This window comes from Patagioenas fasciata, chromosome 1 (assembly GCF_037038585.1).
Source record: "Patagioenas fasciata isolate bPatFas1 chromosome 1, bPatFas1.hap1, whole genome shotgun sequence".
Lineage (NCBI taxonomy): Eukaryota > Metazoa > Chordata > Aves > Columbiformes > Columbidae > Patagioenas > Patagioenas fasciata.
The window spans coordinates 19,649,565-19,712,174 of record NC_092520.1 but is presented as its reverse complement, the minus strand read 5'-3'; the positions used below and the strand labels follow the sequence as shown (position 1 = coordinate 19,712,174).

The 62,610-nt window shown below is 42.8% G+C and overlaps 1 protein-coding gene across 5 annotated transcripts; it reads right to left on the bottom strand.

The window, feature by feature from the left end:
• Nucleotides 1-12,764: 12,764 nt before the first annotated feature.
• On the bottom strand, nt 12,765-60,270 carry ZC3H12C (zinc finger CCCH-type containing 12C). Of its 5 annotated transcripts, none has more exons than XM_065831395.2 (6): nt 59,941-60,270; nt 39,105-39,871; nt 25,435-25,574; nt 21,586-21,820; nt 20,573-20,679; nt 12,765-19,811 (listed from the first exon to the last, which is right to left on the bottom strand). In XM_065831395.2, the coding sequence occupies exons 2-6, from the start codon at nt 39,797-39,799 to the stop codon at nt 18,415-18,417; spliced, it is 2,574 nt and encodes an 857-aa protein (XP_065687467.2). In that variant the 5' UTR covers nt 39,800-39,871; nt 59,941-60,270; the 3' UTR covers nt 12,765-18,414. The 5 variants fall into 5 exon arrangements, with proteins under 5 accessions (XP_065687467.2, XP_065687476.2, XP_065687484.2 ...); XM_065831404.2 differs by lacking the exon at nt 59,941-60,270 and adding an exon at nt 59,443-59,663; XM_065831412.2 differs by lacking the exon at nt 59,941-60,270 and adding an exon at nt 58,840-59,045.
• Nucleotides 60,271-62,610: the final 2,340 nt, after the last annotated feature.

Below are 62,610 nucleotides of genomic sequence, written 5' to 3'. Positions count from 1 at the left end.
TGTTTTTGTTGGTTTGTTTTGTTTTTAAATACATTCTTGAGGTGGAGAGAAAGGTGCAAAATAGTGCCACTGTTGGCAGGCCAGACTAACACAATCACCCAGAGTGCCTTGATGGGAAAGACGACATTCTATCTTCTTGAAGCAGTCCCCTCTGCACATCAAAATGCACATTTTCTGGTGGTTGTACTTTTTGAGTATGTTTCTCATGTACTCTGTTTGTTTTGTCCAAAATGGAACAAAATTCACATCTGTCTTTTTAACCCAGTTTGGAAAGCATTGTTATGCTTTTGCCTCTTTCTTAAAACGTCTCTAGGGCTGTTAAGTAAACTCCTGAAGTGTCTCCGAGGAAAAAGGAGGTTCATTCTGAATTAGATGTTTTTAAGCTTCTGAGGAGAAAGTACCTCCAGTATGTTTTTGTATCTTTTTTTCAAAGTAAATACAGAGTTTAAAATGATTACTTAAACCTTTTGCTTTTGAAAAGCAGATCTCCTGCAAGCATTTTTCATGTCTGTTCACATGTGGATAATGTCTTGTTCTCCCCAAGACACCAGATTTTTTTTCAAGAACTGAGGTTTTGGGTTTTAACAAAGAAGATAAATCCCAGCAGGATGAGGTGGTTGATGCTAGTGTTGGTAATGATGCATTCTGGGTAAAAAATATCAACATAAGAAAATGGAAAACTTCCTTACAAAAGAGCATAGTTCACTTATTAATAGCCGTTGTCTCGTGCACATGACATAATGTGTCTTGGCTGGCTGATCAGGTTTTCCTGGAACATGTGATGATTGTCCATAGATCAGCATGCAAACTGTGGTCATTTCTTTGACCCCCTCAGCGCATGTTCTGCTGTTTGTTGCTGGAGATGGAGAGTCACCTGCCGCCCAGCCGAAATGCCGTGCTGGCCAGTCAGCTGGGTGGGTGGCCAGGAGATGCCACCATGGCCACCTGCCAGGCGCAGGATGGTGATGGCCTCAGAGCAAGGGCAGAGGACTACAAGGGGGTAGAAACACAAAACCTTGTGGTGAGCTGGAATTCTTAACTGGCCCATTTATTCACCTGTGTTGAGGACTCCTTTTCAGTGTACTACAGCAGCATCCATAAAGTCACATTGTGTGAACGATAATTTGTTTAGCAAATTCAACAACTAATTTGTTGGAGGAGTTGCACTCTTCATTTCACAGAACTGGACCCAGGTCTATAGGCATAGGCCAGTTACCTGATCTTGTTTTGATTTGTGGAGTCTATCACTTGTGTTTACTACACAGATTCTGAGTTGATAAATTGCTCCTTTGGAATACAGTTAGATAAAGTTTTTGGTTTGCTTTTTTTTTCCCACAAGAAGAGACCACATTATTTGCAGCAGTGCCTGCAATATTCTAGATATTCAGGAAGAGAGAGCTTATGCCCACATCACTCATAGTTTAGGGAAAGGCAAAGTTAGCAAAGGGAAATGGAGCACTTGGAATTGCTGGGATTCCATAAGGTGTTTGTATTGGCTTTTATAAATAACATGTCAGAGTGTTTCTGTTGGCAGCTGAAGGCTTTAGGCAGCACAAGAAACGAGGGGAGATGGAAATGCACATCAAAGGAGGCAGCCTGGTTGGTGCAAATATTCCTAATGCATGAGAGTGTAAGAGTTAATGTTCTTTGTGCTCTGGATGAGTGGATCAGGTGAAAAGACATCGAGCTCTGAGGTAGGACAGTTGCTTTGCTGCTTTTTGCTTGTTTGGTGTTTTATTTTTGGTTGTCTGGGGGTTTTTTTGGTTGTTTTGTTTGCTTTTAAACTACATTATTTACACAAGAGGAGTTGCCATTATCTGAATATTTAGCTGAAGGCTTTTAGAAAGCCTGCTGCCCAGCGCTTAAAGGTCTTGGAGTTCTTAAGGCCACGTGTACCTAGACTGGCCTCTGTATCACAGCCTGCTAAATTCCAGCAGAAGTCATCCTCTGCAGCCTGATCATCTTGCATTAGAGCATTTCTGGCTTGACAAGATGAGAGCTGTGTGCACACACGGCTCTGGCTGCCCCATCGCTTGTTCCAGCAACGCGACACCCATGTGTACCCGTGTGAAACAGTAATCACACGACAGGCCCCGCGACCGCGGGCACTGAACTCTGCGGGATCCCGTATCAAGTCTACGGCTCCCTGTGGCCTCAGCTTTCACGCTTCTTATTCACCCTTGGTTTCTTCATTAAACTTGAATACAGTACTTATCTTCTTAATTTATAACTTCAATGATGTCCTGCTAAACTGAGCTTCCAGTAAATGGTTGACTACTGTGTCAAATGTTTTGTTAAAGTCCACTATATCGATAAGTTGGAATAGCCTAGCTTTACTTTTATTTAAGCAACACTTCTAATTAATTGATAATCTCTATGAATATGGTAATTGCAGTTGTATTGCCAGAGAGATTCATTTGCATTGGGGCTGAAGCTGAACACTCTTCTGCCAAGTGCACTTCGATCTTCAACCACGTAAGTTGCAAATGTGTAGGTAACATCCAGAACACACAGATCAGTCTGTCCTGACGCTGCCTTTATCGCTGGGAACAAATTAGTTTACGTTTGAGTGAGCAGATTCAGTGTTCAGGGATTTGGGATAGGACAGCAAACTTGTTCATGCATCAGAAAAGTTTCTGAAAGTGATAAGAAACTGTCATATCTCTAACCTACACTTCTGCTCTGTGTTTCCTGCCCTTGATAGTTTTTCTTCAGTTTAATTCATGTTTTGAATTCCTAGATCTCTTCTCTTGTGAACAGTGTTTCAGGCATCTGTTTCTGCTCGGTGCCAGTTGTACTTCTCTTTATTATTAGAAAACGCAGCTCTTCCTCTTTCTTCTTTTGCATTTGAGATTTTGTAGTCGTGTTTTCAACAGCACCAGCTAACTTGTCATGTTTAAATTTAGAATATTACCACTACTCTTGCAACAGTGTCTGATTCATTTTGGCTACATGTTCTCTTATCAGGCATGCATGGTATATGCTGCTTTATAGAAGAAATAACTGACTAATAACAAATTAATAATTGCAGATAGCAGAACAAGTATGTTAATGCACATAGAAAACCAGGGAAGATCTGAATCACAGTGGTTATACCCATGCAGTTCAACTTTGAGCCCAGGCCTAGTCATGCACACAAGGGAGCATGTGGAGAAGTTCTGTGCTGTGGTTGTGTCGCTTGTCCGTCTGTCTGGACTGTGCTGGGACAGGGTGCTTGTGCCCACTCAGGCCACAGAGCAGCTGGGTAAGAGTGCGGGGTGCTATGACTTTGCTTTTCTGCACTACAGCTGTCCTGGATGTAAAAACATGAAAAAGGGAAAAAAAAAAAATGAAATAGTTGACTTTTTCCTGCGGACTTTATTTAAAAGAGTTATGGTTATGTTCCTGTCTGGCTTCAACCCTCATCTGCAGGTCCCCTGGTAAAAGCAGGTGTCTCTGAGGAGTTGTCCATCTGTCTACGCTGACTTCAAGCAGCAGCGTCTGGTGTTTGGAGAGAAGATCTCTTACTTGTCTCTGCTCATTTTTATATGGGGCCATGACAATAAATTTTGGAGAACCTTCTTTCTAGCAGTGGCTTCTACATGGTTTGGGTGGCCCTTTTCATGCGTGTTTCTCCCAATCTTCGAACCGGTTCTGATTCCTCTCCTTGCTTTACTGCTGTTGCTTTTTTTTTTTTGTCCTTGCTCATATGTCATGCTATTTATTTCATCTGAAGATCAGATTTCAGTTTAGAGCGTTGAGAGTTTTAATGCAATTAAATAACTTTGTTTCAGTATGAGAATGCAAATAAAGACAGGGAAGGAAGATGTTGCATAATTATTAGTTTAAAAAACATGGGGGAAAAAAGTTGGAGCCTTAAGACTTACTGAAAGAAATACTGACTACTTAGGCTATGGGGTGAAAACACAAGGCAGGCAGTTACATATGACAAGGTAGACTTTTTCTCAAACTGTATTTATGGTAGCGAAGTATTTTGGTAAAATTCACCAGGCTTTTATTTCTTTATTGACATTTGCTGGATTCTTTAGAGAGTACTGGAGAAGAGAATATGGGCTATTTCTTCAGTCTTTTTTCCTTTAATTACTTCTGTTGTGTCTTATTCTATCAATTTAAGAGTAGAAATGCCTTTTTCCTCCCCAGTGATTTTGTATAACTGTTTTTTGCCTATGACACTTCAACTAAATTTGCAATCTGCAACTTAATGGATGAAACTATTTTCTGAGGGAAAGGTAGCATAGTTCGCTTTATATTTAGCTGAGCGCTGTGTATATACAGAAATGTGTATATCGCATGCTTGGGCTGTAGATTACTAATACAGTATGTGGCATTAATGCCTCTATTAAGGTGAAATACACAAGTTGCAACTTATTTTTTTATATAAACTTCAATCCTGAATAGTTTTAAAATTCAAGCTTTTTAAAGCTGTGTTTACAGAATTGTTTTAAGAATGTTGCAGCATGCAGAGTGAGTATGGTTCAGTTTTGCCCTGCATACCAAATTGAGTCTGTTTACCTGCATGTTTGTTTTTATCCTCCTGCACAAGCCAGTTGTGTTTGGGGGTCTCTTAGTACTGGGAAGCGCGTCACTGGTGTCACTGGTACCTTCGCACTCCACAGTTCCACTGGCTGCCAGAACAGTTTCTCCTCCCCACCCCCAGCCAGGAATTGCTATTACACTTTGGAAACACCGGAGTGATTTTAGTGCTTCTAAATCTTAACCGCACATCTTATTTGCTTATGCTGAAGCCCTGGGAGTTCCCACTGGCTTTCTGTGCCAGAAAATGAATTGTGTGGGAAACAGGCTGTGGTATGAAATGGATGTGACGTTCCGACGTGTCCTGTGCTGTGGCTGCACTCGTAAACATGGAAAAGTGCCATTGAGGGTTTCTTACTTTTGAATATCAACTCATTCTCTATGCTTATTGAATGACAAACTGGTAATTAAGTATTTTTCCTGATTCCTTTTGAATAAAATTCTGATTTGTTTATAGTTATAGCTCAAGTGTTTCTCTAAAACAATCAGGATGAGAGGTTCACACTGTAGGAAGGCTGAATTTAAAATACAGATTACTCTTGGCCGATTCACAATATAATATATTTAAGGAAGTTACTCTCTGAAAACAAAACATTTTCAAGCCACTTCAACAATGAGTTTTCATAAAAATCAACATGGAAAATATACGTTTTTGAAATGTATCTTCACTCAAGTAATTTTTGACTCATTGTAAAGATTTCTACCAAAGAACTTTAAACTTCAGGAGAGAAAAAAATTTGAGAGAGATTCTTTATGCTGTCCCCACCTTTTCTCCAGAAGGCTCGTGCAAGCCAGCAAACTGAATAAGCCTCAGAGCCTATAGAGCAAACGACACGTGTGCTGTGCTAAAACAGTGTCTGAAATCATATTGGCTGTGATTGAACGTTCTACAAATATGTCCTATTTTTGGTGCATTTACGTACAAGGCATCTTGTTTCAGCCACCTTTGGGAGCAGTTTTAACACAGTCTTACTTATGTTGCACTCAGCTGTGGTTTGTGTCCTCTGCATTAGTGAATTAGCCCTTTAAAACTACTCCCTGGGTGGATTTTAGGTTAGGTTCTTCATAATGCTAAAGTTTGCCATCAAAACTGTACTGTTATGTACAAGAATCTGACATAGAGGAGCAGTTAAAGAGAGCTGGACCTGCTCTTCAAGCTGGAAGTCAGCGAAGTTGGGTTCTGGGTGTCCTTGGGGGCCTCGGCCACAAGAACCACGTGTTTCTTAAACCATTCTTTTCTGGTGCTCCCTCATTCTGCTGACCTCCGAAACAAAGTTCGGTTGGAAATTAAATTCAGGAACGTGATACTTTTCAGAGTAGTTGCAGAGAGTGAAGTATGGCTCTTGTGATGTTGCTGCATTATTCTGTTTCTTGCTTTTGTTGAGTATCCTTTTGCTAAATCTGCTTGATCTCTCTGTGTCTTTTTGTGCAGGTTACAAAAGTACGATCTCTTGCAGCCCTTAGGATAGGAACAAGGTAAAGCTCAGCAGAAGACCTGGGGTCTGCCAAGGCCTGCCATTGCGCTTCTGTAAATCTGGACAGTTTACAGCACTTTAAATTAGGCGCTGCCTGGTCCGCGAAGAGTTTTCTGGAAGGACCAGGAAGTGCCGTTACAACACTTCATTAATGTTCGGTTCTCTCATGGTCTCTCTAAATCTTTCCTTTGTTGTCTTTTCCCAGGAGAAAAGTAGCTTTTTGAAGTATATGAGCTGTTGTTCTCCCCAGAAAAACAGGAAATAATACTAATATGTTAATCTTTAACATGTAATGGAATGTGTTAGAGCGAACGGTGACGTGACCCTTCAAAGTGCTCGGGGATCTTGTAGGCTTTGCCCACAGGTGATGTAGTGTGGGAAGCCTGACTCTATACCCGGCTGGGATAAAGGGAAATGAGAGGAGATACTTTCCAAGTTTTATTGGTTTTCTACACAATTTCTAATAGCCTTGATGATACGTGAGTAGCGTCAGATAATTTTCTAATGTAAAACTCCCAATTTAATATGTCTGTACATACATTTCCAATGTAAGCACCTGTTGCCACTTGCCTTTTTGTACGCTATTAGGATGTGCACACTGTGTATACGTAACTGCGTTGAATTGTGCACCCTGCAAAAAAGCCTGAATAAATGGGTCTTAATGTTAATCCAAAGAATCACTATTCATTTGATGATCAGTGTTTCTTATTACTAGTGGGTTTTTTTTCTGCTTCTTTGAGTTTAATTCGTTTTGTGGCACCAATTCAAAGTGGAGTTTTCTGGTAAACATCTTGTGCTGTGATTAGATAAGCCGTGGAAGGCTGAATTTGCGAAGGATAGATTGCTCTTGAAGGATGAGATGGGAGCTGGTAACTGAGTAGATGGACACCTGAATTAGTCCCAAAGTCAGTCAGCATCCCCTGGGAATATACTAAACCGTGGAAACATTAGTGCTCCTTATGGTGCCTTCCTGCCCAGTGATCTGCATGGGGAGCTGTGCGGGCAGATCCACCAGAGGACTGGGGTCTGACACAGGGCTGTCACAGCCTTACAGCACGTGTCCAAAATCAACAGCCGATCCCTGCCTGACCAGGGGCTGCCCCAGTGCTCTGCAAGGCTCCTCCTGAGCAGGGGTGCTGCCTCGGTGCCTCTCGTGACTGGCGGTGGGTTACACCAGGGCACCACAGCTGAAGCGAGACCCTGGGGCTCAGCCCATGGAGGATGAAGTTTTGGTTTAGGACCCCCAAAGGAATATCGGCTGCTTTTGCACGTCCGGGCCAGTGCAGGGGCCTTGGGACTGGCGCGCTCAGCACTCGAGTAATTCTTTTAAAATTGTTTCTATAGTTTCTCTCTCCCTGCATGACCCATGTGGGGGTTAGAGATGTTCGTGGTGCTCAGGGGAACCAAGGCATGGTGGCATCCATGAATTTTATCCCTAACCAGATTTTAAAGTTTCTGCAATAACTGCAACTTGAAGCAGCCTTCTCTGAAACGGTGCTTACTTCAAGTTTCCAATAGTACAAGGTAACAAGACCCTTTCATACAACTGCAAAATGTTCCCAAGGGTGTTATCTGCTGTTGTGCTGCCCGTGCTGATGTCGCCTACCATGCTTTTTGGCTTCTGTTGCCAGTGTTGAGTTCTCCGGTGGGTGTGCTGCAGAGGGGCAGTTGGGCAAGATGAAATGTAAATGTACCTTAGCAACCACATTTAAAAATAGAAACCTGAACAGAAGTGATTTTCAGTGTAATGAAAGCTTTGGGCTCTTCCTCACTGCTGGCTGTAGCTTTGTTCAAGATGTAGCTGCTCTGACCGCTGTAACAGGTTGGATCAGCCCCACGCAGGTGGGACGTGCGGGTTCACGCCTGCTGTTTGTGGGCAGCAGGAGCTGGTCTGGGAAGGGTGGCAGGTCCCACCAGTGGCTTCTGGGGACCCAGCCTGGGGACACCACCTCCTGTGCTGCAGCAGCTGGTCTGTGCAAGCTTTGGTGGCTGGAAATTGTCACCATCCTCCATGTGGGTGGCCATCGTGCCTGTGGGCACACCACAGGAGGGCTCTCAGTCACCTGGGGGGATCAGGATTTCACCCTGGTGAAGGGGCTGTTGTCGAAATAGCAGATGATTGGTATTTACTTGTAGGTAAAGGTCTGTCTGATGTGTTGTTGTAGCAGAGTTGTGTGAGGAAAGGTGCTGTCCTGCAGGGAAGGGAAGTGTGAACTCAGTCATGCCTGTGGATGCCAGTGTGAGAGAGCAGCGCCTGCTCTGTAGGGCAGAAAACAGCTTGATCAACGCTCATGGTGTTTTTCTTCCTTCCCCCCCTCACCTCGGTGCTATTTCCACACTTGGTGGCAGACCAGCAGCTTCTGTGGTTCTCGCAGAAGTTCATCGTGGGTCTTTCCTCTGATTTCACCAGTGGATGTCGCGTTTGTGGCCACAGCAGGGTCTGGGTTTGAAGGCAGCCGGGCAGGGGCTGGCTGGGGTGCAGACACCTGGCTCTCAGGGGCTCGGCTGCCCTGACTGCAGAGGCAATATCATAAACCTGCATACAGCTGGGGTTATCTCCCAGTTTCTCTGGCGGCATGACTGGAGCTCTGCTGCCGCTTTGCTCTCCAGCGTTGCTGTGCGCTGAGGAGTGAGTGGAAGCCTGCCCGCCTGCCCACCCCCTCTGGCAGTGCTGGCCCTCAACAGGGGTTGCTATCCCACTAAATTAGTTTTAAATGTCAAAAGAAAAGGGTGAGACAAACAAATTATATTTCATTAAAAGCCTGGTCCAGGTTTAGCATAGGGCAGCAGCCCCATTTCCCGGCAGCACGTGGCACATGAACACTTTCCATTTTTATCATGCTGATGTTTTCCTTTCCCTGAAATAATTCAATAGATGTAGCCCATGCCAACCCCGAGCAGCTCTGCTGTGTCCTGTGTGCAGAGTTTCAGCATTAATTAAATCACTTTGTTGCAGAAGGAGCCAAGGGAAACTAATTTCTTGTAGTATGAAATAAATCAGTAAACAACCACAACATCATCACTCTCTGCAGTTCCTGTGCCACCTACATCTCCTCGGCTGTGGGAACTGTGATGAGACCCCAGACCCCGAGCGCAGGGGGTGGGTTGGGATGGGGGGTTGCTGTGCTCTGTGCCCCCCAAGCCCGTTTCACTGGGGCTGAGCCCCAGCAGGTCAGTGGTTTAAGTCAAGTCTGCAAACGTGTCTCACCCCAGAGCCCCCGCACCTGCCAGAACAGCAAGTGGGGTTGTGAGGGAGCAGGTAGGAAAATGCACCGCCTGAAATGGGGAGTTTTGCTACCGCATTCAGTCCATTATTTTGCCTCGAGATAAAGAGAATTTTTACTTCCAAAATTGCCAAGACAGAAATTAAATCCAGGTTTGTGCATGCCTAAAAGCTTTGTACAGGTGGATGAAAACCAGATTCCTTCTCCCTGCCTCCCAAGCAGCCCTGGCAGGACCTCTGTGCAGATTTTGCAGTTTTCCCCTTCCCAAGGGGTGGAGGGTCGGGTCACCCAAACCTCCGCTGCAGATCCGATTCCAGGCGCCATCAGGGATCTCTGTAAGCCGACCTGGCCCATGGAAGGAACCTGCCTGGCAGTCGCCCATTGCCCGCTCCTCATCCCCCGTGCTCCCGCCGCTTACGCTTCATCCCCCTCATGTAAATTAATAGCGGTGTTTAATTTCTGTCATACCTACCTGCTGCTCTGGGCAAGTTCTGCTGAGGGGGGAAGGGGCTGGGAAAGGCCAATATAAAACAACAAAAAAAAAAAGGTCTAGGAAAAGTGCTCAACCCTTCCTGTGGAGGTGATTAAATAGAGACTGTGAACATCTGTACACATACCATGGGGTGCTCACACACGGGTCCCAGCACCGGCTGTGGGGAGAGTGGGACAGCCTGGCTCCAGACCCCAGCCCATCCTGCCCTGCGGGACACCGGGGAGGACGGGTCTCCTGGGTCTCCTACAAGCTGGTTTTAGGCAGGTTGTCCTCAGTCTGGAGCTTTTCCCAAGCTCTTCTTGGAGAGTCGTGTGGGGTCAGACATGCAGAACAGCAGCTCCTTCCTTGGTGGTAGCCGCAGGACCCCAGGAGGCTGCTGCCTGGTTGGGAAGGTGCAGGGAAACAGGGTCTGCGGCAAACCTGATCCATGCAGGATATTTCAGTAATTTTCAACGCGTTGCTGGTTCTGCCATGCTGAGTGTCTCAGGAGTGGGTCCTGACACTGAGGAGCAGGGCGATGCTGGCATTTACTGCATGCACTCGTGTGCCCACACTAAGCCTTTGTAGCCGAAGGGGTAGTTCGCACACTGAAGCAGAAAGTCTCTCATCCACTTCTTAGCACAGACTGATCTCAAAGATCCTGCAAGGCTGGAGCGCCGTGCTTGGAGCAGCCAAAGAAACACTTTCTCCTGCTTGGAAATGGTCTTGCAAGGAACATCCCTGTGTGATTGTACAACTGTATTTCTTGTAGCTCCTCTGAACAAGGTCATACAGTCTGCACATTAACTTTTGTGTGTTACGACCCAAGCCTGGTTACAGCTCAGGACAGGCTCTAGGGCCAGTTACCTCTCGCTTTTTGCAGGGACAAGCTGATGGTTGTGGTTGGGCTGCAGGTACCTGCCCAACCTGCCCTCTGCTCTTCAGCTCTTGGCATTCACAGCTCTCAGCTTTGGAGGAGCTCAGCTTCAACCCATCTCCTGCCCGCAGTTCACTTCTGCATCTGAGATGGGTGAATGTGTTGTAGTGGTGTTTTTTTCCTTCACTTGCCCTAAGCTGTGCCCTTAAGGGAACTGTGACTAGCGGAAAACCTCCTGTCTTCTCCTTAACTCCTCTGGGTGGGGGCTGCAGGTGAAGCGGAGCAGGATGGGGCCCTTGGAGGTGTGTGCGCATTCTTCAGGCAGCTCTGCTCAGCCTGATAAATGCAGCAGAAGCGATTTGCCCCTCTGAGGCTATAATGTGAGTCCTTCCTTTACCTGTGCTTTGGGGATGGAGCCTCTGCCCTCCAGAATTGTGTTTTCTTACCTGGTGAGTAACATGATGCTATTTTTTTTTGAAGTGTAAGGGAAAGTGTGCGGAGGATGCTTTTTCATTTCCTCCTCTACTGCAAATAGATTTCTGGATCTATCACGCAGGGATGCAATGCAAAGGCTTTAGAGCTGGGGTGTCAAACTCACTCTCACCAGGGGCCACATCAGCCTCACTGTTGCCTTCAAAAGGCCAAATGTAATTTTAGGAGTAGTTACATTTATGAAGTGAGGCTGACGTGGCCCCTGTGAGAATGTTTGATGCCCCTGCTGTAGAGAGAGCCTTTGAGCAAAGAAACCAAGAGGACTGCACGGTGCAGATCTGCAACCACGGAAACCTCGCCTCAGGTCATTGACCCGTCTCTTCTCACTGGAGATGTGCTCATCTGCCCTGAGCCCTCTCGCTGTTTACATACATGCTCTTTGCCCAAGCTCCAAGCATTGATTTAACGACAAGTAGCTGTGACAATTCAAACAGCGCTTCAGGAAAAATAATATTGTATTTCCATGTGGCGAGTGTGAAGGCTCAGCTGAGCTGAAGGTGATGGGAGCAGCTGGGCCAGCACCACCCTGCCATAGCCCAGCTGGGCTCCTGGCAATACGGCGGCAGCGGTGCTCCGAGTCCAGCAGCACATCAGAAAAATGCAATGTGACCACGAACCTGTACGCTCAGGGCCAAGCAGCCTCATGGCAGAACATGCAGAGGAACCAAAACACAGTGCCCAGCAACTCTCAGCAGCAGTGCCTGGTCTGGAGCACCCTGGGAAGAGCCTCCCAGCCCTCACCTTGCACGCAGGCAGCTCCCACGGCTCCCGCTCCGCTGCGGGTGCGACCCGCCATGGTTCAGAGCACCCAGAGCAGCATCCCGGAGGCAGCGCTGCCGTGTTTCCACGCAGCTGCTGGGCAGGGACCCGCACGTTTGCCCTGGTGCCTCAGCACCTCAGCACAGTCACAGCGCGGGCTCAGGCTGCACAGGGCACATCATCTCTGTGAAACACGGGCATCAAGCAACTCGCCCGTGGTCACAACCGATGAAGGGCATCACTTTTTATTTTTAGGCCAGCTGCTCATTCCAGCTGCATTCGTGCCACCTCGCTTGGCTCCTCGGCACCGGGACAGCGGCTGCTCCTGTGCCCGCACGAGGGGAGGGAGCGGGCAGGACTGGGGGTCCCAGTGAACTCGGCACAGGGAGCCCAGCCAGGCAATGCCATTGGGCAACAAAACACCATCCAACAGGCCCGTTTATTCTGAATAGTCATTTTATCACAGCTTATTGCAGCTTCTGCCATATCTTTACATCCATCAGACTATATCTATTTTCATTCTCTCCTAAATTCTGTTCTGTCTACCCCACAACATTCTGAGCTCCACCAATAATAACTGCGCGATGAAAGACAAACAGATGTGTAGCAGCATGTGAAAGGAGAACAGGTCCCATGGCACAGTCTCCATCCAAATCCTGCTACTGAGTAACTGACATTGCTATTTAACCCCAGAGTTTTAGTCTTTTCAGTCAGTAAAATGATGGGAAAGCACCTATTAAATATTAATTACTGCATTAAAAATGAACTGATAATCTACAATAATTTCGTATGTTTGCAATCCTGTTTAAATTCACTCTGAGTGAGCACCTCTGTTGTGCAGGTAGGAAAACAAAGCTGTCTACAACTCACTGCTACTTTCTATGCTGCTCTTGAGATTATTTTGTTTTTATGAAACAAAACCAGCCCATCACTGAGGAAAATGAATCTTTATTTTCTTCTCTAAAAGCAGAATCCATGTACATTATTTTTTGTATGGTTTAGAAGGTGGTTTTAAGATGTGAATAGTCACATCACAGAAATCATACAGAGTAACCAGTGAAGGAACAAAGAGCCAATATGACAATTGCTTTATCAAATAGTCCAAACATTATTTTTAACTCTTTTTTTTTTTCTGGAGTGGACTTCAGAACAATATTAAAAATCTCACCTAGTCAACACAAGTACAGAGATAATGATGGGGAAATGAACTACAAAACACAATTATTGCTGCTGTATCTGCATTTCTGTTTCCTGGCAGGATGTTCTGTAATATGCTGGTAAAACAGTTGTTAAATATCAGTTCCATCAAGAATGTTGTTCAGATAAATAAAAAAGTAACCAACCAGCCAACCTAACTTGGTAAATGAGACTTCATCTGAGAGCGAAAGAAAAAGTCAGCCTACCAAAAACAGTGAGGTTTTGTTTTGTAAGGTGACGAGAAGGTTGTTACACCTCTGATGTGCTTAAACATCTACAGAGATTTGGTTTGGAGCGTTCCCAGCAGCCACAAAGTGCGATCCCGGCTGAAGGACCTGTCAGCACCAGCGAGGTCTCGGCTCTGAGTGGGCGCAGGCGGCTCCCCAGCTGTGCTCCAGATGTGCTCCTCAAGGCCCCGCTCCTCCCGCGCTTACACACACGCCCGCTTTTACTCGGGTGTCCTCTAGCGCCACTGGAATCAGCGCACGGGAGTAACCTGTGCCCGAGCCGGGTGAATGTGTGAGCACTCGGAGACCGGGCCCTCCAGCGGCCATTAAACCTGAGAGAGGAGATGAGAACTATTGCCATCATTTAGCTTAGAAGGTAGACAGAGGAATAAACATTTCAAGCACGAGTTGTGACAACCCTTTAAACCTGAAGATGGAAGCTGGGAGACTATTTAAAGCATACCTGTATCTATGAACACCACACCGTATTGATGGTGCCGTTACAACCAGTGCCCTGCCAGGGAGACCCAGCGCACAGAGCGTGAGTCGCACACAAACAGACATTTCGTGTGCCATTTGGTGGCCGGATGACCAGTTCTGATGAAACCTTCATGAAATGTATTCTAGAACATCTAAAGATGAAGTCTGAACGTCTCTGATGTTACCTGGCAAAAGGTTAGCTGGAACAGTAACACGGGTGATTTGAGGATTAGTTACATGGTTAGTCTAAACAATGTGCACATACTCAATTTGAACAAAATTCTTATACTGCACTTCTCTAAAACGTACAAAGTATATAAAATGCATGATTTGACATTTATAAAACCTCAGCCCTTGTATAAAAAAACAAAAGAAGGCCATAGAGTTTTTTTGTTTTAAGTTTAAATCTATTGTTTTTTATTCTCAGCAGTTTTAGTTCCTATGATAAATAAAAAATATAAACAGCACTCCACCACGGCCTTATAATGCAAGGAATAAATTAGCAAGAGTCACACTGTGAATCAAAATAAATAATTTCTACATTATTTTTATTTTTAAAAATGGTATCTTTAATTGCACAGTATTTTAAATTTTCAGTAGCAATGAAAAGTCAGTTGGGTATTCTTCTAAATGCTCCAGAGAGTACGAAAACATTGCGTCTCATTTTTCAACCTTTAGACATTGAAAACACTTCGGTCAAACCCTCAGCTGAAAACCGATGAATGTTTGGCAGCCTCAGTGCAGCCAGATGCTGCAGCAGCTCTCACCCAAGGCTTTTACTCCTCCAGCGCTCACCTCGCTGGGGGAAACGCCCCCGGCTTTCTGTGCCCAGTGAGGTACTCTGGTTTGCACCAACAGCTCTGATACTCTTGGAGAAGTGTCCACCATTAGCTACGACTTTCACAGCAGAAGATCATCAACAGCCCACAGGCTCCAAGGCTGCACAAGTCCCCTTCCAGGGCTGCGCTGGCCCGTGCGACTCCTTTTTGGGGTGTCACACAACACATGGGGCTGCTGGCTCTCCCCACAGCTATTCTGCAGCGGGGGACCAAGCTATGCTTCCACACACACCACAGAAAATAAGGACACCTGAAAAGATATGATCTTACCTCGGATTATTAGCAGCAGGCTTAAACCCACTTGCCAAGTGTATGTGAGTGTGTATATATGTATATATATACGCACACACATCTATATTAAAAAAAAAAAAAAAAAAAAAGACAACAAAGCTATTAATACTGTCATAGCCTGGGCATATTTAGCTCAAAACTAGGTTTAAAACTCTAAATATTGGCAACACATTGTATACAAAACAGTCGTGGGCAGACGCCTCATGTAAATGTGCATTCAAAATACTGAGTATCTATATACTATTACTGATATAATAGCTTGGGATTGTATCTAAAAATATGGAGTTTCTGCTAAGTATCAAAACAGCTCTCAAGTACTGAAGACAAGGAAGAGTGTTGCCCTCTTCTTGCGGTGGGACAGGTCTAACCTGAAGGTACTTAATCCTTCGCTGCAGTTCCAGCATTCAGCTGGGGCGGGATCACTGAACCACCTTCACTGTTTAAGTAACACGGGACGTTACAGTTCATTTATTTGCATCATTGCAATTACATTGACAAATGTAGTATCTTACCAGTATCATTGCTTCATGTTTACTACTGGTGTCCTTCCTAAAGGCTGTTAAATATATAGACTGGTGTCTTCGTTGTGGAGGAGTTCCACAGGCAACTCCTCGTTATTATCACAGCAAAAACCAAGGAAATATCAAGGCCAATACCTTGTCCACAGCAAATCTGCTTTACCCAACACAAGAGAGTCTAAGGGGAACTAGCACATCATTGCACAACATTAAAAACCATCAGACTACTCCTTTTCTTATACTTTTAAAGCATTTTCAGTGCCTGAGCACAAAGCACAGAACCTATTACAGGAATTCTCTAGCAATCCACACACTTCCAGGGGTTCAATACTGCACCGAACGCCTGCGGAGGCAATCAATACTGAGAGCACACAGTCCCACGCGTCTCCTCGCACCATTTTAACACCGTGGCTGAGCCCAGACCGCTCCATGTACACAGCAGGGAGCGTTTTGATGCTCACACGATAGGGAAAAAGACCAAACGCCTCTACTACATACACGTGTTTCTGTTCATGCTTAAAGGAATTCAACTTTTGGCAGAAGTAAATTCCTACATAAAAAATAAATGTAGAAACCCATTAAAAACACAAATATAATAACTGCATTATTAAAACAGCTGCATCTACACTATGGTGTAGTACTTAAGTGTAATTCAATTTCAAAAAATCTCAGTGTACAACTAAGATGAGACCCATTTCCCAGTTCAAACCTCAGCATCAGCACCGCATCGATCTCTACATTAAAACACGCTCTACAGATGGCGACCAACCAAACCCAGGGAAAAACTGTTGCCACGGATGAAGAAGTCCTCTCCCTAAACAGCCAGACAGGACAGCGGTGCCGAGTCCCCCGGCGCTGCCGCAGGGACAGGTGACAGATCCCGCAGCACATCTGCAGCGGGACCCGCGTGAGCACCACCTCCCGAATCGGTTTGCTGAACATGGTTCAGATTATTGGATGTGTCTATAAGCACAATGCTCTTTAGAAGCATTTACTGTATACCCAAACCCTACTCGTTGCAACACACGGTGTCGCACAAGTAGTGAAAAACGTCTTCGTATTCAAAGGTGCTTGGACATCATTTTCAGGCAGCATTTTACCTTTATTTTAGTGAGTTCCCACTACAAAGGTTTTAGAAGGAAGAAGATGCCAATACTTACTTTTTTTTTCTTTTTAACGTGTGAAATTGAGACAGACACCTAAATAAATATCTACGTTTACTTGCCTAAACCTGTTCTATGCCTGAAATCTCTAATTTTTTAAATAAGGGATAAAATGTTGCCCAAAAGACTAGTTACACATTTGTGTTTCTATTTAATCTACAAATCAAAATAGTTCTCAGTTAAAAAGATACAATTTGTATCAACAGTAAAAGGTACTTTCTGGTTCTTCAGGGCCTTACTTTAAATTCCAGCGAGCACACCAAAATTATCAGCAGTAATAGTGTAAGCTAGTGATTTTTTTTTAACACTGAACATCGTTACAATGGGTGAAAACCTAAAACTGTTGGCAACTATGTCACATAAATACATCTGACATCAATTGCAAAATCTATTTCTATTATATATATATATATATAAAAGCTTACGTAGTGCTAGTAAAACCCATGACTTAAAACCAGAAATATCCCTTACTAATACTAAAACAGACTTGGTTTGTCTGTTTCTAAAACTACACTATTTGTGGCAAGAATTGGGCCTACACGATGCAACAGGCCAAAAACTACTACCAGGAACACCTACGGTATCTTCTTTCCTCGCAACCCTTCCCCCTCCAACCGAAACAGAATCAAAAGAAAAAAGTTTAAGTTATTATTTTGAGCTACAATATCATTACCATAGTGCAGTCAATAAATGTTGCATATCCTCAACACACAAAACCTTTTCAGGCCAGCCTTGATAAATAGCAAGAAAAATCAAACAGTATCTTAAATACAAAACTTGCATTGAGATAATTAAATTCATTTAAAAACAGGTAAATACTTTATGAAAAGCGTATTTTATGCAGTACACTTGTGCAGCAATACAAATTAAAAACACACAAAACAACTAAACGAGACCCTACGATTTCAGGCCCCCTTCTACTGACCAGAAATACACAGAGCTGGGTAACAACACAGGAACTGAAACAGGGTGGCCTGGTTTGGGGAGGTTCTGAGAGTTTGCAGCTCCTGCTTGCTCCAAAGGGGCTGTAAATTCTCAGCACCTTTCAAAATCAGGCAATAAGGCTTTTACCTTGTCCATAAATTAGTAAAAACAAAATATAATTTTTTTTCCCTCTGATTGCATCTGATCTTACTGATAAACTGCATCAACAAAACATGTAACTACTTAACAAAACAAAGAAAGCCATGAAAAGTGCCATACTGTAAATTACCAATATATTGTTACCCATTTCACTGTTAACTGGTAACCTAATTATTTGTTTTAAAAAAAATGAAGTCAGTGCTGTAGTAAATCTTTGTTTCCTATAAATAGATGATTATAGCACAAAAAAGCTCACAAAAACAAACAAACATACATACTTACGCTGTTGTAAAAAGTTCAAAAACTTGGCTTGAAAATTGCCTGCCAGAAGTAGCAAAATCCTCTTTCTGCAGGTTGTTTTAATACCACACAGCCCAAGGACAAATATCCAGCAAGTTAAAAAACGAAAACAAAAATCCCAACAACATGTAATAAGGATAGAAAGTGCTGCATATAAACCCCTGATGCACCAAAGATTATAACCAGAGACCACAGGTTTTTCATATATATATATATATATATGTATATATATTAATTTAAACTGGAACATTCTCCAGCTGCGAAAATAGCCATTTAAAATTTCTCAAACTAGAACACAAAACATATCTGGTACTTCTGATGCATGGGGCTATACATACAGACTCCATGATACAGTATTTCACATAAACGGATTACTATATAACCTCCTTGCTGAGAAGGAGATCCCAAATGCTATTGTAGCAAACCTCCCTCAGCATCAGAGCTGAGCTGAAAACTACTCGACACCACAAAGATGCATCATCTCTCAATAACCCAGCTGAGATTTTTCCACCAAGATGGCTGCAGCGAGCTGCTGAGCGTCCGTCACGTGAGGGTTCTTCTTCATAACGATCCTCACAAGATCGGGGGGGAAGATGTTGCAGAGGTTAATGTAAACCTTCTCCCGGGTGTCTGGGTGCCTTGGAGGGTCTTGAGGGATTCCACAGTAAGGTATGCGCCAGGTCTGGTCCTGCTGTTCAGGTAAGCTTTGGAAGGCGAACTGCTCGTAACACGGCTGTGTGGGGTTGCTGGGCAAGGAGTAGGTCTGGCGGAGGCCGTACGCATCCATCCCGTAGCTCTGCCTATCCCAACTTCCAAGCCCATCTTGGCCAGAATAAGGCTTTCTGTGTCTTAACGGAGAATTATCATACAAACGTGAGTCTGAAATGCTGTCTATTCTCGTGGACACGAGGGCTCTCCCCAGATGCATGGTCTTTGAATGTGACGAACTCTGAGATGCAGAGTAGTCGTTCGGACAACTAGAGCGAGCACCGACTGTTGGATGCTGTAGATGCACAGCCATGTAAGGAACTGGAGGTTTGTGGTGATGCTTTGGTTCTTCGTGACTATAGCTTTGCACTCGCGTGAGAGGCTCGTGGTAGCTCTGTAGGAAGGGTTGAGTGTTAAGGCGGCCATGGGGGTGCATGTGTTGGCACTTCAAGTTCTCCTCCAGCTGTGGGTCAGGCGAACTCATGTAAGAGCGGTCGCTGTAACCCACGTAGGAATCACTGCTGCCGCAGCTAACGCTCCCTTCGCTGCTGCAGTCGGAAGCTACAGAGCTAATCCTATAGTCTGTGTCCAAGGAGAAGCACCTTTCAGGACTACGTGGACCAGATATACTGAGATTTGAATATGCACTCAGCATAGAGTAATACCCTACGTCCACAGGTGACTCACATTTTGGATACTGGTCATAAGGCATTGGCGTTCCGTGATTTTTGGTTGCCATCATCACTGTAGGATACTGTCCCTGTGGTCTTTGATCCTGAGGTGGGAAGTGAACTCCGGATGGAAGGCCGTTAGTTAAAGGTGCAGTACTTTGGGGTTTTGCAGCAGGGGAACATGGTATACTAACTAAAGAAGGTACGGACCTGGTTTCCAACTTGTTTTTGGTGGGAAGCTTTTCCTCCAAGTCTTGATAGACTTCAGTCCTTATACTAGGATCCGATTGCCTCTTTGGCGCAGCACGCTTCAGCTCAGAAGTGTTGTCATTTTTAGTGCTACAGGGAACGCTATTGCTTTTTACGAGTCCTCCTTCACTTGTGGTTTTGGCAGCTGTGCTTCTAGACATGGCACGAAGTTCATCAGCTACAGATCGCTGAGGCTGATTTCCTCTTTCTGGATGATAGTATTTGCATTTGTGTCCATAGGTACATTTCTTCCCTATTAATACAAACGTAATCAGATAAAAAAGCTCCAATGAAAATCTGTTAATAGTCAAACAACAGAAATGCTCCTCATTCAAATTTTTACTGACGATTTGAAAAACCTTGCAAATGGTTTTGTGCAACACAGAGTAAGATCTAAGATCTCCTCTCTTTTATTGTGGGGAAAAAGAGGCAGTGGTAGTGTGCTACACATAGTACTCCAGGAATGCAAACCAACACTATCAGCCACACTTTGAGCTGAACATGAGACTGTCAGGGTGTCTGTAGACACCTGCTATCTTGGGCCAAGGAGATACACAGGCAGAAAACTTAAAAGGAAAGTCTCACAGAGTCATAAGACCAGCAGGTTTCAGTTCAGTCAAGAAGGTTTTGTGCCCATGGGGATGCTCAGTGGCTAATGTCAGACAGCTCAATCCATTTTCTGAAGAAAACTTACATGTCCTATGACCAAATCACATTAGAAAAGGGCTTTCTGGGCTTGCAGAATTTAGGTGCTGTTTTGGATCTATTCCTACAAATGGTTAATAAAGTTGCTCCTTTAGTTCAACTAGTAGATAGAAACGTTCTCTAAATAAAATGTGAAAAAAATCAGTAAAGTTTCCACCATCAGCTCAGCATTTCAAACTTTCTCAGGTGAAGACAACAATGTAAAAACCTCTGTTAAAAAGCTTTTATTTTTGGCAGTGTTAAAATAAAAATGGGAGCTTGGTCCCCAGTCCCAGCAGTACAGAAATCCAACAAATTAAACCAAATTACCGTATGGACATGGTTGCTTCTTATGTTCTGGCACAATAGGCTTCTTCCTAAGAAAATTGTCCAGACTTGGACCATGGCGGCCAAGAGGATCATCAGGAGGCATAAATCTATAAAGAAAAAAAAAATAAATTATGGAGGTAAACAAGCCTTTTCATAATCTTCATGCAATGATCAAGAACCTCATGACTGTGTCCTACGCCATAACCTCCCATGCTGGTATTTTTAAGCCTGGGAACTTTGAGAGCTCTTTTGAAAGGCCACCTTTCTGCTGCAGGCACTGCCTGAGAGGCGAGTCATACAAACAGACTGTGTGGACATCCCTAGTCTGCTTCAGAGACCTTCAGTCCAGCTCAGCTGGCTGCTCTGTGGCAAAGCCAGGCTGCACACAACCCCTTTCCAAACCAAAGTAAGGGCAGCAATACAGGCAGTGAATTGGTAAAATGCCACAACTAACTTTGCAAAACTGTGCTTATTCTGTAGGATTCTTAGATCATTACTTAGGCACTTAAATATGAGTGCCTGCTTGGCAGAGTACTGAGTGCCTCCCAGTGCAAGAAGCCATCAGCAGTAACTGCAGTTGATCTGTATGCCAGGGTATGAAGGTACCACAGATGGATCTAAGCAGATAGTCCTGAGGTTCATTCCAAAATGGGTTTTTCTATGACTTTAAGATTTAGGAGCCTAACCACAGGCACTCAAAAATGCTGACTCAGTTTATCAAAAGAATTGGAATATTATACCATAGCACACATCTAATATAGTATATACACCGGCATACACCAAAAGGGGAAGAAATAGCACAAAAAGATATGAAGACATTGTTATAAAAAAGCTCTACCAAAAGACAGAGTTCAAGTGTTTTAAATCAGAAGACCAAATCTATGATCAACTATTCCTCTTGTTTTCCTACATGTACCTAATAATTTGGGTGTAAGATAAGAAATTCATACAAGTGTTCAAACTGTCCTTTCTTCAATTATTTTAGTGCCACATATAAAGACAGAATGACTCACTTGTCATTAACAAATGAATACATCAGCAAGCGTTCATCTATGAACTTCTTCCATTCAGGTTTTTCATTAGCTAGATCCCTGTAGTTATCATTAGAAACAATGATGCCATCTGACTCAAAGGCCAACTTCACAATAAATCGGTCATCGTAGCACACCACCCTTCTCCCTTGCACCCGGCGGGATGGTGTGAACACAAGAATCTTCTCCTTTTCTAATTTACGCAAGATTTCTTGATCTACAAGGAATAGGAATCAACAGTTAGAAAAATAAAGAAAAAGATGTTTATCTCCAAAAATATTAGACTTGAGGAAGAAAACCCAAGCATTTAGGACTAAACATGTCTTCAATGGTTACAGTCCAGGAGAAAGTGTCTGTTATACAGTATTTGAAGTTACAGTCGGCAGTCAATTGGCAATACTTTAAAAAAAAAGAAAAACCCAAACCACACTGAAACCTCCTTCTCCACACAATTTCTCCAAGACCATCACAGGGGACTTTGTTCATGTTGCTGTGGTTAAAAGAAACACGGCATCTCAAATTGCCTGTGAAAAATTCCTCTGGTTGACAAGGGGGAGAAAGAAAAATCTTCAATCTTATGTTTTGGCAAATAGAAGGGCTATACTCTAGCACAGCCAAAGGCTTCCCATAACTGAGCTCCTTGGTAAAGACAGAGTCTTTTGTGGTACCCAGCAATAAAAAGACTTTTAAATAATTCCAGGAGCTCACATTAATGGGATGAAAGTTTCTGCCCATCAAGAGAAGAGGTTACTACTAGTACCTATAAGGACTAGAAAATCCACATTCTGTGCAAACACTCAGACTCTTCACAAATCATTGAATCATGCTGGTTGGAAGAGACCCTCCAGATCATAGAGTTTGACCACAACCTAACTCTAGCACTAAACCATGTCCCTAGGAACCTTGTCTATGACCCTTTCAAACACCTAATGCTAACAGCATCCCCTAAAAAGATGTCTAATGTCATCTTATAACAAAGAAAAGATTTGTGGGGGGGGTTGTTTAAATTTTATTTTGCTTCCAGTAATAGTTCAGAATATATCTCTCCTTGAAGGGTTTACAGTTTTACATAAAAAGTCTTAGCAAATCCAAACAGATTTATCTTTAACCCTGCAAAATAACTTTAACATTTTACCTAATTCCTTCTTATCTTACACAGTCTGTAAATCACCTATCCAAAAGCATCAGTGTGTCAAGTTCTGGGCTCCCCAGTTCAAGAAAGACAAGGAATTACTGAAGGAAGTCCAGCAGCAGGCTACGAAGACAATTAGGGGTCTGCAGCATCTTTCTTACAAGGAAAGGCTGAGAGAGCTGGGTCTGTTCAGCCTGGAGAAGAGAAGTCTTAGTGGGGATTTCATCCATGTTTATAAATATCTCAAGGGTGGGTGTCAAGAGGATGGACCAGACTCCTTTTAGCAGTGCCCAACAATAGGATGAAGAGCAATGGGCACAGATTGAAGCACAGGAGGTTCCACCTGAATATGAGGGAAAACTTTACTTTGAGGGTGTCAGAGCACTGGAACAGGCTGCCCAGAGAGCTTGTGGAGTCTCCTTCTCTGGAGACATTCAAGACCTGCCAGGACACATTCCTGTGTGATCTGCTCTGGTGAACCTGCTTTAACAGGTGGGTTGGACTAGATGAACTCCAAAGGTCCCTCCCAACCCCAACCATTCTGGGATTCTCTGTGTGGGACCTGGAGATCCTGAGGAGCTTTGAAAGATGGCCTAAAGAGTTTGGTCTGAACTAAGATTATGGATGTAGCATCAGTGCACCTAGCACTGAAGCACAGACCCCTTGTGTTGATTCTCCTAGCTGTCACTCTTAGAGCAGACAAGCTATGAAAGAAAAATAAACACAAAGCTAGGCAACATCTAAAACAGAAGAAGATGGTTATGCAGTGAATATGAGTCACAGGTCTTAATAATGGTTTAGATCTCAAATTACTCAACTGTTTTGTAGCACTAGAAACTTGACAGGGAACATGTTCCGTCTAGGGAAAAAAAAAAGACTCCAACGGGAAGAAATACATCATTAATATTACATATACGCAATATACTTGATACAAGCATTTATCTGCTTAGTAGAAAAAGCAGAAGCTTTAAAACGAAATCCAGTCTTTTTGTATTCACACACCTCCACCCCACCATGTGGTAAACAATGAATAAGAGTGTGATGGAAGGTGATTTTTTCTCCTCACTGATGAAGAATAAAAAAAATCTGCCATGTGATGATTGGCAGGTAATAATAAGAAAGATGCAGGTGTTGTTTGATTCAAGCAGCTTAGTAAGTTTGCTGATGACACAAAACTCGGGGAGCTGTTGACACTCTGGAGGGCAGAGAGGCCCTGCAGAGGGATCTGGACAAATTGGAGAACTGGGCAATCACCAATTGCATGAAGTTCAACAAGAGTGAGTGCTGGATTTTGCACCTGGGACATGGCAACCCTGGTTGTACACATGGACTGGGGGATGAGATACGGGAAAGCAGCTCTGCGGAGAGAGTCCTGGGGGTTCTGGTCGATGCCAAGTTGAACATGAGCCAACAGTGTCCCTGGCAGCCAAGAGGCCACCCATGTCCTGTATGCATCCAGCACAGCATTGCCAGTCGGGCAGGCAGGTGATCTTCCCACTCTGCTCTGCACTGGTGCGGCCTCACCTGGAGCACTGTGTGCAGTGCTGGGTGACACAGGATAAAAAGGATATAAACCTATTGAAGAGTGTCCAGAAGAGGGACACGAAGTTAGTGAAGGGTTTGGAGGGGAAGCTGTGTGAGGAGCAGCTAAAGTTACTTGGTTTGTTCAGCCTGGAGAAGAGGAGACTGAGGGGAGACCTCATTGTGGCTACAGCTTCCTCACAAGTGGAGGAGGAGGGGCAGGCACCAAACTCTTCTCTTTAATGACCACTGACAGAACCCAAGGGAATGTCAGGAAGATGTACCAGGGGAGGTTCAGGTTGGACATTAGGAAAAGGTTCTTCCCCCAGAGGGTGCTGGAGCACTGGAACAGGCTCCCCAGGGAGGTGTCACGGCCCCAAGCCTGACAGTGTTCAACAAGAGACTGGACAACACCCTCAGACACATGGTGTGAACTGAGGGGTTGTCATATGCAGGGTCAGGAGTTGGACTCGATGATCCTTGTGGGTCCCTTGCAACTCAGGGCATTCTATTATTCTGTGATTCTCACAACTTTCTAAAAATTCCAGGTGGACACATATTTCAGGTGCCTATCTCTGGAAACGGAGTGTCAGCACAATGTATTCCACAAGACAGGTAGCAAACAGGAATGACGACTCTCCAGCCTTCACACAGAATCAATTGGTTTGACCAAGAAATAAATGCCTTCATCATTTTTGTTTCCTAGATAAACAGGTTCAAAATGAAGATTTTCAAAAGCTATCTCACTTGTGGAACTGTTCCTTTTCTGTCAGAAAGATTCCCGTAACCCCAAGCACAGGCAGTGACTCACCGCAGGTGACGGGCGCACATGCCAGCCTGGCTGAATCTGCTCACCACACACAAGACTACCCAGTGAATCACTAACTTCAAATCCCTTCACTGCTAACGCTACATGGGCGTAACAGATTTAAAAAATGGCAATTACATTCTCCAAGAAATAAGCAGCAACATGAGTGGAACATTTATCAGGTGAGCAGAAATGGAGGACTTGGAGAAGGCACTGCTTTCTTTTTCCTTCCTAAAGATCACAATGAAGTTACTACACCAAATATACTTCCTATTATAGTCTTCCATTTCTAAATATTTGTTCATTTGAGTAGTAACATTTATGATGTGCAAAGCATCAAACGAAACAGCAAAGGTGGAACAGAGCTTACCTGTGATAAGAGCGTCAGGTCTCGACTGTTCTTTCCTCCATGCTGGTACAAACACTGTAACATCCTTGTGGCCTCTTTCCAAAAACCAATCTACCGCCAACTTGATCCCTCGACAAGAAAATACTTCTTTGTTCCCATGGCTGAAACACACATTAAAATTCCTTATTATATGACTTCGTTTATTATATGGCTTTAAACAGAACACAAAGAAACACATATCCCAAAGCCACCCTCTTCACTTGCACCATGCTAAAGGCAGCTGGGAGTCAGCCTGAGCCTTGCCCAAACATTGCCATCGCTTGCAAAATGGTGTGGACGAGGGATACCACATCTGCTGAACATTTCTAGCATCTGTACGCAGATTCAAGAAGTAAGGAAAAATATAAGCAGAGAGTGTTAAAAAACCTCATAACCCAACTACAGGGTTTAACAGGCACCATGGAGATCTGATGAGGGAAGAGTTCAATGTGTTTATGAAATGCCACGGATGAGTACGGAGCACTGGTGTGTGTGATAGCAGTGGAAAAGACAGCAGATCCCCACTGCAGGAGCTCTGTGATGTCCCATCTGAGCAGGGAAAGAAATAGAAGGACTCCAAACCCAAGCGGGGGAAGGCACTCTGCAGGACAGATCAGGCAAACTGGAGAGACTGTCCAAAATCAACATGAATTTGCTTAGTACTGCACTTTAGAAGGAGAAATTAATTGCGTATTCAGTAGAAACCCGTCAGACACAAGCAAAACAAAAGATGTGCATCTGTTGAGTAATAATTGTCTGAGGTAAGGCAAGAAACACAATTACGTCATTTTCTAAAGGCAGATGAATCTTCAGCCAACTTCTACATCCAGTTTCAGGCATGACATATTGCAAAAGGCACAGAGGAACTGGAAAGAATGCAAAACAAAGTCAAACAGGACCTATGGGGTGAGGCTGAAGGAAGTGCGTTTAGTTAATATGGAGAAAAAAGGCAGTCTGTTCAAGAAAAAAAAAATCTTCAATATATAGAAGGCAATTAAAATAGAGGACAGCAATCAACCATAGGGTGTTCATGGAAAGGTTTTGGTAGCAGGGGGCTGCAGGGTCAGGCGCTGCCCCATGCTGGGCATGCTTGGGTCCAGCTGGCTCCATAGCAGAGAAGAAGGGAGTGAGGGACTACCAAAGTCACGGGAGGAGGAGGTGTCCATGAGGAGCAGATAACACCCCAGAGACACCACAGCCTGTGGAGAAAGGGAAGAAAAGCATGACAGGAAGGAACGGCAGAGAGAAACTGCCATGTCCTAACCAAAGGAAAACCGAAGCAGGAAAAAATGATCCTTCACTAATACTGTTGGCCTTAAGGGAGGAAAAAATAAATAAAACTGTTTTGAATCAAGATATTGCCTGCTTTTCTCTGCCTCTTCCACAGGAGGAGTTGAAGGATATTTGGCAAATAAAATTTCAGTGGGCTCTGGGGTTTTGTACACCGGTGGTCCTGTATTGGTACAGTAGTTTTTAACGTTTCTGCAGGGCCCATTGGTGGCTCAGCTCATTACCCAGCTTTGGGCAGCTCAGCCCCCTGCACTGGCCTTGCTGTGTGTCCCTTGGGTAACTTCTGACTCTCATTCCTGTAAAACTGATTGGGCTGTCATTGCTTTGCTTCCAGATGCAGCCACCACAATAAAGCTTGTTTGTTTGAAAAAGCTGGAATTTCTCTTTCTGTGAAGAGATCAGGAGGAAAGAAATGCTTCTTCTGTCACAGGGCAGTGTTAGATTAATGGCTGGACTCGATGATTTTGAGTGCCTCTTCCAACCAAAATGATTCTATGACCTCAATACCTGGTGCCACTCACTGCCTCTCTGAAGGGATCGTGGCACCTGCGGCCATGACGAGGGGGAGAAGTGTCTGAGTGAAGTGAGCCTGGGAAAAGGAAAGGACAGATGTTTTTCCCCATAGGTGTTTTAATGTTTTTCTTCTTTGTTACCTGTTTTCTGAATCAGAAATTAAATATTTATGTTAACCTTCCAATAGAAATATTCTATTCTATTCTATTCTATTCTATTCTATTCTATTCTATTCTATTCTATTCTATTCTATTCTATTCTATTCTATTCTATTCCCATTCTATTTCATTCCATTCTCCTCAAGTTGAGTCTGTTTGGCAGGCAAGAGTATTGGTGAGTAATTTCTCTGTCATTATTTTGATCCATGAGTTTTCTTGCTCCTGTTCCTCCTGTTTTCTCTCCTGTTCTGCTGGTGGGGGGAGCAAGCACTCAACTGGGTGGGTGTTTGGGTACCAGCCACAGCTGATCCACCATAGTCCCACTGGGCAAGGACAGAAAAGTCCTTAACTAGCATAAGGAACAGTAAAGCAATATGTTAAAAAAAGCATTCTAACTGATCAATGGGACAGTCTGCCCATGGATTTGGGAATCTGCTCATCATACACTCTGCAGAAGAAGGCAGATGGCTCTTCTGAGGTCAGTCTGGGTACTCTCTACTCAGGAGAAGAAGAGCGACTTCTCTGGGGTCTCTCCCAAGCCCACCACTCTATGCAGCAGAAGAAACACAGGGGCATGGCAGCAAGCCGGTATCTTTCGCCAGGCTGGCTTGTCTTGTGTAGCACATATGCCACAATCTGCTCTCCATAAAGGTAAAACACAATTCTTTCACCATGGAGTGATTTGTGGACAATATGATGACAGACAGAGACAGGGATCCCGAAAGTTTCTCCTACTTGCATGTTTTGAGGTAAATAAAACCACCAGAAAGTTATTTTAAAACTTTTTTTTTTTCCTTCCTTAGTAGCACCTACTATTTCCAGCTTTCTAAAACATAGCACTGCTGTAGGTTCCTTGGTACTTTGAGGGAGCCTGAGTAATTGTGCCATGAAAGAAGTGACACAGTAAAAGTAAGAAAAATTTTGAAAGTGTTCAGGTTCCAGAAGCCTGTGAGGGAGGTGGTGTACACGTTCACCTGTATCTAGGTGTTGAGAGAGAGTGAGTCACGGCCAACACCTCTCACAAAGCACCATCCTCAGCAGAGGCTGTGTTGAAGGTCACAGGCCCCCAACAAAAGAAAAAAAAAAGAAGGGGAAAAAAAGACCTCACTACCATTATCTGCATTTAAGTGAGGAACTGTCCTACTTCCTCTTCTAATGATGCTGGGAAACAGGACCTGGAAACATAACTGAATACCAAGATCATGCAATTATTGCCAGCTATAATAATCAAAGTTTGTAGATTTTAGCTACCACAGGGTTTTAAGTCCATCTTCATTGGCTACAGGGCTATACTAGAAACAGTGTCAGGAGCAAGACATCCATGTATCTTAATATTCTGTTTAACTATGGGAATAGCCCTCTGCAATAATACATTCCTTGTTTTGTACAGCAACATCACATAATACACTACTACAATTACATTGTAATAACACTATAAAAAGTACATAGCAATATTTTTTCTAGGCATTGTTTTCTATTATACAATTATTCTTGAGCTTGTTTGGCTGAAAGAGTGGCATCTTTGCATATTTCATTACTTCCCAGGAATGGGAAACCGAACCATACACTTGTATGTCACATTTAAAATGGACATGCACACATGTGTAGAAAAAATGGCCAACAGTATTTCCAGCCATGGCAAGTCTAATCACATCTCCCCTTGACAACGTAAAATCAGGACATGCGGGTGCATTCAGCATCCAGGGGGCAGCCCTAAGGCCTCCTTTGCAAAGCCTGAGATACAAGAAGTTACTGTTCCTGCTATCAGCAGGTCACATGCACCATAAACATACTGCAATTCCTTTTAAACAGTCAGGAAGGGCTTGTTCCAGATACTAAATTCCAGTGAAATCACTGTACTGTTATTACTCTAAACAACCTCCATGGTTTCAAATGGATGAAACCACTTTTCACTCCTGACAGCGAACAAGTGTTTTGTTAGACTGCAGTTTAGTTACAGTATGTTTCTTCCCGTAAGTCTCAGAAATTATTTCTGGAATGAACTCCTGGCCTCTCTGAAATAAATGGACATTCTTGCCTATTGGTTTCCACCAGGCTGGAATTCAAGTCACACTTTTAAAGACAGAGGGAGGACCAGGCAGTTCATCCGGAACGTACATTTTAAATATACTTAAACTCTAAGAAACAGAAGTAGGAAAGACATTACAATACATACTAGCTTTTCTGCATTGCTGAGCAACTGGATTTATAGCTTGTATAAATCCTCACGTTTTTTCTTCTCGTTTTCAGACACATGCCTAAGCTGGTATCTGAGTGGATACAAATTCCAAGAATTTTAAATGACTTGTGAGAAAGTCTGAAGAAGATGTGCAATTAAAATCTGTTCTTCTGTTTTGTTGTCATGCAGATTTGATGCTCTCCTTTTTGTGATCTTTGTGCTTCATCAGCTTGATTATACATCAGATGGTAAAAAGACTGAAATCATGCTTCTTCCCCTAAATTTTCCCCCTTCTGATTAGTTGTAAAGAAGAGGAGAAATGTCTGTAGTTCTTTGTCAAGAAACTTTCCTTTAAAAATATCTTCCCAATTACTACAAGTATGTGAAATCTCGGAGCAGTCAGGATGACAGCTGTAGCCCTGGGTGAGATATTGGTGTATTCTCCTTTGGTTCTGCTTATGGACTATATTTAATCTACCACTGAGTTGAAGGAAGATCAAGTATATTCCTTAAGAAGTATCTATTTCATATTGTGCACAAACAATTCTTTTTATCATCACTTTTATATTTGGCCTGTTGATAGCTGTGGTTTTAGTTTTAAAAGAAAAAAAAAACTCACAACATTTCCTGAGCAAAAATCAATCAATCAATCAATCAATCAATCAATCAATCAATCAATCATTTTCTAGGCCATCAGAGTTAGAAGAAAGTGATACGATACAATGAGATAATTTTAATTTTCTCCATCACCTTCCTAGTCCCCAGATGCGATTTTCAAGTTACTAACACTCTCCTCCTCTACTCTTCCCTGGGGAGGCTGTATTTGAGTGTTGTGTCAAGTTCTGGGTTCCCCAGTTTTAGAAGGACAAGGAATTACTGGAGGGAGTACAGCAGCAGGCTACAAAGATGATTACGGGTCTGGAGCACCTTTCTCATGAGGAGAGACTGAGGGAGCTAGGTCTGTTCAGCCTGGAGAAGTCTGAGAGGGGATCTCATCCATGTTTATAAATATCTCAAGGGTGGGCGTCAAGAGGATGGACCAGACTCCTTTCAGTGGTGCCCAATGATAGGATGAGGGACAATGGGCCCAGACCGAAGCACAGGAGGTTCCATCTGAACGTGAGAAAAAACTTCTTTACTTTGAGGGTGCCAGAGCACTGGAACAGGCTGCCCAGAGAGGTTGTGGAGTCTCCTTCTCTGGAGACATTCAAGACCTGCCTGGACACATTCCTGTGTGATCTGCTCTGGTGAACCCGCTTTAGCAGATGGGTTGGACTAGATGATCTCCAGAGGTCCCTTCCAATCTCAAAACCGTTCTGTGAAAAGAGTTGTGGTATTAATATACTCCTAAAACACTGACTGCTTATAATACTTGTAAGACTTCTGGCATGCTCTAACCCAATAATCAAACCAACAGGGAGCTCTCAGATTTTGAAAGCTACAAAAAACATATGCACTGACGACAAGAGACATTAGACCTGAGGTCTACAGTAATGTCTGTTGCAATATGCATACAGGTTTTTATACAACCGAAATCTCAACACATCAAGCTACTTTCCATGTAAAAGCATAATGACTAAAAGCAGGAACAAAAAAACTAAAACACAGATCAGCCCAGTAAATTTAGAGAGTTACCAAACTATTTTCTTCCATTGTGTTACGGCAGCAAAACAGTGTTCAGTCCATAGCATAGAGGAGATAAGGATTTCCACCCATTATCAGATTAGTGACTCGTCAGCCTGGCAGTCTGGTTTTGTCACTAGTCTTAATTTTTTTATAGAAGCTTCACTAATTTCCTAATCACAGTAATAATTTGTCCCAAAGCATTTCTCAATAACCTGGACCTTCTATCAGCTCTGCATTTGTTCCTTATATATATATTTTGGTGCTAACACTAAACGAATGATATAGATTCCAAACGTGTGGTTGTTTGGGTTTTTGTTATTATTATTGTTGTTGTTTTTTCATCTTCCCATTAGTCCATGAGAAATCACTCCAGTGCTTTGAGGTCTTTGAAGGAAAAAAGCCCTGGAAGCTGTAACACCTTTCAAAATGTCTTTTGTCCGTAGGGCTTCCAACGCCGGGGCACACCACAGAGAGCAGCAAGCGCGGTCACCAGCCAGACACGTATGTGGGTGTCTGACTGAACACGAGTCATGCACTTGGCAGTCCGAGGGCAAAACAGGCAAAGAGAAGTTATATTCAGATCTGCCAGTGACAAGCTCCTATCCATGTGATCGTGACTTGTTGGAAAAATATTTTATCTATTCCTTAAAGTGACTTAAAATAATGTAAGAAACAAGTCAGGCTGCGAGGAAAATGCTACATTAGACTGCCCGTGCCTCTCAAAGATGAACGTCTGAATCAAGACACCAAGGTACCATCACATCTACCCAGCTCAGCAACCCACTTGCTGAGAAGAGGCTAATGCAGCTTAATTGTTAATTGTACTGTTACACATGCAATTAAATTGCCAGATGAAAACTATGCCTGGCATAGATGAGACAAATCAAACCATCCTCTGGTTGATCCTGCAGGGAGTGATTTGCAGTTGTGGGAAAATTTCTGTGTAGACAGGGTATCAGCAAACCTTACCACCATGTTCCAGTCCAAAGAAGAGTGAGAGTCCCTTGTTACAAGGAGTCACATGGAAAAGACAAGGGGTAATGGGTGCAAGGTGCTCCTGGGGAGATTTCAATTAGACTGAACAGGAAAATTTTTTACAATGAGAACAATCAGCCACAGGAATAATCTCCCCAGGGAAGTGGTGGGTTCCCCAACATTGGACACTTGTAAGATCTGGCTGGACAGGGGGCTGGGTTATCTTGTCTAGATTGTGCTTTTGCCAAGAAAGGTTGGACCAGGTGATCTTTGAGGTCCCTTCCAACCTGGTATTCCAAGATTCTGTCATTATGATTCTTTCACTACGGTCAAATGACCTGCCTCATGGTTAACACAGGGGTACAAGACTCAGTTGCCTAAGCAGAGGTGCAGAGGTGTCTAATGCTGGTTTAGGCCCCTCTGGGTATCTCACACTTCGTCCAGCTGAATGCCGCTCCTGAACAGTACTGGGGTTTCTGTCGCGTCTGTCAGACCTGCGTATATGTTTCTAATGCCACCAAGCACCTACAACATTCACAGGTAGCTGGACAGCTGAGCACAAAAGCTGTAAGAAAACTGCCAAATACCTGTTTTAAATGGGAGTGCATTTAACTAAAAACCAGAACTCCCAAACCAGCATTGTCCTCTGACAAATAAGTATGCAATGGTTATCTCACAGTGTGTTTTCCGTTCCACAATGAAGTACCATCAAGCACTATTTAAACATACAGGCCAAGGTTTTCCAAAGGGGGAAACTGAAGTGCATCACCTCCATGGACTGGGAATCCTAAGGGCAAAGTTTTCAGAAGAATGTAATTGCTCAAAACAAGATTAGTTTATTCCAACCTGCAAACCCAGAAGGCACATGATCAAAACGCTTCAGTTCTTTTGCCTTTATCATCTAAAAGTGGTTGTCTAAAAATTATATTACAGCAAATAAAATATCCATTTATTTGCTTATCAGTGTTGTCTTCATGTTGCTCTCTCTGTAAGCACAGCAGACTGTTGCCTGTATGTTTTAAACACAGAATTTTATGTACATTTTCATAAAACTTGAAACTCATTCTTTTCGCTGTTAGCAAAGAAAGTCTGAAGGCACTCAGGTTCAGCCAGGGAAAACTAACAGAAATTTTCCCACTGTCTTTGTGACTAACAACTCTGTTTCTTACTCCTTCCTTCTTGGTTGTAAAAGCCTGTCTTTGATTACAGCAAAGGGAAGAAACACAGCAATAACCAATTTTAGGCAATTTTTAGCATCCCAACCTTATCCTTTTTAAGGACAAACAAAGGAAAAGGACGGTGAAAATATCCTGCAGATGTAGGGGTGAAGAGCTGATAACCTGCTGTTGCTAGATGCACACAAATCACTTTCTTTTGCCTACCTCGGTTACGTAAAGGGAAAATTTACAGTAGCTTAAATCTCATCACACAGAACACAGAACTGCTATTGACTGAAATGTCCTACCTGCCTAGTATCTATGCTGTGAAGTTTACACTAGAGTGCATCGTTGCAGCAGTGAACAAAGCACGTTCTTACTCATGAGGGCTAGGGTTCTAAATGAAGATTTTGCATGACAGCATTATCATCTACATGCAAAAAACCCCCACCTTATGAAGCAGGGTTAGAGCTACATAGTTCTCTGGAAAGCCAACAGAGGTCACTGCTCAGGTGTGGTATGATGAAATCCTGTGTCCTGTCCCTCAGTCCAGCCCCTCTCTTGGCTGTGGGAAATGTCTACCAAGAGCTCCACCGCTGCTCTAGGGCATTCTTCAATCTGCTGCTCAGCTTTGATGTTAAGTTTACACACACACATAGAAAAATCAGTCTCACCTGTAAGAGCACTCTAACAAAAGACTTCAGGTGTGTTTGGCTTAAACGCATAGTCATCTTTCCTCTTCTGGAAATAGAATAAGTCAATACCATGAAAACTAGAATAATGAAAGAACAAGACCAGATTTGAAGCATCCCATAGAAACTAAACGGCGATTCTTCAAGTGCTAGCCTTTAAAAGCCAGTTGAAAGAGTGAGTTTGCTTTGTTTTTAAAACTTTAACCAATTTATACTCTCTAGCCAATACTGGATCTTTAAACTTGAAATACACGAGATGCATCTGATCAACCGTTTTCAGCTTAAGGCACAAATGACATGCAACGGTGCCTCAAGGTATAAGAAAAGCTTTCCAAGCATTAGCAAAAGCCAGAGCTTGTTTTTTTTTTTTAAACTACAGTTTGCTGAAGCAGCTTGTCTGGAGCAGGAGTCACCAGCCTAGATCACCATACTCTGGCTGGCCAGCATAAGTTATTCCGGCCCAAGTCTTGTTCTGTGCTGCTCTCAAGGAACTCACAAATCCACCCACCATCAGTGGCCATTTCCCATTAGCAACTCAAGGGAACTCATTTGGAAAGCAAAGAGGAAAGAACAGACTGTGACAATTCATAGTTCAGTTATTCATAACAGGACCCTGGACATTTAGATGCAGAAATTCAGACAATCTTGTTCAAATTTCTGTATCTCCTCTACTGCTCTGAACATTGTTCTTTCATGTGTAAAAGGTGATATCTTTAAGTATTTAAAGTGCTTACCTACTATTACATATTTTCTTGAAGGGGAATGGACAGATCCTGTTGGTAAACAACTGGTTTGCACAGCTGGTGTCAGCAACAGGGAGTCAGTCATCTTTTACAAACAAGGGACCAGTTCTCATAATCAAGGACTGATTTCTAGGTAAAGGTGGGTTCCACTTGACCAAGCAGAACAAAAGCATCTTTACCAACTGGTTGACCAAAAGCAGGGCAAAAGTATCTTTGCCAATAGTCTGGCCAACACAGCGAGGCATCCAGGAAGTTTCTGGAGTGCATTGATGATAATTTCTTAACATGGGTGACTGAGGACCCAATGAGGGAACCTGCTGGACCTCCTACTTACAAACAAAGAACAACTGGTCTGAGATGTGAAGGTCAGGTGCAGCCTTGGCTGCAGCGACCATGAGTGGTGGAATCCAGGATCCTGTGAAGAAAAACCAAGGCAAAAAGCAGAATCACAACCTTAGACTTCAGGACAGCAGACTCTGGTATGTTCAGGAGAATCCCGATGTGATATGGCCCTGGAGAGAAGCACAGGAGAGCTGGTTCATTTTCAAGGATCCCCTCTGCCAAGATCAAGATTGGTCCACTCTGATGTGCAGGAAGTTTGGGTAAAGGTGACAGAGCAAGGCTTTCCCTCAGCAAAAATTAGGGAACATCAAACTGGGACATTCCCAAGCTGTTGGGCCCTGATGATGCCCACAAGCATGCTGAGGGAGTTGGCTTATGACACTGCAAGGTCACCCTTGGTAATCTCTGAAAGGCTACAGTGACTGGGGGCCAGAAGAGAGCAAATATTCTGTCTGTTTTCAAGGCAGGCACAAGAAAGAACACTCAGAAGAGAACTACAGGCTGGTCAGCCTCACCTTGAGCCCTGTAAAGATGATAGAAGCCCTGAGGAGAAGGACGTGGGGATGCTGGTTGAAGAGAAGCTCAATATGAGCCAGCAACACGAGCCTGCAGCCCAGAAAGCCAACCGTATCCTGGGCTACAGCAAAGGAAGTGTGACCAGGAGGTCGAAGGTGGTGATTCTGCCTCTCTACTCCCCTCACATGAGAATCCACCTACAGTACTTGCATTCCACTCTGGGGCCTCTAACAGGAGAAGGACATGGACCTGCTGGAGAGGGTCCAGAGGAGGGCCACGAAGATAATCAGAGGGCTGGAGCACCTCTCCTATGAAGAGAGGCTGAGACAGTTGGGCTTGTTCAGCCTGGAGAAGAGAAGGCTCCAGGGAGACCTTATAGCAGCCTTCCAGTACCTAAAGGGAGCCTACAAGAAAGCCAGAGAGGGATTTCTTACAACGGCATGTAGTGATGAGACAAGGGGTAATGGATTTAAATTGAAAAGACAGTAGATTTAGATTAGATATAAGGAAGAAATTATTTACCATGAGGGTGGTGAGGCACTGGAACGGGCTGCTCAGAGAAGCTGTGGATGCCTCATCCCTGGAAGTGTTCAAGGCCAAGCTGGATGGGGCTTTGAGCAACCTGGTCTAGTGCAAGGTGTCCCTGCTCATGGCAAGGGGGTTGGAATTAGATGATCTTTAAAGTCCCTTCCAACTCGATGTCCCTTTCAACCATTCGATGATGCTATGAGCCCTTTCCTTATAAATTATGTAGACTGAGTGAAGACAATTTGGAACAGTCAGCATGGATTTATGAAGGGGAAATACAGCTGACCAATCCCACAGCCTTCTATGGTGAGATGACTGGCTCAGTGGATTAGGAGAGTAGTGGATGCTGTTTATGGTGGCTTTAGCAAAGCTTTTGACACTGTCTCTTATAACATCTTCACTGACAAACTAATGAAGTATGGGCATGATATGAGGACAGAGAGGTGGACTGAAATGTGGCTGAACTGCTCCCCTCTAAGGATTACGATTAAGTAGCACACAGTCCAGCTGGAAGACAATCAGTACTGGTGTATCCCAGGGACTGATACTGGGGAAAGCATCGCTTAACATCTTCATCAATGCTAATGGGACAGAGCACACCCATGGCAAGTTTGCAGAGGATGCATGACTGGGAGGAGCACAGCAGGTGGGTGTACTGCCATTCAGAGGGAACCTGGCAGGGCAGAGACATGTGCCAGCAGGTATCTAACATGTTCAACAGAGAGAAATGCCAATCCTGCACCTGGGGAGGACTTGCATCAGGCATCAGTACAGGCTGGGGTCAAACACTTGAAGAGCGACTCTGAAAATAAGGACCTTGGTGTTTCGGTGAACACCAAGCTACCTATGAGCCAGTAATGTACATTTGCAGCACAGAAGGCCAACGGCCTCCCAGACTGCATTAGGAAAAGTGTTGCTAGAAGGTCTAGGGAGGTGATCCTTCTTTCCCCTCTGCTCAGCCTTTGTGAGACACATTTGGAGTGCTGAGTTCAGTTTTGGGTTCCCCAGTATAAAACAAACATGCACAATACTGGAAAGAGTCCAATGAAGGACAGTAGAGAAAATCAAGGGACTGGAGCACCTGTCATACAAGAAGAGGCCAAGAGAGCCAGGACTGCGGAAGGCTCAGGGGAATCTTATCCATGTGCATAAATACCCAATGGGAGAGAATAAAGAGGACAGAGACTGACTTCTCCCTGGTGTCCAGTCAGAGGACAAGAGGCAACGGGCACAAACTGGAATACAAGAAATGTTTAAAAATAAAAAAAAGAAAGGCTTTTACAGCAAGGACATTCCAACATTGGCCCAGAGAACATGTCAAGTCTCCATCCTTGGAGACATCCGAAACCCAGCTTGACATGGCCTTGAATTGACACCGTTCTGTGCAGCAGATTGGACTAGAATATCTCCAGAGGTCCCTTCCAAACTGAATGATTCTGTGATTAAATTTGGTAGAAATCAAGTAAAGACCTGTTAATTTAATTCTTGGATACAGAAGGTTGTTATATTAATAGATTTAATTTAAGACCCTTGAGCATGCATAACATGTATGCATGTCTGGCTCGTTTTATGTAGGTGGTCAAGAAACTAAATTGAGCATAGGAAGGCAGGTCCTAAATATTTATGCCAATAGCTTAATAAACTTTATGGAAAAGTGATTGAGCCACTTCTGGAACGTGTTCAGTGCAGTTTGTGGGAGAAGTCCACCCACCAAGTCCAAACTGTGCTGACTGGCTAACATACAACTGTTTTGGATTTATCTAAAATACAACCTAAGCCCATTTTAAAAGTCTCTGGGTAACTTCTTGGTTGAGTATCAGAATAGTATTTGTTCCAACTGGACATACTTCCTTTACAGCTCAAATTGCACAAAAAAAATTAGGACTGACACATCAGGTAGAAAGAACTCACAGGAATACTCCATTTACAAAAAAGTAATATCCTTGCTCTACTGGGTAACACATCTGCTTTAGAAAACAGAAACTCATATTGGTGTAAATAAAAGCTGCATTTAAATTTCATTTTCAGAAGCCTCATTTAAAGGTAATTGACTTGATCAGGAACTAAAAAAAAAAACAAACCTTGGGTCTTTAGCCCTGAAATGTCTTGCACAAACTTTTATTACTAAGCTAATAAAAACCACATCCATCAAGTCATCAGAAAACTAAAGCTGACCTTCTAAACCATCAGATAATCCTTACGAGTTATCCAATTAGTTACTAATCAATTTGTCATTTAGTCATTTATACAGCCATAAAAAAACATCTCTCAGCACGTGTTTGCCATTTCCTTCTCCCTCTAATTACCGATGAAGCATGACCCTCCTGCCCCCCCACTGACAAGTTTCTTGCTCTGCACCTGGGGCCAGGATGGGTAAACGCTGTAGGCAAATGTTATCCGTGGGCGTTTAAGTGAAAGTCTAAAGTGTAGTAATCTCAGGAATTGATGGCAATAAAACCTAACTCCAAATCTGATAACCAAGGCTAATTTTACCGACAGACCAATTATCACAGAACAGCCTACCAAGGTGAAGTATAACTTAAGCCACTTAATTCTAAATCACTACTTTATAATCTTAAGAAATCTTACATTTTCTTCAACCTCCTGTATGTAACTGGACACACCAACTGCCCATAGCAATGGTGCCTACCAAATTAAGTACTAGACTGGCAGTGGGAAGGAGAGATGTGACAGCTGCCTACAAAGGGAGACTGGCATTATCCCATGGTTGTTCTAACAGTGAGTACAAACCACCAAACTCTTGCAGACCACCAGCCTGATCACACGACTGGCATACTGGGTGCTTGATGAACATGCTTGCAAGACAACCTGCTCTCAGTTTTAGGTAATTATAGTGAGCATCAGTGCTTGAATGGGACAAGGTCATTCTGTTTCCATTTAAATATAAAAGCAAAAGCTTCATGGTCACATACCTCATTGCAACGTTGCTGCCATCAATAACTATTGGCCTCAGGTTGTCACCGTCCTCCGTCACATCCTGCTGCAGCGGAGACTCTGATCTCTGAGACTCTATGGAAGACGCTTCACGCATTACACTAGTGTTAGCATTAGTTACAGTCTGATCAGTCTCAGTTTTATTCCCAAGTTTGACAAGTTCTCCCAAAATATCATTTATTAAAGCATCAGTACCAAGTTTATTCAGTACAAGTTGAACCTGCTCTTCAGAGTAACCCAACTTAAGTGCAAACTCCAGTTTGGTTTGATATTCTTTCACCACATCAGGGGCCTTTTTTACTTCCTTAGGTACTATCTGAGCCTCTTCTATCTTAAAGTCTTGGAAGATTTCATTTCTTTTTAGTATATGAGGCCCTAAGCAAGGAGATCGGCACAGCTGTCGGTGAGTCTTAGGTAATAAATGTGATTCTGATGCAGAACTATTCAGTCTCTCTGAATCATTATCAGAATTTGTGCTTTCTTCAGAGTCACAGCTGGAGCTTCCAGAAGTCTCTTCAGACGCCTCCTTGTCTACATCCTCTTTCCTAGAATTAACCTTATCCATCGTTGGCTTCTCCGCCATTGACCAAGGTACAATTGCATTTATTTGTGTGCCAGTGCTCCCCACATAAAGGTGGCCTAGGTCACGCCCCAGATGATCCTTCAAGCCCATGAAGCTGCTGCATGTACTTGACTCCACTTTGCTGGTTTGCTTGTATTCCTGAATATAAAGTGTCCCGTATTCCTAAAGAGAGAAAAAAAAACATTGCAAATGGTTACACATATTACTTGTTTTGTATTTCCTTGCTGCTTCCTCAGAACTGCATTTATTCTCTCCCAGCAGAGAATTTTTTTAACATGAAAAACTTTTTTTGGAAAAACTTTTCCTAAAGAATATACATAGGTAAGCAGATGAACAACTGAGCATCTGTCTTCTGACTGTATCTAATGCTCTTACTTGAACATTTCTAGAAATGGGTTTATGAAGGAACAGGAAGCCAAACACTGCAAGTTTACCTGCTGTAATGCAAAGACAGAAGTCTTGTCACAATTTAAAGGAAACAATATGTTTCTTCTATCTTAAACCAGTATTGAAACAACAACAACAAATGCAGATGTAAAATACAAGTACTAGAAAAACTTTTTAAACGAACTCTCTGTTGAACAGAAATAAACTAGCATAGTACTAGATTATCTGGCTTATTAGTTAAATATAAGACAACATAACACATCAATTAGTAACAGAAAACATTATTAAATAAAAACATATTGGTCCTAAACCCCACTATCAGTCCACTGAATACACTCAAACTATTTCTGAATTCCCTTACAGAGTGATAATTAAGTCAAGAAAGACTAACGGCTCTCACCAGAGTGCTGCATTACTAACACATACAGCATTTAGAGACAGGAACTGATCTAATGGCATATAAAGCCAATGGAAGTCTTTGCATGATTGCAACAGACCATTCATCAAGCTGATTTCAATGCTCAGAGTAGATTTGTGCAAGCTTTTTGCCGAATCAGAACTAAATATATAGATAGAAGTCATGTAGGAAGAATGGAAGAAGAAAAGTTGCAGTTTTCTGAACTTCATACACTTGCCACATCAGTTTTTCTGGAGGAATTTTGCATAATGGTATTTATACAGAAGTTTGCTACCCACTTCATTTCAAAGATTACTTCCGCCATCCACATTTAAAAGAAGATTGCTACATCTTTATTTTGTTATTTTAAACAGGAATCTCTGCTAATTGCTTCAATAAAGTAAAAGATAAATTATTTCTCACAGATAAAAATAGACCATATGGACCAATTGTACTGCAAGGTTACAATGAAAAAGAATAATTTACATTAAGGAAAGGCTATGAAACAAAGAGTTCTTTCACACTTCCATCTTGCAAGGCAGAACATAAAAGTAAGACATAGAGGCAAAGAATTTCACTTGAAATTGACAGATGCATTACAGACACAAATTTCATCAAGGAGGATATACTGAGAAAGAAACATTATGTCAAACAGAAACTCTTGATCATTACTAATACAAATTACAGGTATGTCTTGCAAACAGCCAAAATTTCTGACAGCAAATACATTAATTCTCCTCTCCGTTTACAGGTCAGCATTTAAGAGTGACTCAGTATTTTTAAAATAACGTACACTTTACTCTCCTTGGGATAAAATTTTGAGAATGCACATAAAAGAATTCATCCAAGTTTAAGATTAGAGAGAACAAAGCAAAGAATCCAATCTGTGGTTCAGTAAAAGCAGCCTCAATGGGCAGTGAGTACCAAGCATCACCACTGTGGTGGAGCTTTTCCGTTATGGGGCAAAGCCCCCTCACGTTACCTAAGCTTTTCTAGTTAAAATAAATAAATGAAAATATATAACCACCGTTTCACCTCCAACACCTTAATCCAGGCAAGACTGATATGAAAGAAAATACTCAAGTTCCATTTAGATATGATCTTGTTAGAAGGCAGCAGGGCTGTAATACTCTCAAGCAGTGTATCAAGGAATATTACTTTCTCTTCACTTGAAGCTTTAGGATTTCAAGCAACACCACGGATTAAACACAATGAGAATTTAGGAAATTAGCCTTTTCACACAGTGATTTATTAACTAACGTAATGCACTCAGTGCCACAGTGCTAGTAACAAATCACAACAATATCCCAATAAAAGGATACAGTTAAAAAACCCAACACTGTGGCCCTCACAGAACTGACACCCAAAAAAAAAGAAAATCTCTCAAACAAGAAACCCCTATTGGAAGCGAGGCTGCTTAGCAACAGCCTGTAGTTGCTAGGATGCGCTCCTTTAACATACCATCATGAATACTAGCACAGCAAAAGAATAATTTGGTATGAACAAAAGCCCATGAAAGAGAGCGGGACTTAAGTGCGTCTGGTTTCCCCTCGGAGAACAATGCAGCTGCCAAACCGATCTGGAAGCCCCGACATTATTGTTCCACCAACCCCACAATCTGCTCTGACTCAAGGAAGTCTAGTTAATGGGCAACACTTTTAAGCTGGACTGAAAAGTTGAGCTGGCTCATGTACCGCTGCTGCAGAATACGGGGAGATAATGGGTCACTGCCTAAATCCGTGTACTGTGAAATGTCATTTTAGTATTGAACTAAAAGCAGAGTGAAGTTTTTTTTGGAAGGGGGGACGAGGAGGTTGCATATTAACAGCATGGAATAAACAAAGCCTGAAGTGCACAGATCAGAAAGAGGATTTTTTTTTTTTATTGTCAGTTAAAATAATACTTAAGTCATTCTCCAATCGCTTCTTCCTTGAAGTTTAAGTGCTTTACAGCAACTACAATCATAAGAGCCTCCAGTGGGATTCAAAGAAGTCACTAGCATATGAATGCGTCAGAAGATCTGGCATTATATGAAACGTACTCTAGATGATTTGCACATCAACTGCCTATGAAAAATGACCATAAACTGAGCTTTGTCCATTGTTGGGAATGTATACATAATCAGCCTCACATCTATCTGCTTTACGTCTCCTGTCAATCTCCATCTTGCTCCAGTATACAATGGCTTCTTTTGCACAGAACTCTACTGTTTTTCAGAAACTGTTTAAAGTGGGTAATATGAGCAGCAGCTTTAAAATCTGCCACAGACAGTATACAGTCATCATACTATTGCTTCAGAAGTGTAGTTACAATTATGTTTATACAGTAAATCCAAAGCTAAAGATTCTAAAATAGTTTTGCATAAGCAGTTCCCTATTTCTGGCATTTGGTGTCAACCCTGCACACAAACTATTTCTTTTCAGCCAAATTTTTACAATGTCTGCGAACTTTGTACACCGTGTCTGTGGTCAGCAGCATCTCTTAGAAATGCTAGACTTTGGAGGTCCCAACATGATGTCCTTTATCGGATTCATTGATTAGAACCACGCAAATCAGATGTCCCTGTTGAGCACTGCTGGAATTGATGATTTTGTCTTGATTTGGTTATTGAGGAGTAACATGCCAGACAGTCTATGTGAATGAATGTGTATTCCAAATAAACACTAGTGTACCTATATCTAGGACAATGAAGCTCATGAAAACCACAAACGGTCACATTTATCCAAGGAGTAACATCAGATAAGAACAACTCTTTGCACTTTATTTGCAAAGAACTCTCCTTATGCATATTTGGCTTTAAAGCATGCTTAATGATGCAACACAATATAGCTAAGAAAAGTATCTGCTATCAATTCTGACTCAACTGAGAAACAAATGAACAAACAAAAATCAGCCAAAAAATTCTTGTCAAGAAAGTCTTTAACTTTTGGCTATGCTCACCACAGCTGAGTAACGGAACTTCTATTTATAAATAATAAAATGAGTAACTCTCAATTTAGACACATTTATGACAATGTTAGTTTTAAACTACAACCTGTTTAAAACTACAATATCTACAGAACCTACACTAGGTTCACTGTTAAAGGCTTAAATTACTGTATTACTGAGTCAAAGACATTTATCAAGTATAACTGTAATACTCCAGATGAGCACTGTGCTACTACACTGTAGAAGTGTAATCTTTTCCCATTTCTTAGAAGTCACCACCATTTTCCACTAACCATTAACAACAATCAGCTCATTAATTGACCTCCACACAAAACACAAATATTTCTCGAAGGGATGAAAGCAAGTAGATCACCTAATCTTTTAATGTGTATTCAGAATATCTTCCACTTAGAACTGAGCATAAGAAAAGCAGTTTAATGCAAATTTAGTTTACACAGGAAAATAATAACAGTAAATGAGCATGTCAGGTGGCACAGTATAACAGAAATGGTGTATTCTCAAAAGACTGTCAAAAGTTTCTGAACATACATTCTACAGTGAAATAGTTCAGCATATTTTCACACCGGCAGGCTTTTTCTAAGTCTTCTAAACACAAAATGGAAAATATTGAAATCCTAGTTTGTTGAAAAACTGTCATTACTTGTCACAAACAGGACAGCAGGGCTGATCAGAAAAGAAAAAAACTGCACGTATCAGTTATCCAAATGATAAAGATACTGCAACAATGCAAATAAAATAATGAATATGTAATAAATACCTACTGCTGTAGTTTCTATGTATTTAATTACCATTGTATTTCAGTGAGTGCTGTTGTCTGCATCATTCTATCCAACAAAGGAAGGATGTCCCATTGAACAGATTGGTTAATGCTCTGGGGCAACAGATGTCTACTGGAACTGCAGGAGACCAGCAACTGGTGGCCTGCCCATCTTCTGAAAACTTTCAATAGACTCATGCATATGTTCACACAATAGGGCATGTGGTAGAAATGCAAACCTCTTTTTAACCCTTTTATATGCTCCCTTTCCCTCCCAACTGATATATGAAAGTATTCAGGGGTTTTTTTAGTGTTTTTGTTTGTTTGTTTGTTTTTGTTTTTTTCTTTACAGGATCCTTGGAACACAGGCTCATGGAGTATATAGTGCTTGCTCTTCAGCCTCACATCTGAACTCAAAATATAAAACAAAACAGATTAGAAACTTTATAAAAATAGCCAGGCTAGATCTAAGATGCTTACAAATAGCTTTCAAAGCACAAAACCTTTGACTGGAACCTGTTCTCATCTGAGAGCATCCTAATGCTCTATCTCACACTACAGTATCTTCAGGTAGCCCACAATGGAGCTCCTCCTGTTTTCACAAACACAGGAAATTTCATCTGTTGTATGTTATAATAGCAAAGTTGTTTGATTGGTTTTTGCTTACAGGTTTTTTCTACCAGCAAAAACTAAAGTAAACAACAGCTTATTTTGGGAGGGAAGAAAAAAAAAAAGGGTAAATACCTATAACTTAAAGTTGAAACCTCCCCTTCCCCCCAGGGGGCTAGAGGAGAATTGGTTCCATTCATGGCTACTGCCTACCATTTTCCAGTTCTTGGAAACAACACCATTACTGATGCTTTTGAAAGTTCCTTAATAGAAAACGCTGGGTGAGATCATCGGTCTTTAATACACTTGGTCTTCAGACATAACTATTTTTCTTTCCCTCTTTTTCCAGGAGAGACCCAAAGTGTGCAAGTCTCAGCTGACACACACACTAGCTAGGTTGTCTGAACACAAACTGATGTGCTGAAACACCAGAAAGGTGAAACGTCCCATTTCTGCAGAGAAGCCCCTATACTTACGTTCGCTGGAAAACACACAGACATTGGTTTCCTGTAGCTGTTCCAGAAGCAACTCCTTAACACGATTTCAGCTGCAGACTTCAGGCAAGCAAGCAGAACAATGACCGGCCGAACAGATGGACCCGCGATGTCTTTGCTTAACCTACTCCTGCGCGGCCGCGGAGCCAATCACGACCCGCAGCGCCCACAATTAGCTGGCCGGGCAGATGCGAGGCAACCTCCCACCCACCCTGCGTCAGGTTCAGAGCTGTCTCAGATAAGCAAGTTGATGTCATTCTCGGGGTCTGCCCCGGGCAGCATGTGTATTAACGAGGGGTGTGCAGCAACAATAGGCCATACAAAAGAGACTAGCAGGCAGCTGCTGTACGAGAGCCAGAGTCATTAGGGAGCAGGCTGCCAACAAGAAACACCTGGCTTGGGCAGACTTCAGCTTCTCCTCATTGTTTCTAATTCATGAAACAAAGAAAGGAATTATTTTTAAGTAGTAAAAGTTGCGAGTTCCTATTAAAATATCTCAGTCGTATGGAATATAATCCCTTCTATTATGGAAATAAAAAGTTCTTTGTAAGGAAAAATATTAAAGAGAAATAAATCTATCAGTAGCTGTTTGTATTTCCCTTTTCTTTTTTGCAAAATTACTCATATTGGTACAAAGTGCAAGGAGGTATGAAATGAGCCCACACTAAACACTGAAATGTATTCAGAAGCTGCTTTCTGCATTTCCTGACACTTCTGTACATCAGTCGATAAATGTAAGAAACTTGCACACAACTCTAAAAGAGATCTTGTGGGTAATTTCAAAGGAAGGTGAAACGGACCAAACTAAAACCATGTGATATTAATATGTGGAATAATAGATATTTTTAAGCAGTGGCATTGAAACGTTAGGGCACTTGACAGAGAGGAACTATGAATCACTCTTTTGTTCTGGAGTCACTCATATTTTTTTGCAACAGAACTTTCCCTTTTATTTCACAGATCTGTTCTAGATGCCAAGATCTTCCATCTCTTTCCAACAATGAAATATTTGAACACAGGTCAGGAGCTAAGCCATTGCCAGCTTTTTATTGTTTTTATTTTTATTGCAGTAAGCCACACAGAAACACAAACTCCAGCCCATCCCTCCTCTCACTGCCCAACATTTCCAATATCACCAAGCCCTGCAACATTCATATTTAGCAATCTAACAATAGAAAGGTTTGATGCTTGATAAAAAAGGTGGAGCCATGTGGACTTTCAAATAAAAAGTTGCCATTGCTGTTAACCTCACTGAAGACAGCTCAGCGTAGCTAAGGAGGGGATTCTACATTTGCAATTGTTCATCTGAATGACTACTAGAAAAGTGGATTTACTCAACTTCAGCATCATTACTGAAAGCAATACTAAGAACAGCTAATACTAAGGCAGCTGTCCTCCTCTGCTTGGGAGGACAGGCTATCTGCTGGGAAACATCCACTGTGATTTAGAAGAAGAAAAGAATTAGAGTAGGTTTGTTAGAAAAGTTGTAAGTAATTTCCCAAGCTTTATGTGGATATTATAGTGATTCAATACAGTAAATGAAATACCATACCATCATGTTATTACACTGATGTATTTATGATGTGCCCAGACACTAAGCTGCAAAGCAGAAACCCCAACTGCAGTCTGTCTGCACTTTCCCTTGAACACTCCCAAGAACAACTCCTAACAGGGCTATTTTGGAGCTTTTAAGTTGGAGGCAGGAGGAGGCTCCTCACTAATTTCTGCCACTGTGAACACAAAGAGTGAGAGAAAGCTACCCACGAGCACAGTGGGACTCCTGATCTCCAGCACCGGATTAAGCCTCTTTGCAAACAGCGAATAAAAGTAGTGATCTGAAAAAGCTAATCAGTCCCTGCTGTGGTATTTAGACTACCTCAGTTGCCGGTATTGGATAATGTTAAGCATATTAAAACTTCTGTAGGCAAAATATGAAGCCAGTCCAGCTCACCTATGTCCAAGAATTGCCCTGAAACACAAGCAGGGTCACCTGGCTAGTTGTTAGACGAGTATCTCCCTGATTAGAGCCAAGCACTGCTCTTGCAATACCAGAAACGCTTCTTTTGGCAGAGGACATGTACGATACCCTTTATGTACATCTGTAACAAACTGAGAACTCCATAGCACAGAACTGGTATACTTAGGGCTTTATAAGCACAACCAGGGCAAGTGTATTTATCTGGACTAAAAATCGGCCTTAAAAATTAGGTTGTAAGACGTTTACTTGCAAAGACCTGTCTCCTCAATGTCTTTTCTAGCACCAATAGGAATACTCCCACCCCCAGCAACAAACCATGCTCCCAAGTATGTGTCTTGAGGGAACCAGGTCTAAACTTTAGTTGCAGATTATTGTTCATGCTAACCCAATCCTGCAGCCCTGTGATCAAAGTCAGAATACATAGAATCTCAAGATTTACATCATATTGTTTAATTTACAGAAAATATTCTAGCAAGCTGTAGATGCATCAATTAAGATGACATTTTCTCAGTCAACTTTGTGTACAATGTCAGTTACTTAAACCAGCTGCCTGTTCTGGAAGCATTTTCTCAGCTCTTCCCTAAAAGAAATTGCGTTGTCCAAGGTTTACAAGGTGCCAGACTCTCCTATTAAATCATGCTTGTGATGACAGAATAGCATTCATACACAATGCTTCCTAACGGGAATGATGAGGTCAACAACAACAAAAAAAAACCATAGTAAGAAACACTGTGGCTCTCCTGTCTTATCTGTGAGAGGCTGTAACAGCATCACAAGAAGCTGGGCAGCACAAACACACAAAGCAATTTCTAGAGTTTGGATGTCATATACATCCTTCGCTCCCTAATCCCACTTGATTAAACAGCAGAGCAGCACAAAATCATGAACTGGCTGTAGGTGACGGGCTCAGGGACTCCATGGCGGAAGATTTCCAAAGGGCACTCAGCAAAGCGATGGGATGCTGCAGACAGGGACCAGGGTGAACCTCTTGGCTGGGCGAGGGGTGGGAAGGAGAAGGTCCCCTCCCACCCGCTGCCCAGTTTGGTATGAGAAGCACGGATGGGAGGAGCAGAGAGACCAAAGGAGGGAGAGCTGGAGCAGCTGGGAAATTCAGACAGCATAGGCTGAAGATATTAGGGATGTGCTACTATAAAAAACAACAACAAACCAAAAAACACTTTAAAAAAAAAGCTGCTAGTTCTTGCCAACTCCTGTTGTTTCAAACACATTGAAAACAAAGCCTTATTTAAAAAGAAATTATTTTATGCAAGCATACAAAATGGTCATTCTGTAACTAAAGTGGTATTATTGCAGCAATTAGAAAGACAACTTGCCCCATTAATGTATTTCATTATCTTTGATTGCAGAACTTTATGCTAAGCCTCCAGTAATAAATGATACTTTTGCAAGAATACACTGCACAAGTTAATCAATCACATACTATTGCATTTATGAAATAGAAATAAAAGTTTTATGTTACAGACAAAACCCATTTCTGTGCCACTGAAAAATATCCTACATATACTGTTGGACTTGGGAGCTGCAAGGAAGGTGCTTATCTTTAAAATTATGACGTGGTAATAAAACAGAAATTCTTCTTTTCCAGTTAGTATGTTAAGAGATGCAAAGTATCTTAAGTATAACACTTTGAAAGAAGTTTACTTAGTTTAGAGGAATGGTAAGTGGTGCTACAGACTGTGTATACACACAGCCATAAAAAAAAAAAAGCACCACAACTCTACAGGCATACAGAGGAGTGAATTATATCACCAGTAAAAAGTGCCCAGAGTTCAGAAAAACAACTGAAATTATGATAAAGATGACTAATGCTCTGCCTAGAGAACACCTAGACTTAAAAAAACAAAACAAAACAAATATATATATATATATAGGGTCAATTGCATTTTTAAATGCAGTGTAGTTTCTCTGTAGAAAAATATGCACTTTCAAAAGCATTAAAACAAAGCAGCAAAGAGTTGTTTTAGTTTTGGAAAGAAGACTCAGCTGTCTATTGTTATCCTTATAGTTTAAAAAAGCAGGGATGCATTCTCCAGCAGGCCATCATCTCAAAAGAGAGTTAAAAGGTCTCCAGTTTCTACTATAATTCAGTTAGATCATGAATACTGACTGCATGCAAGCCTTGAGGAAACTGTTGCTACATTGATCATGACATCCCCTGTTTTGAAGAGGAAAAACCTAAGTTTTACCATGACATAGCAATTACTTTTTTGCTGATCAGGAGTATAAACAGCTCCGGCCTTTGCGTGCCTGCGGGTAGACAAAGACCATGGCCACAAGCTGTCTGTCATGAGATGACGCGGTGCTCACCTGAGGAGCCCGACAGGCTCCAGCCAAACCAGTCACCACGCAGGCAGCGCAAGGCAGTGCCTGCGACAGCAAAGACTCCCGCATCACCTGTCAGCACCGCAGTGAGAAGTTACTCTTCAAATGAAACCCATTTTCTGAAGCAAAGACTAATTTTGAAAGTAAGCAGTATCAGGGAAATGTCTTCCTTTACTAGAGACATAAATAATTCGACCATTTCCATGGTTTGGCTGGTTAAGGTTCAATTTTTTTCCACTATGCCTGTGTCCATAGGGGTAGATCCTTTCACTCCCTGCTATGATGCAGCCACGTGGAAGAACTACCCCCACCTTTCTTTAGTACTGTGACCTCAGGTACCATTTCCTGTCTGTAAAAAAAAATAAATTATTTTACTTACAAATGCATATACAAGGGAAAAATACAACAGCTGCCATTAGCACTGAGAGGTAGGTCTAACAGTCTTTTTAGCTTTCTTTAAAACTGCACTTCAATCTAATATCTTGTATTTGTTTCTGCCCTTTCAGAGGATGAAGAAGCCTAAGACATCTTGAGGTATTAAGAAAATTTCCTAGATTAAAAATAAAAAGAACAAAACAAAAAAAATCTTCTGCCACTGTTTTTCAAATTTCAGTGTACGGACAGCAAAGGGTCTATCCTATTTTTACACAGTTTGCCAAAGGAGCCCACGAAAATCCAAGTGGCAGTTCAGCTACCTAGATTCTAGAGCTCCAAACTCTACCAGAAGGTTTTCAGGAGTTTGCAAGCCAGAAAATGCTGAAAACCCCTGCCGTACACTGAGATGGCTGTCAAGCAACTGCTCTCATCAACGCCAGGGCGGCGTGGAACACGCTGCCGATTTCTGCAACAAATGGGGAAACAGTGCTGATTTAAAGATTATCACTGGAGGGCACTCTGTTGAATTTCTTTCTTGATTTTATTATTTTTGAATTAAAGCTGAGACACTGAGATACAAAGCACACTAAAAAACCAAAAAGCGTTTCCAGCAATACATGTTAGATTTGATCTCTTCCCACTTCCAGAATGAGTCACGCTGTCTGGATGCTTTCTGAGCACGAAAATTTGAACTGTCTAATTAACTTTCCCTGTGACAATATTGGGCAGCCAGACAATGCCTACAACTGTACAAAGTGTAAGCTGTCATGCTTAGCAAAGTACTTTTATTCAAATTTGTTCTGTCAGAAGAAAATCCTCTAACAAAACTAACATGGTTATGTGGAAAAAAAAGTATTCTCTTCATTTAAATACAAATTTAAGAGACTTAGCTAGTCAACCTAACATCTTTCATCTGTGCCACAGACTATTATTAAGAGTCTGAAAGGCTTGTCAGAGGAAAATAGGCCTCTCAAAATGTCTACTGACATGGCCAGGTTGTGTTTCAGGTCATGCTGCTGGCAACAGAGCTCCATAATCTCCGGGGTTCCTGGACAGACTTCAAGGTGTTGGTTGGACTCTGCGTCGCCCTAAATGGCTTCACAGGGTTATGCTTATTTGAGAGACAATTCCCGTGCCTGTACCACACGGCTGCAGTTGTCATTTTGGACTGGAGCCTTCTGCGAGAGAGCTGCCAGCAGCGGATTTTCTGCAAGACTTTCAGCCTTGCCATTTACTCTTTACCAGAATGAAAGAGCCAGAGAATACGTTAAGGTCCAATTTTTTAGCCGGATCGAGTAAGTTAAGAATCAGAGAAGACAGAGATGGTCACACAGTTTGTCAAGACACACTTAGTATATAATTATTTCTCACTTTCTGGGAAAGCTTATAATAGACCTGACAAGTAGCAACAATAGCCAGATCTTACAGAAAGTGGGTTACCGTAGCTGTAAATCCAAGTTTAAAAATAAATAGAAAGAAAACAGCTGCACAGAAGTCTGGCTACCTGTCAATTAGGTATGGTGCTTCTTCAGATTTACTGGGTCCCAGAACTCAGAAGAAACTACCAGGAAGATCCCACACTGAACTACAGACACCAGTCTTCGAAATCCTAGTAATTTATACACTAATAAAACAGTTTGCCCACTTCTGTTTAAGAATATAATATATCGAAAGGAGACAAACCATCTGTTAGTGATTTCACGTAATTTTTGCAGGTCTTCAGAGTCTCACAGTAATTTCATTCTGAGTTCAGAAGTTTGCAACTTTAAAAGCAGAAATTAATACTGCAGACCAAATTTCCTTATGTTTAGCCTCCACTTTATGAATCTTTTCTCTTACCTTCCCCCCCCCCCCTTTTTTTTTAAAGTTGGAAAGCCAAGTAGATTTTAGACTTGTGAAGACCTGCACAGATTCCTTCCTTAAGTTTAATATTTGAGCCCTTTTTGGCCCCCAGAGCTCACTTTTGTTTTTCGGAGTCCCACCCTGTCCTGAAGTTAGATCTGACAATGACAGATATAAATGGGAAGACTTAATTCAGAACTGGTGATGCTACTAACATTTAGAATTAAATAATCTAGTTTGGAAGGGATCTCCAGAGGTCAGCTAGTCCAACAAACTCCCACTCAACTTTAGTAGGATGCTCAGTGCCTTTTCCAGGTCAACTTCTGAGAATTCCAAGGCTGGAAATTCCACAAACTTTCAAGGCACCTGTCCCAGTATTGAAGTATCCTCATGGTGCCATTTTCATTCATTTCCAGCCAAAATTTCTTCACTGTAACTTGCGACTACTGTCTTTTGTTTTGCTGCAGTACTTCTGTCTTCTCTATAGCCTCACGTTATGCAGCTGAAGAGAGCAATAAGATCCCATTTAGTCTTCTCTTACTAAGGTTGAACCAATTCAGCTCTCCCAGTCTCTCCTTGTATGCGACGTGCTTCAGTCCCCCATCACCCTGGTAGCTGTCGACTGGACTTGCTCCAGCATAGTCAGTGCCTTCTGACCTTGGAGACCAAAACAGGACACAGTGCTCCAAATGCAATCTCATCAGTGCCAAAAAAAAGGCAAATGATCACTCCGCTTGATCTGCTGGCTATGCTCTTGCTAACACAGCCTATTTGGTCTCATTACCTATTTTTGCAACCTCATCTTCCACTTATCAAGGGATGAAGCTTCACTTTCCACAAAATCATTCCATCTCAGTGGATGAAATAAACTCTACTTACAATGCCCACTGGAGGCATCTGTTTTCAGTCTGCCTGCTCCAAGTGTTTTCTCTCCAGAGCAATCTCAGGCATACCAACAAATGCATCCACGCTGCAGCTGAACAATTCAAACTGCTCATGGAACTATGTGAAGCACAGCAAGAAAGATCAGTATTAAGGCAATGATATTTGTTTTCACACTGAATGAGTTTGTTATCTGAGGTCCCTCTTGTGACAACTGTACACATCAAAAGGTAACTGATTTGGAACAAACTACAGCCTGAAATTTAGGAAGGTGTCCCATGGGAACTACAGATTGCTACCACAGCCTCACAAAACTTTTGAGCTGCCAGTTTTATAAAACAACTCAGATGAAAGATCATCACGAAATACTGAATAAAACCTTGTGGAGAGACAAGGCATGTAACCAACACAGTTAAACTTAGCAAAGTGAAAGATCAATTATTCTGAGTATTGAAAAAGACTGTCTGTGTAATTCCACAATGCAAACAGATGCTAAATGTCTCTCAAGATCCGTAGTTTAATTTCACATAATTCATCAGGCAAGGGTGGTTTACCAAGTTCCACTTATAACACAAGAGATGATAATTCAGAAAATGTAGAGAGCTCACAAGAAAGTAAGTCAAAACTTTGGATGAGTCTATGTAATAAGGTCAAACTCCAGCTAGTGGGTACCACCTAAATATATTTATGAGCCACACAGTCTTTTGCTGGAACCAGATGAAAGTCACATCAATGTATGCATGATACCTGATGTTATCTTCTTCCACACAATAGCTAAAATAAAAAGCAATTAACAGACAAGCAAAGAGGTGGCTGAGGAAACAACAGCTGAAGCAGAAAACACTGATTTTAATCTTTCAGCTGTAAGCACAGGCTGTAGCTCAGCAACAACTTCAAGAAACCCAGACTGTAATCCCAACAGTGACAGTTCCAGAAACACTAATGAGTCGAACTCACAGCTCAGCAAGAGCGGTAAAAGCCCAGTTGGCAGCCCAGCAAGAATAGCAGCAGCAATCCCAGAAGCAGCTGCTACAGAGACTTGTGAACCCAGGTGCACAGCCCTGGGCACTTGTACAACACAGCCCTTCCCCAGCCAGAACAAACCATTTCCAGAGGTGTATCTGGCATTACAAATAGTATGTATTGGAATTACTGCTGAAGGAGAAATTGTCTGAGGTTTTCAAATCAGTTTAATGTTTTAAGGTGGAAAGGCCTTAGCAGATGTTGCTGCAAAATATGAGGCTCTCAGACCTTCCACTTAGGCAACATGGAGATATCCATGAAAGGGCTGATGGTACTTTTTACAGGAGAAATGTCTCTCAGCAAAGATGAGGCCATGCATTGATGCTGAAAATATCAGATAACTCAGTGATTCAAACATTAGCTTTACAGATGACGAAGGACTGAAAAGATCTGTGAAGAGTCAGGGCACCAGCTATAATAGAACGGTGACGCGAAAAAGCATAGAGATGAGGATTTATAGTCACCAGCTACTTATGTTAACAGTTTGCAGAACAAAAGGAGACTAGGAAAGTAACTTCTGTTAAAGGAAATAATACAAGCTGTCCCTCTTCCAGCTAATCACTGCCAAACCACCAAGTTTCATTAGTCTTAAGATAAAAGGTTGAAGTCACAGCACAATAGAAATTTTCAGCTCATCGGAACACTTCAAAGTTTGATGGGACTGATTCACTGATTTTGCAACTTAACACATTACTTTTTACAGCTCATAGGGGAGGATGGTTCATAGAAACGGTCATTCAGGAATTATCATGACAGTTTTTGTAAATTAGTAAAGGACTCACGGATTTAAGACTCTTCCCAGCCTCCGAGCTTTACCTACTCGCAGCAAGCAGACCGCTCTTCAGGTATTTGCAATAACCTTCATCACAATTTACTGCTGAACACCTCCAGGTTCACTGACTTCCCCATCTCTGGCACTCCCCTTCAGCTTTCAACCACCTCCCAAGACATTCCTTCCATACCAAAAGAAATTACTGTATTTCTTCCATTGGGAGGATTATTAACCTCCATTAAACCCTCCTTCACTCCCAAATACTGAACGTCTTGCTTTGTCTCTCCCTCCTCTCTCTCTACTCTTTTCTCAAAATATCAACTTCCCATTAAGTAAAATCCCTCATCCTGGACATAGCTTTAGTTTCCTCACTATCCACTGTCAAGGAAGCTATAATTGTAACAAATAATATATTTTAAATACTTCGTATAATCTTGCAAAAGTTTTATGCAAAGGATCTATTTATCCTGAAAGAACTCAGAACCAAAACACTTTGGTCTAAAATAGAGATACTGGGAGCTGTAAATGTGAGCACATAGGTGCTTTCTACATTTAAAGGACAGCAGACCCTGTGGTGGTCTAGCATTCTCTTCTCTATCTATCTACCATACACACACACACACATACATGGACATACACATACATAAACAAACATCTCCCCTCCCAGGGAGGAGGATGACACATCCAATTTTAAAGTGTTATCCTGGTATCATAAATCAAGCAAATACAACCTTAAAATGCCCAGGCAGTCAGGATAGTGTGGTGTATGCTGGGAGGTGAGCCTGGAAGAATGACAGATCTTGCAGTTGCAGAGGGTGAGCTTCATTACTCCTCAGGGCAAACTGAAAAGGTCTTGTCTGGACCTTTCCAGTCAGGATAGCATAAGTACAAGTTTGAAAATTAAAGTATTGTTTCAAAACATACTCCCTCTGAAGCTATGATTCAGGAATAAATGGAGCTTTAGTTTACCAAAAAGCTAAAATAACTCCGTAACTGGGGAATATAATATCCTTGGAGAATGGGAAAGTCAGTGTCAAGCCCAGCATTTCATACTAAGCAAAATACAATTTGAATTTTTGGGAGTGCAAGCTCAGCCTTTTACACAAGAAATGTGATCTCCCCTGAAATAATCAACCCTGATGGGTGAAAGAGAAATGCCTAGTTCAACTACGCAGAAAGCCCCAAGGTTATGAAAACCTTCCTCAGTTTCTGCTCATCACGAAACAACACAGTAAGGAACATACTTTTTGACAGAGCCTCAAACTGCCACACAAAACCATTTAAAGATGCAGAGCTTTAAAGTGAAAAATATCCATAGATTGTTTTTCTCCTCTAACTCTGGAAAGCTGCCTATTCCACAAGACATGCAGAGGAAAAGTATGGTGAGAGAGAGAAAAAAAAACAATTAAAAAAAAAAGAGGAAGAAAGCGGGGGGAAGAGGGACAAGGGGAGAAAAATGCCTCATAACTCTACCAAGAAGGCAATTAAAAGTAGATTACAATTGATTTTCTATCTATGTGCTAACTGGAAATGACTACAGCTTGAGATCAGGAGGTAAAAAAATGACTCTGCTTCTTGTCACACCATCTCACCTCTGGTTTTGTTATATTCTACCTTTAACATACAATTCAGTAACTAAGCTGAAGTGTCACTTCTTTCAAGCATAAAAACACAGGTTTGTTCAATTAATGGGTTTCTTCCTTTCAAATATATAGCAGAAGTAGTATATTTATTGTAAATATTTAACAATCTTTAAGACAGGAGGCATTTTAAACACAACTATACATAATAACAGATATGAAGCATCACCATACAATAACTGAGGACAAAAGCATTTCAGTCTCTTCACAGAAACAACTTACTGCAGTCTTTGTACAACAGCTGTTTCTTACCACACCTCAGATATAGTTTCCAGTACCACAAGACACAAAAACGAAGTGTAACCATCTTAATCACTAATCAGGCAGCTGGCTAGCTGCCATGGCAACGAACACTACAGAAAAGAGTGAACAACCAAATCTCTCTTGAGTAACTTTAAAAAGCCCCTCATCCATGATTTCCTAGTTACATGTGGGAAACAGAAAAAGAAGCGGAATAATATTTACAGAACAGGAAAAAGAGGAGTTATACGTCACACATTTTCTAACCTTCCTCTTAGTTACTATAGCCCCCCCCAGCCCCTTTCTTACTATTGTCACTTTCTTTCAAGTACTTCAGTTTTTAAGAATTTAAAATACAGACTACGAAGAGATTCCTGACTGGAAGCTAAGGCTAGCAAAATTCAGATTAGGATCTTACTTAAAAAATAAAAGTGCAACCAGTGAAAAACTACACAGACTTTAAGTGTTCAACAGCAGATTTCTTTTTAAGTACTGGTTCAAGCCCGATGTTACAGAACTGATGCAGAAAATACCAAACAAGATTTAATGACTTCTGTAATGAAAGAAGTCAAGCTAAACCACACACCTCCTTCCTACTGAACACGGAGTTGCACAGCCATAGCCATTTCTGAGTACAACAAACACTGACCTGAGCCAAGCAAGTTCCTCTTTTCACTTCACACTGACTTTAAATTGTCTGTTTCCAGCTCACTTAAACAGTATTTTCAATCGCATGTAGGATGTATAAGACCTCAGAGAAGAAAATCTCATACAGTTTTTGACTTACCTACGTAAAATCGAACTGTAAATAGTTTCATCAACTATCAAACTGAATCCCCCATCTTTTCAAGTTTCATTGACTCCAAGCCTAGCTTTCTTCAAAAGAATAAAACAGCTCTGGAATACCAATAATGTTTGTAAAAGCTGGCACAACCCAGAGAAGCAGCAGTGAAATCACTCCAGTGGACTGTTGCTCAGCTCAGCAGTCAGCCTGAACTGCACAATCTACACAGATGAGTCAAGCCTGGATAATCCCTTCATGCTCTGTCAGGTTGAGTGTATGGGGTTTGTTTTTAAATTGCATACCTTCAATAAACTCGACTTCTCTTTGCATTTACATTGTGAGATGACATTTTTTAAAGAATGTTTTGATTTGCAGATGCCTAAAAACATTACCAGTGGAGCTCTATCAGGACCTCATAAATAATAGCTGCCTTTTTAAAAGGATCACAAATAGTAATAGTGATTATACGACCACTGACTGCTGCCCTATGGAAGTTTAGCGTAGTAATAAAGGTGTAACAACCATGTTGGACTAAAATAATAAATATGGCATGGTTTGTGGAGAGTTAAATATTTTGAATTGGTTCAGCTACCTTCTTTAGGGGAAAAAGTAGTTTTTGAATTCTGAAGACTAATTGGTCCAATTAATAAAAAAGGTAGGAAGAATATAAAAAGCCCTTTCCCCATTTCTCTAAAATGGTTGTGTTTTATACTGACATAACGAATTCTTTTTAAAACTATGTGCTCAGATTTTGATTCATTCACTACAGTACACTTTGTTGAGGTGTAACCTAAGCCTGGAGCATCACCAGATAGAAAATTTAGCTAATTAAGATTTATCTAATACAGTACTGGCAGAAGTGTTATTGTGAACTCATTTGCTATGTGGGCACAGGCTAAGTGGTCAGGAGATGTGGAAGACTAATTACCCCACCACTTTGAAAACCCAGACATACCTGAATGGTTTATTTTCTTTTCAGATCAAAAGACTGTGCTACTGCTATCTTAAGTATGCCGTTAATTCCGTAATCCTAAGAGCCACAATTATGAATGATGTCTCTGCTCTGCAAACACAGACAGAGAGGACAAGACACAGTAAACAAGACATTTCAATATATGTGCTGTTAAAGAAGCGTGGTCTGCTGTTCAGTGGGATGGGTTTACTTAAGCCAACTTTCATAAACACCATCGCATGAGGGCTATTTGGCCCTGACAAAGTTTGCAAAGCAGGGTCAGGCACGGGAGTGCCAGACACAACCAGGATGGGTTGCAGAAGGTGCTGTACAAACACAGCACAGCGGTTTCCTCCCCCGGGGGCATAATAAAATAACGTCACCACTCCACAAATACAACCGTACATGCCCGGCATTACTCAGACATGCCTGCAGAATTAGGTCCAAAACACACAGGTGAATGAAAATTATTTTTTAAGAGAAACTGCAACTTAAAAGCCACCGCTGGATCTGAGAATGGTTCCGCCAAAGCTTTTAGAGGTTTTTGCCTATTACGGTTTGGTTAAATAGAGCAAGACAATTTACACAGCCGGTTCTCTCACCCAAACTGCAGAAAATAAATCTCCACTGTTCTCACTGAATTATTAAAAACTCCCTCCAAAACCCAAAAGTTAGAAGCAGGGGAAGGGCAGGGTAGGCAGAGTACCTGAAATAACTTTTAAATTCCTTCTCAGACTCCCGGTACCGGTGGGTATGCGTGTCCCCCGGGACCGCCGTCGCTCCCAAAGCCGCGGCGGGACCAGCACCGGGGGCAGCGCACCGGGGTCGGCCCGGCGCTGCGGTGACACACGGCCGCTCCCGCCGGGGTCGGCAGCGACGAGGTCGAGGAAAACTTTCCGCAGGGACGGGGCCCACCGAGGGGCCGGCCGCGGGGCCTGCCGGGGCACGGGGCGGCCGGCGCCGGCCTGCCGGCCCCCCGGGGTGGCGGGACGGAGGGGCCGGGCTGTCTCCTACCTCCCCGGGAAGCACCGAGCGGCGGCGGCTCCTCCGCGCCGCGGCCTCCGCCGCCCGAGCGACCTCCGCCGGGCGACCTCGGGAGGCGCCGGGGGCAGGGCCGGCGCCGCGGCCCCGTGTTGACAAACGCGCTGGCTCAGCCCCGGCAATGGGCGGCGCCGGGGCGGCAGCGCGGAGCGGGGCAGCCGCCGCTGGCCACGGTACGGCCCCCGCCGCCATCGCCGCGGGCCGCCGCGCACCCCGCCTCAGTCCGCCCGGAGCCCCCGGAACCCCCGCGCCGCCCCCAGCCACCCACCTGCAGCCTGCCGGCAGCCGCATGCCGTGAGGAGGGCGGCCCGCCCCACCGCTGCGGGCGGGAGGAGCGGCGGCAAGGTCGCCCTCCCTTCGCCCGCTGCCGCACCGCCTCCCGCCGCCCGCCTCATGCCCGCGGCGCTGCGGGGCGCTCCGCGGGGCCCTGCAGTCAGCCCGCCGGGCCCCCGTCGCCGCCGGCCCCCCCGCCTCCCGCCGCGCCGCTGTGAGGCCGGGCCGGGGTGGGCAGAGCCGGGGCGGGCGGGCGGCACCTGCTGCCGGGGCGCGACGAAAGCTGACAGGGGACCAGCACCGGGGGCAGCGCAGCAGGGTCGACCCGGCGCGCCCCGGAGCGCGGCCCCGCGCCGTGAGGGCCCGGCCCGGCCCTCGCAGCGGCCTGCGGTGGTGGGCGGCGGAGGGACACGGGCCACCCGCCGTGTAGTGGATTCCCGCCCGCAAGTGAAGGCCGCCGTAGTGCCACCCTCCCGAAACACCGAGACCTTACCGGCTGGGCTAGAGGGCGGGCACCGTGCTGGAGCGGCCCGGCCTGGCCGAAGGGTCCTCCCTGCCTGGCACGGGTCCTGCTGCCATCTGAGAGAATCTCCTGTGCCTATGGACAGTCACTGTTCAAGTCTCCCCAAGCCTCGCTGTCCCTGTAGATGGAGAAAGGGAGGTCGTCGGAAAGCATTTTGCCGAGGATCACAAACTCAGTCTGTGGCGGAGTTGGTAGAAACCTTAATTTCCGTCCCGTGTTCTAATTATGAGACGTTTCCTCCCACCCCGCAGTTACTTCTGTGCAGATGAAGTAATGGAGCTCTTCACCATCCCACCCTGCCTTCTGTGCTGCTGCCGGGGCGGCTGAGCGCCAGGAGACTGGTTGGAAGAGATGAATGAAACTCTGGTGTTGTGATTACAGCTCGTGAGCTGAGTGAGCGTATCGTATACAAGATATGACATACAGCTATTGCTACTCGCAGACTGGAAGATTGTATATATAATTGTTATTCACCCCTATTCTATTATTGAAGTTTATAAAAGACTCTTCCAGTACCCAGCAGAAAATGGGCTAAATTTCTAAAATTTTGCATCTAATCTACAAAATCCTACACAGAAATACAAGACTGAAGGCCCACTCTGCAGGGTTTACTTTTCCAATAAGAAGTGATAGATTTTCTTGGGCAGAAGATTGTAGAGGAACAGGGCTATGTCGTTTTCCTGTATATGTTTCAATAAACCTTCCCTCTTAGAGCTGACATAGTCTGTAAGTGCAACAGCATGATTTTATTTGTTCAACTCATCCAGTACGAGGTCTGTTGAATTCCCCGGTGTATCTCACCCACATTTTAGACATTCGTTTGGAGGGCTCAGCTCATCGTGCAAGAGGCTGACTCTCTCCTCTGGTTAGTTACCTAGATGTGCAAGAGGAGTTTGAGACTTGTTTCCTCAGTCCCAGACATGGTGATGCTGTTTCAGAAATGTTAGAGTGATGTCCAAATGCGACTATGAATATTAATTTAATAGAGAAAATTGGTGAAAACAAGACTAAAGAATTAGACACTTGAACTGCTACTTTGCTGCTTATTATAGAAGCCTTTGCCGGTGACTGAGGAGTGTATGAGTCAGTTAAAAGCGCTGCAGTGCTGGAGAAAATGATTCTCAATTATCAGAATAAGAGAGAACAGAATAATGTGGAGTGGAATTGGCTTTGAAACTGCTTAAAGTCACAAGGGAGTTTCACATTAACTTTTTTTCTTTAGTATACAAGAGTTCCTGGTGAGTTTGTCTGAAAGATCTTTTTGACCTCATCTCCTGTTTAGAAGAGATTGTGTTTCTGTAAACCTACAGTACCTGTGTAATTGGTTAAAATGTGCTAGTTATAAGCACAAGTTAAGTCTGCTCAAATGTGAGATTTACTCAAAGTGAAGTGAGCTGCTTGATGTCACTGCATTGCTCATTGGCAAAACCTCATTTCCTCTCTATTACCTTAGGAAGCAAGTTGCTTCCCTTTTAAAACAGAGATAGGGGAGTCAGAATCCAGGATTTTTCTGTCCCGTGACCATAAAGCTCAAATACAGCAGTAGTACCTTGAAAGGGAGGGCCATAAGTGTTAAAAAGACTTTCTCTGAGTAGGACGGTCAGGGCTGGGGATTCATTCACCTCCAGCACTTCCCACATCTCCTCCTGGGTTTGGTTTCCCATTCTGTGTCCACAGTCTTGCCCACACCACTGTTCTTCAGGTTTTGCCGAAACTCAGGATATCCGTAGCTTCTCTGGGACTTTCACACATTGCAAAACACTTTCCTGGTCAGCAAATGGAGGAAAAAGTTGTTAATGAATGGAAATTCACTCATGGGATTAATCAGTACTTAAAAGCAAGAAAAGGGAAAAGAGGACTGGCTGCCTCATTCTGAAACCAAAACCTCTTTTGTTTCTAGAACCTGTATTTGAATAACTACGATGTAACAGTACAGAATAACAGAAGTTTATAAACAATACTTTTTTCTATAGAACTGGCCTCTACGTGTTAGTTCTGATTTTCTTCCTCTCATCTTTATGAGTCTCTGTCAAGTCAGAATGGCTTTAGCAGCTTTGCATGTTACTTTTTTTTTTTTTAATTAAAAACCTGCACCTTCATATTTTCAGAATTTCTTTACTGTCTCAATTATGCTGTGCATTTAATCTGCCATTTCTGCTCTCCCCATACAAGCTACAGCTGTTTTCCATGACTTGGATATTTTGTGCCTCTGACATAGAGAATGCCTCTTCTGTTCCCACAGTTGTCCAACAAGCTGGCCAGTGTGTGTAGCTGAGCCTGCTCCTCACTCTCTTGGCTGGGAAACCTGCGTTTTGTGCTTCCATTCACAGCAGCCCCCTTCTCAGGTAACCCCTGCCCCAAACTCTCTAGATCAGGGTTGTTCTTGAGATTATCAGATGTGCCAGAGCAGATAATTGATTCCAGCAGGATGTCATCACTATTAGTGTCTGTTGTGTTTGTCTACTTAAATAACTGCTGCTTTACTCGAGGATCCTAAACAATAAGTTTACTTCTTGCTGGCTTTCTGCTTCAGCCTTTTGAGTACCTTCTGAAGGTAGACCTTTCCTTTCTTCACTTAACCACAATTATGATCTTATCCCAAACTGGCATCCTTGAAATGTCCAGGTGATTTGACAGCTC

Excerpts from the sequence above, each read along its gene's own strand:
- ZC3H12C (XM_071803892.1), bottom strand. The coding sequence starts at position 45,308 with ATGTCTGTGTGTTTTCCAGCGAAC. Across the intron at positions 25,575-39,104 it reads GGCAGCAACGTTGCAATGAG|CCATGGGAACAAAGAAGTAT; the intron begins GTATGTGACCAT and ends TGTGTGTTTCAG. Across the intron at positions 20,680-21,585 it reads TATTCATTTGTTAATGACAA|ATTTATGCCTCCTGATGATC; the intron begins GTGAGTCATTCT and ends TTTTCTTTATAG.